The sequence below is a fragment of the Mauremys mutica genome, unplaced genomic scaffold (assembly GCF_020497125.1).
Source record: "Mauremys mutica isolate MM-2020 ecotype Southern unplaced genomic scaffold, ASM2049712v1 000000F_np12_subseq_67271636:67468913_obj, whole genome shotgun sequence".
In the NCBI taxonomy this organism is placed as follows: Eukaryota; Metazoa; Chordata; order Testudines; family Geoemydidae; genus Mauremys; species Mauremys mutica.
In genome coordinates, this window is record NW_025422792.1 from 135,397 (window position 1) to 197,278 (window position 61,882).

Here is a 61,882-nt window from a genome sequence, read left to right on the forward strand (position 1 = left end):
CAAAATGACTTAGAGGGCAAATAAAACATTTACCAAGCAGTCAATAAAATGTAAAGACAATCAGAACCAAGCAATTCCAGAAGTACCTAGCCAGGTCCAGGACAATGATTAGCAAAACTGTACGACTTTCATGTGTGAAAGTCTGAGCAATTTAAAATGACTTTTTTTTTGTTTTGGCTGTTTGGTGTTCTGTAATGTAATTTAAATGAAAATCCAGGATTATAACTGGAACGCAGGGTATTAATTACCAAGTGTTTGTAACTTAACTTTCATATGTTTAGGAAATGCTGAATAGTTAGTGATTTTTTTCTGTATTGTAGTTTAAATAACTTACCAAAACAACTGAAAATGTTGTGATTATACTGTATTATTTTGACAAAATTTTCAGAATTTTTCGGTGCAGAATCCCTCCAGGAGTAGTTTCTGAAGCACTGTAAAGTATCTTTTCTTAAAGGCATAGGCCAGATATTCAGCATAAAATGGCAGATTTACAACAAGTTAGGATCTCACCTATATTACGTGTTAGACCACTTCAAATCAATTTTACCACACAGTTTGGTTTGTTGTTGCTGTCCCTTTGAACCCCATTAAATACTGAAGTTGAAAATTTTAAATTAAACCTAAACTGATTTTAAATGAAATAACCAGAAGCCTTTCTAAACAATTTAAAAAAAAGAAAGACACATTTAGGGTTTTCAAACACGTCCTTTAAAACACTGTCACAATTATTACACTTTGTAGATTAAAATACAAATAACTCCTTTATTGTTTTGGCTTGTTTCACAAATATCTGAGAATGAAGCTTAGTCTGTCCATTGTAATTGTACTGTACTACGGAGCAATCGATTCTGGCCATTCTTAGTTCTTTATCTGTTCATGACTCTTTGAGAAAGTACTGCTTCTGTTTTCCTATTTCAATTTTCTCAATTACTCCTTTTCTCTCCTAAGGAAAATATCTCATCCAGCTCCTTCTGAAAAAACATCTGAAGTAGTGATTGGTGGTAGTACTGAAATTGTTAGCCTCCATTTTTCTGTTATAGCTGGATCTATGGAAGCTATTAGGCTAGTGGCACACTCATATTTTTGGTGGGAAAGTAAGCAAGTTTAGACTGACATTTTCTGGTATAACACATACAGTAGCCAGACTACTGGAATTTTTCATTTTAAATCATAACTGTTTCCAGTCAATTACCATGGAAAGTTTTATGAACAAAAACTATTTGAGGCTGATTTGAGGCTTGCTGTAGGAGGATAATTCTTTGAGAATGTACCATGTTGGTTTTTCTTTAGATTTTCAACATAATCCAAGATTTAGAAAATGGACACTGGGCTGCCTTTTCAAACATTCCATCCCATTCTCTGGAAGAAGTAGACTATACCATTTTCCAAAATTAATCCACTCAAGATGGCCAACAAAGTGAGCGTTTGGCTTAAATTCAAGGTAACTGCAAAAGAAAACAGAACAAAATGCTCAGTAAGTCCAATAGTTGTATTACTGTGGGAAAGGTTTAAACAGTTTGGTCAAAACCTCTCTGATGTCAATGGAAAGTTTGTGTGAGGCTTTAGATCAATATGTATATTTAAGCAGTCACACAGAAAAGATCTGCTTTAAGATTCTATGCACACCTGGGAAGAAAATGCCTCCTTAAAAGCTAACATACAATTTTCAGCTTCAGTAAAAATGATGACAATCAAACTAAGTATATGTTACAATATTACACAAATCATGAATTCTACTTTCCTTCTATGTCTTGAGTGACCCACATTGAGTTGCCTCAATTTGTAACTGATTTGCTCCTAGAGAGACAATTATTGTGAGATAAGTTTAAGTTTTCCACACACATTTTCTGCTTCATTCACTTTTGATGAAAGGCCCAGTGTTAAAATTTTAGGCTAAAAACAAACCACCCCTATTTCAACAATACTTCAGATATGAAACAGATTGTTTTTTTAAATCACTGAAAATGTAAGTAGAACAATGTGTAGTGGTAACTTACGTAACAGCAACAGTATCTCTTACATTTAACAGATATTATACTAATAAACAGAAGCAGAAAAGTACCTCTAATCGCTTGAGAGTTTGATGTCAGGACAAATACTTTTATGAGTTTGAGGCACAAAGGCGTATAGTCGTGTTCCCAAATAACAGCTGGAATCAGTAGAAGTTTTCCATAGCTAGACAACAGCAGGGCTTTCAGAAGAAAGATGAAGTCTGACTTTGTTTTCAGGCTTTCAGGTCTTGCTAGCCAAAGGGCAGTAAAGATGCCAACCAAAAATGCAGTTTGTTCTGGGTAGAAAATGGGACACACCAAATCAAAACCTTTCTTGATTAATCTTAGTGAAATGACAAGTGCCAAATACAACTGAGCTTCTGACTATTTAAAGAAAATTTTATAATCAGTTATGAACAAAAACATCCTCTCATTGCCTCCACACCCACCATATATCTTTATTAACCTAGCCAAGCATGACTCATTCTACCAATAACCCAAATCAGTCCAATCTCCAGCAGAAGGATTCAGTCACTTCTATCTGTATGACTGGACACATCACAGGAAAATGAATGTGCAAACTTTCCTCTATTTCTACTTTTCCTTCCTAAATACAGCCTGTCTTTTCAGCTAGTCTTTACCCTGTTAGCCCATGTCATCATTACATATATTCCCTGAAAGGTTAGCACCAAAGAATCTTTTGGCTCAGGGAAGAACACAAAGGCTCAAAGTGTTACTGAACTACTAGGCCTTCCCTACACTAGTAGCTTTTGGATTAAGTCACCATCAGTGCTGCTCCAGCAATGGTAGCATTGGAGGAACTGCTAGCGAAGACTGAGCTCAGAGGCACTTTTACCACCCTTTAATAAAACCTGCTCAGAGCAACGTTAGATACAGCAATATAAACACCAATCCTCATCTACAGTAGCACTTTTTCTGAGGATGTGCACAGGTGATGAATTACAGTTAGTTTTTGGTAGCATAGCTACACCCCTAGACTGAAGTTATTAAGGATTCTCTCAACTTTGAAGTTTGTGGCTCTATTAGATATGTCTAAATTAGACAGCAGTACCACAAGGATTTAAATATACTTATAAAAATGTAACTTCTTTCCCCCCCCCCCCACTTCTGTTGTTTCAAATGCACTTTTAGAAGTTTGGAAACAACATCTCTTCCCTACCTACCAGGTTTGTCATTGTTCAATCTGGCAAATGTTTTAAAAAAATTATTTGTTTAAGGTTCAGAAGTCAACATGTTTTTTCCTGGTTACTGTTTATTTTCATAAGCATCATCGTCAATATCACCTCAACTCTAGAAATAAGCTTTGCAGTGAATCAATATGTAAGGAATTTATGTTTCCAGTTGCTAATTGCCTCTACAGTAAAAGAATTAAAAAAACATTTGGCCAGTCAGGAGAAGTGGTTTTAGTTTTCTTTTCTTTCTCAATGGCATGTAAAACAAACTAGCTATAGAGAATCCATACAACATTTCCCAAAGTTTCCTAACATTTTTAGAATAGGACAAATGAGAAACTTGAACTACTAAAAGGATGCATTAAACAGGTTATATTTAGAAGCAGTACATTTTGGACGGATCTGGCTTCAACATGTGGAAAGGCAACTGGCATTAAAATGTTATGGTGGGCAACCTAAAAAGACACAAAGCACGTGGCAGAAAATGTTCGTTAACTGATATCTGAATCAATTAAATCTTATATAAAATGCAGCATGCTGCTAATATCCTAGAATAAGGCATAGCTGTCCATTACCCCTTATAAACAACACCATGTAAATGGATGCCTATTCAGACCTAGTATTCTGAAATACTGTCATCGTTTGGCACTTTGATATTTAATGCTGATCACCCCAGACTGCACTGCAATCAGGTGATTGCCATGTACAATGGCATTAAAGGAAGGCAGGAAACAGAAGATGAATAAATGAAGTAATTTATGTTGTGCTATTTTTCCCTGAAGAACCACAGAAATGTTTTCAACTGTCTATATATAAATCAGAGAAATCACTCAGCCACCTCCGGGGTGGAATATGTCATGCATTCTGTACTAGCAAATTCTTCAATGTATTCATCTTTAAGATTTAATATAAAAGATCATTTGATAATTATATGAAATAATCATAGTTCTCACCTAAAGAAGCAATTCCAAACATTCTATAAAAATCCCATTCTTTGGCATATCTGATTAAGTCATCAGGGTCTGTGTTTTGACTTGAATCCTGTAGCTGCAGCCACCTGAGATAAGCTTCACAAAGCAAACAAAATATGCAAAGCTTCCCATGAATCTGATATGAAAGAATGTTGACAGCATCAGTATTAAGTATTTTTAATTCAAGGTAATCTCTTAGCACCTCTAGGCACACAAGTGAGGTAGCTTTATTACTTTTGCTCAGGAATAGAAACAAATGACCTTTGTTCAGTTCTACTACATTAGCACACTTTTTAATAACAATTAGCTGCTTTAACATATTAGCCCAATTGGAGAGTTTGGGCTTGACAAGTCATATGAGCAGCTTGGGGCAGAAGAAAGCATAAAGTTGTGGTATGTGAGTGTGTTTGGATGTGGAGGGGAAGAAAAGGGGCTCAATGCAAGCATAATTCAGTGTCTCAAACAGAGCTTAAAGTATCACCAGAAAAATGTGACTGTAAAAAAAATGGCACAGGGTGTGTGTCCAAAATAAATGTGTATCCATATTTAATGTGCCTGGTTTATAAATAAAGTGATCTTCCATCACTAGCAATAGGAAAACTCAGTCAGGGATGTGACTATCAGCCTAGTTCAGGGATAGTCTATTTTTTGTCAAGTTACAAATTTCTTGGTCAAAGTATAGTCAAGATTCAGACATCCATCCAGCTCCCCTCCCCTAACCCCCCCAGCCCCCCATGCTCCCCAATTGCCTGCCAGCTCCCTGCCCCCAGAGTTAGGTGATCTTATTTCCCTAAACTGAAAACAGGATGCACGGGGCTGGCCTGAGCCACCTGGCATTGCTGCTTACCCCCGCCCCCCCCAAATGTTTCTCCATGCCCCCAGTTGAGCTGAGTAGCAGAAATGGAGTGGGAGGGAGGGAGGGAGAGGAATGGGTATGGGCTGGGATCTGGGCAGCCAAGCAGGGTGTGAATGTGTACTTTTTGAGCCAGGAGGTGAAGCTATTGGACTGTGATCCTACTAGTGGTACGATGCTCCGTTGGGGACTGGGTAACAGAGGGACAAGAAGGAGGCTCTGGGTCACAGGAGGGACCAAGGAGACTCCAGATAGCAGCCTGGGGAGATAGGGGGAGGCCGGGATGTGGCAGAAGTGGGTAACTGGAGGTGGATTGAGGAGGGAAAGAAGCCAGTTGGGGCTGGAAAGTGCTCAAGGGACTGGCACCAAAGGACAGGGGGTGGGGAAGACATGAGGCCAGGGTGGGTGGGCTCCAGCGAGCTCTGAGGGCAGGTGGGTACAAGGCCTGGATGGGTTCTGGGGAGGGGGACCTGAGGCTGGGGGGTGGGCTCCAGAGACTGCTTGGGGGCAGGGAGCAAGAGGATGGCGTGGGGCGGTGGGCACAGTGGTGGGCATTGGGCTCTGGGGACCGTTGGGAACACAAAGCATAGCTCTGCATGGCTCCAGCCCCAGCCCCAGCCCACGTGCAGAGGCGACACGTAGCTGTGGCTAGCGGGGAGGAGGCAGGGGGAACAGATGAAAGGTTCTGGAGGCGGTCACATCATCCCCCCCCCAAAATTCTCAGGGTGCCCAGAAACAAGGAGAGCACCCCCTATGGCTGCAACACAGGGAGGGAGGAAGCAGCAGGGCGGCTGGCTGAGCTCCTCCTCCTCTCCCCTACATTGGGCTGATTTGCCTTTCCTGCTGGAATCCCATGCATTGCCTCTGCTTCCACGTCTCCCTCCTGCCCCCACTCACCTCGGTGGATGATCGGTAAAGCAGGCAGCAGCGCTGGAACTCCAGCAGCAGGAAAGGCAAAGCAGCCCCACCGGGGGCAGGGAGAAGAGCTTAGTTGGACGCCCTGCTACCTCTCCATGCTGCATGGACCCTTTGCTGAGCAGTACCGGAATTTGAGGCCTTGAAAGTCTGTTTCCCATTCAGAGCCGAAATCAGTGAGCTAAGAGTCAGATATTTTCTTAGTGTGGTTAGTTTAATTACAAGATATACGTGAGTCCTGCTTTCTTGGGCAGAGGTATTCACAGACAAATCCCTCTTAGGTCTGGTCTGCACACAAAGCTGTGCCAGCATAACTAAAGGTGTGATAAACTGGTGCAACGTTTGTGTGTATTCTATCAGTTTAAAATTGGTTATATAATTTTACAGGTGCAAGCAAAACTGGTACAAGCCAGGTTTAAGCCATATAAGAGTCCACACAAGAGGTCTATAAAATCATGACTGGTGTAGAAAAAGTAGATAAGGAAGTGTTGTTTACTACTTCTCATAACACAAGAACTAGGGGTCACCAAATGAAATTAATAGGCAGCAGGTTTAAAAACAAATAAAAGGAAGTATTTCTTCATACAACGCACAGTCAACCTGTGGAACTCCATGCCAGAGGATGTTGTGAAGGCCAAGACCATAACAGGATTAAAAAAAGAACGAGATAAATTCATGGAGGATAGGTCCATCAATGGCTATTAGCCAGGATGGGCAGGAATGGTGTCCCTAGCCTCTGTTTGCCAGAAGCTGGGAGTGAGCGCCAGGGGATGGTTCACTTGATGATTACCTGTTTGGTTCATTCCCTCTGGGACACCTGGCACGGGGGGCCACTGTCAGAAGACAGGGTACTGGGCTGAATGGACCTTTGGTCTGACCCAGTAGGGCCATTCTTATGTTAACTAAACCAATTTCAGTTAGATTGGTGCAATTTCTGAATATAGATAAGCCCTTTCAGAAGCCTCAAGTAAGACATCTCTATCCTGTCTCCAGAAGCAGGTATTTTGCCCCCTCAAGTCTTATTGCTTAAACTCTATGCTCCTTTTTACCCTTCAGCTCCTGCACTTTTCACCTGGGAAATCACTAGTCCACAATTGCTCACCAAGATCACATGACCTAGAATGATGACCCTGAGTGACTAACTTCCTTTTGTGCAGCTGCTCTGCAGCACAAAGGGCTTGTCTACATGGTGCGATAATGCACACTAGAAGGGTATGAATTCTAAAGTGCACCAAAGTGTTGTGCATTAACTGGCTTATGTAAACCCTACTGGTGTGCATTAAGAGTTTTAGCAGGAACTTTTTGTGCGCATCAGCAGGGTTTACATTGGCCAGTTAGCGTGCAACACTTTAGTGCACTTTAGAATTCACACCCCTGCTGTATGCATTGTTGCACTGCGTAGACATACACATAGGAACTTCAGAATTTCAACTGCCAGACACAAAAGTGCTTTAACCCACACAATACTCTCAACAGCTCTCTGGGTCCTGTCATTGCATGGCAGCTTTAGCTCATTCTACGGCATTTCACCGTGGGGACTTATGCATCAGCGATTCCTAACATGCAAGCCATCATCATCATCAGCCATAATTTTTGTAACTTGTTTTACTGCAGTAGAGGAAGCCTGTAAAAGAGTAATACTAGTTTTTTCTAGTATAGTAATATGTTAGTATTGTACCTTATATTACTGCTGAATTTAAAGAGCTGCATTTCTAGTGGTGACTGTAATAAGCAATTTGCAGCAGAAGCAGACCTCTTCCAATGGCTCTGCTCAGAAAACAGACTACTGAAATATGGCCCCTTCTTGTTCAACAGCTCTGCTCCTTGTGTGTATTCCAAATCACGTGTGCTCTCTCTTCTGACAAAAATAAGTTTAACTCTTGTAAGCAATATCTTTAATCTGACAGCTGTGTTTGCTAACTCTACCTGGATGGTAGCTCTCCTAGCAGCAGCTATGGAGTTTGGTATTCCACATGCTTTGTTTATAGCATTAGACCCTTAATTTGGGCAGAGAACAAAATAGTAGTTAAAATTTTTAGGACTTGTGGAGGGGCAGGAGAAAGAAAATAAACTCTTAAGGCAGCTATTAAATCTTGTTTTCACTGTGATTCTTATTTACTTGTCATCAGAGTCTCATACATTATGTACAAAGCCAAAGGGAGAAAAAAACCCAACAACTTACATTTATCTGTGTATTGAAAAGAATATGCCTGTAAGCCTGTGTTTTGCATAAGATGGCATTAATCAAGATGATAACAGGATCATACTCAATGTATTTGTCCACAGGTTTCTGGCAGGATTTCTGAAATTAACAAAGTAACAAGAAGTAAGAACAAGCAAACAAGCATGAGTTTATTTTAAAACCTGCTGTTCTTATTTGTTTACAGCAACACTATAGTGACATCAAAGTATTTCTTAAAATTATGTCAGGATTTCTGTGATGAAGCCCCTGTTTGCAATGGATTTTAATTCAGGCAAAAAAGTTAGCTTCATTTTTTTATCCTGGCATTCAAGCTTTCAGTTGGTTTCCCCACCTAAACAAAATAAAAGATATCAGCTATTTTTATATGTTCTAAAATAAAGTTCTGATTTATACATAACAATAAATTACACCTGGGTGTGCTACATGGTATTTTGGGACATCTCAGTCAGACAACGGAGTGCCTTCAAACATCTAAGGAATGCACCAGCATCACTGATTTATATTTTCATTTTAAAAAAAAACAACTAACCTTATATTGCAATAATTTCTGTTACGTAAAGAAAGATTGTCTCTTAGCTTTCTACTCTGAACTATGTTGGGGGAAAAGAACCCTTTTCCTTGCTGTGAAGCCCTTTCACAATACAGTAAAGACTGTGTTATCTGGCCCTGTACCAACCGGAATGCTCTATAAACCAGCATTTCTAATCTTCATAGAAAGCCTGGTTTATAGTCCGGTTGGTGTGGGACCGGTAGGCTCCCTGGAAGCGGCAACATGTCCGTGCTTCTCCTAGGCGGAGGAATGGCCACGAGGGGTTCAGAGTGTGTAGGGGGAGGAGGGATGTGGGGCTGGAGTGCGGGGCATGGGTCTGGGAGGAGTTTGGGTGCGGGGTGTGTGGGTGCAGGGCAGGGAGTTGGGGCATGGGAGGGGGAGGGGGGTGCCAGATCCCAGAGGCGCTCACCTCAGGCGGCTCCCTGCAAGCAGCAACCAGTCCCTGCAGCCCCTAGGCAGAGGCGTGGCAGATAGCTCTGCGCACTGCCTCCGCCCTTACCCCGCGCTGAGCGTTCGCTCCGCAGCTCCCATTGGCCGGGAACCTCCATTTTTAATCCTGTTATTGTTGGAGAGTTTAAGCATCCAAAAACAGTTAATGAAATTTACCAGAAACTTGACCCCATCAGTAGTGAAGCCATCATCAGGTGCATTGAGTCACAAGGCTTTGTGCTAGAGCAGGGGCGGGCAAACTTCTTAGCCTGAGGGCTGCATCGGGTTTTGGAAGCTGTATGGAGGGCTGGTTAGGGAAGGCTGTGCCTCCCCAAACAGGCAGGCGTGGCGTGGCGTGGCCAGGTCCCCACCCCCTATCCCCACCCCCGCTCTCTGTCCCCTGACCACCCCAAGAACTCCCACCCCGACTGCCTCCTGCCTCCCCATCCAACCCGTCCTCTCATTCCTTACTGCCCCCCTGGGACCCCTGCCCCATCCACTCACCCCTTCTCCCTGCCTGCCCTCAGAACCACTGCCCACCCCTCGTTGCCCCATCCAACCCCCCCTCCTTCCTGACTGCCCCCCAGGACCCCTGCACCCATTCAACCCCCCTGTTCCCTGCCCTCTGGCTGCCCCGACCCCTATCCACACCCCACCCTCGACCACCACCCTGAACTCCCCAGCCCTCTATCCAACCCCACCTTCTCCCTGCCCCCTTACCGCACTGGCTGGAGCACCGGTGGCTGGCGGTGCTACAGTCATGCCACCCGGCTGGAGCCAGTCATGCCACCACACAGCACAGAGCACCAGGTCAGGCCACAGCTCTGCCGCTGTGCTGCCCAGCTGCTGAGAGCACTGAGCTGACAGTAAGGTGTGTTGAGGCTGCACGGAAGGGGGACCAGCAGGGGAGGGGCTCGGGGCTAGCCTCCTGGGCCAGGAGCTCAGGGGCCAGGCAGGAGGGTCCCATGGGCCAGATGTGGCCTGTGGGTCAGTTTGCCCATCTCTGTGCTAGAGGTATGGTGCCCCCCCAAGCCAGTATATTTTGGCCAGGTTCTAAGGGAACCACATTTTGGATCAGAGAAGAAAATGTTATATGGGATTATGTAGTAGGACAGAGTTAGAGGTAATGGATTCAAAAATTGACTCAATTAACCAGCAGTTTGATAGGCTTGAAATTAAAGTCAGAGAGATGGAAGAAAGGATACAATTAATTGACGAATGTAATGACCATTTAATAGTGTGTGAAATCTACCATGGAACAGATTACAGCTCTAATTAAAGGCAATATCTCACATCATTTTTTTTTTCTAAAGAAGAATCCTGAAAGAACATTCTGAAAAGGCAGTAATTTACACAGGCTTCAGGCTGGTGTAGCACAAGAAACTTGTAAAGAACCGTTTGGAGTTGTGACAGAAACTCTGGACAGTCAGAAGCAAAATGAACTCACCTTTGAGCACAAGAGAATTGCTTGTAGGTGCTTGATGGAGAGAGATGCAAGGTGCCCCCATGTTCGCATTAAAAGCACAAAACTTTAAAGCATGGATGCATAAGTGGAACTCTAGGAGAGATTTCCCTATTTGGAGCCAACAAAGAAGAAAAGGATGACAGAATCAAAGTAAGGGGACATGCAGAAAGACTACACTGAAGAAGATCAACTAAGCAAATGCCTGTGTCAAGGATACAGGTAGCATGCTGTTAGTCAGGGGTCGGCAACCTTTCAGAAGTGGTGTGCCGAGTCTTCATTTATTCACTCTAATTTAAGGTTTCGTGTGCCAGTAATACATTTTAACATTTTTAGAAGGTCTCTTTCTATAATATATGACTACACTATTGTTGTATGTAAAGTAAATAAGGTTTTTAAAATGTTTAAGAAGCTTCATTTAAAATTATATTAAAATGCAGAGCCCCCTGGACCGGTGGCCAGGACCTGGGCAGTGTGAGTGCCACTGAAAATCAGCTCACATGCCGCCTTTGGCACGCGTGCCATAGGTTGTTTACCCCTGCTGTTAGTGAATGATTTGCATGCAGTTTAGAAATACCAGACCATTCCACTCTACCCAGACTAGGAACAAAGAAATCCCAACAGGGATTCCTGTGAGGAGGCTGCTGTGAACACGCACATATAAATAGCAATTTTGATGACAACTGTGGGTTTTCTACTTTGCAGCATCTGGAAACCATATACACACAAAAGATATGAAACAGCCAATGTAGCATCATGATGAGGAGTTCTAGTCTGTCACCACCAACACATGCTATACATAGAACACAACAGAAAGAGGATTAGTAGGAACAAAAGCTTGTCACATCACAAAACCATGGCTGGGCGTTTTGACAAATTAAATAGTCTGCAATAATTGCTGATGTATGCAAATTGATAATCCTTCCTCAGCCATCTTGCAGAGATAAGATGCATTGAGAAAAAGATAATTATTTATTATTAAATTAGACCATTTAAGTCTTAGATTGTATTGAAGTCAAATCCTCTGCCTTTATCCCGCCAGTGGCCCGATTTTCATGAACTCCCTCAGACTAACAGAAGGGAAACACTTCTACTACCACATAATTCTGCTGAATTATGTATATAAGAACAACACAACATATTTTATTTTCAGTGTTGCTTTTGGACTCCTGGCAGCTTCTTTGCCCCAGCTCCACCACATGAATACTTAGCCCTCATCCCTGCTTTCTCTCTCCTCCTTGCTGCTAACAACAAAAAAAAGGGGGGGGGGCTTTTCAATTAAAATTTAACTGCAGATTGTGTGTTTATTGCTCAATTAATCCAGCTGTTTTATTGTAAAGTGTGAGGGAGAGACTGGTTGAATGACATAAAAGTGCCTTGAATTGCTAATGAGGTGTCACCTAGGATTATGATTTTTACCCCACTGAAGCCCTCCTTTTAAATGCTAGGTGTTTCCCTGCCTTCTCTTTCCTTCCTTCTATCAATGAGATATGTTTACAAAAACTGAAATTTTCTCTCAGTTTTTGGGCATTGTCAAACCTTGATAACTTCCCTTTACTTTCTTTGCAGCGTGTCTCTAGTATGGGAAGCAGGATCACCCATTAACTATGGATACCCAAGATAAAAGAAATCATATATCCTCTATCTTCCCTGGGGCACTGAGGCATGGAGGAGACTTCTACTGAAAAATGGCAATTGATAACCAATATTTAGAATTTGGTGAATTTACGTATGGATGTCCACATGGCCATCTAGTAGATCTCATTAGTGGAGACATGACTTCTTTGTCCTCAGACTGTGCTCTTACAGTATGAACTATGATGCTTGACAGAAGGAAGACTATTTCTTGAATTTACTTTGTGACTAAATGTTATGACAGTTGTGAGGACTACCTATCTGAACAACAATACAATAGTGGGTCTTACCCAAGAAGGTTCCCAACTTCAAAAGCTCATTTGATTAGAGATAATAATTCTTAGAAAGCCTGCTTTAATGAAAGAAAGTATAATGACACCTGCCATAGTCAATTCTTTTAAGGACCAGAATGAAATTCCAAGGTTGTGCTATATAGCCTTTTGGGACTGGAAACAGGGTAGTTGCGCCTTAAGGAAGCATGTCAGGGTTTGATAAAACTTCCTCTTCTTGAACATGCTGATACCTTATAACACAGACACTTGATCTTAAGCTTAGACAGTCTCATACACCCACATTAAACCCTTCCTTGAGGAATTCAAAGCTATGTTGCATTTGCTTAATGCGGTAGTTAAACCATTGACTTTGCTTTGGCCTGTAGAACAAGTTCTATTTGTTGACTACTTTCCAGGGTCTGTAAATGTGATATTTACCTCATCCAAGTATCCATTTTAAACCTATTTGGTGTGGGATGGAGGATAAGTTATGGCAACAGCTGACCTCCTCTGTGAGGTAGACACACTGGCTGGTCCAGCTCTAGGTTAATCAGGCAACAGAGATATAGACTTCTGGCATACACAGAATCACTGCTGCTTTTTCCATGCTATCTTTTGCATGATCCTAGGGATCAGTGAAAAAGGTAGAAAGGCATCTAGCAGAGACCTTGCCCCACACTGCGAGAGACATTTATCACCTTGTATCCTGGGTCCTGACGCACAGAGATGCCACTGGGCACTTGATTGAACTTTTTGCATCACCAATCCATCAAACTGATTTACAATGAATAAGGATGCTTCTGGGTGCAGGTTTCAACTTCGGCCATGTAAGAGATCAGGCCAAATCCAGAGTCTGACCATCTCTAGGAAACACTGAAAAAAATCTTCCTCTTTGAGAAAGTCTTTCCACCATAGGTGAAAGTGATCACAAGCATCCCTTTCTAGTCCAAACTGCTTCCAAACTTTCCACCCAAAAACCTATCCCAAGCAGAATTTTGACCCTGAAGTCCACTAGGGACTTTGCCACTGCTGTTGATTTTATGTGGCAGGTGCTCAGACACTACAGTAATGGGCAGGATCATGAAACCTTAAGATATGCAGAAGATAGGTAAGCCTTGGCATTCACCTCCACTTTGATGGGAAGTGGAGCATAGAGTCAGGAATTTCTGTACTCTGACCAGGACAGAAGTTGTTTTTCTCTCTCAGGTCAGGCTGATCCTGTTCTTCCTAATTTATTGATGTGGTTTTCATAAAACATGTTGAACATCATGACAAGAACAAGACTTATCCTCTGGAAGGAAGATTGCCCTCAATGAGTTACTTGTGTTTCAGCTGGTGGATGCTGTGCCCTTTCTTTCTGGTACCCATTCTCTGGCTTGAATTGAGCCCTCTCCATTATCCCCAGCTAGCATTTGATATATAGATTGCTCTGCAGGGATTGCTAATGGGTGAATATCTTTGAAAAAAATCTTATTTACATTTACTATTTGAGGGAGTAGAGAACAGACAATGGGATCTTGACCTAGGCTAATAGATGTGATAGGGTGAGATGTGGAGTTATTGCATAGGGGTCATGTGAACACTGGTTCTCGAAGCAGGTGTGTGTACAGGGCCTGCATTTCCAATAAGCTTCACTAAGAACTGGAGTTTTAGTTCTGTGACTCCACTCATTTTCCATTATAGCCATTTTCACCTTCTGTTAACAGTCTTCTGAGATAAGACATTGCACCTAATAAGATTCATCCTCAGTTCAGGTCTATGAATGATTTCTGTGGCACCATGTGTCTGTGTTTATCAGGAATCCAAGATAGTCCAAAAACCGTATCCCGATCTGTGTTTGTTTCAGCTTTTTCTCTGTACAGAACCCTGATCAGAATTTTCCAGGAAGAGATAGGAATGAATTTGCTTCTTCCTTAACCAATATTAATACTACCATGATCTTGAAAGAGACCCTGGAACCACTCATCACACAGTAATGATCGGAGTTGAAGAAAAAAATACCATTCATATGCAAAGTGGAGAATTGTCCATCGAATGATAAAATGGGAACGTGAAGATAAATATCTAAAGAAATTCCTTAATGAAGCTTCTTATGGAGCCTTGGGCTATTTATTCCTGATAACCTGAGGCTAGAAATAGTATGAGGAACAGCTCTTGAGGGGATGCAGGTTATATTATTCTGATCTGAAGTTGATGATGTAGGTTTCATTAATGTACTGACATTTTCCTGGGTGTTGGAGCTGCATGGACACGACTAATAGGGCAAAACTGTTCTTGTGATTCTTGCACAGCTCGACAGTGTACCTCCTTCTGAGAATATCTAGTGCCCTCATTTTGAGTCAAGGTATAGGCACTCCTTCCCCCTGGCCCCCAATATGAAAGAAAATCTGGCACTACTTACGGGGTCAAAGCCCAGACAGGGCTGGTTGAGAGTCATGAAGATTGCTCTAAAGCAACTCACCTCACATCAGCACCCTAGACTTGTTCCAGCTACCATTTGCAAAGTGGTATTCTCTCTTGTACTTCAGGGACTGCTTCAACTTGCCACATGACCTGCATTCCATTCTATAGTGTTGGCAGGAGCCAAGATTTTCCAATGACTTTGTACATAGCCTCAACTTTCCACAGAGTTTCTGACCATCTCCCTAAGAGAACAGTGGGAACTGATATGCCTGGGCACTGGACCTCAGTGGTGAAGGCCCCATATATTTGCTTAAAACAGACTAGCGTTTCTCTACCTCTCCCCGCCACTCCCCTCCAGGAGATCACATTGGTCTATTTAACTTTTAGGTTGAAAGGGACTATACTTGCAATATTGACCACCCATATTAGCATTGGTTGTGAAAGCAGGTGGAGGGAGTCAAAAGATATTTCATACTTTAATTTTGTTGTTACTGATCTGTTGCAGACAGTTTTCATACCCAGGGGAGAGAAAAGAAGAGATGTCTGCCTGGACTTGGCTGTCTCTAAAAGACCAGTATAGCAAGGAAACCACTTTTTCAGGTAAAAAATATCTCCCCCACAGAATAAACACTGGATACCTTGACCATCAGGGAAGATAGCCACATTTACCTTTGGTGGTGCCATCAGGTTGAATTTGGATTGATACACACTGAAGAACCTTGTGTCCTTATAAAATGGAGGTCATAAGGACTAGAAAGAAGGAAGCCAAGAAGTCCCTTACAGCCTGTTTGTTCTTTCATGTGTGGGCTGGGGGAGGCGGCAGAGGCAGTACCTTATGGCAACCTGTAGCAGCAGCTGGGAACAATAATCTGGACATTAAGGTGTGGTGAATCCCCAGTGGTAGCCAGTGGCAAAAGCAGGATAGTTAGGGATAAGTGAAGAATATCATATACAACTAAAATCACATGGGGAATTTTAAGCAGACAAACTGTAAATTGGACTTGACACCAGCATTAACACCCTCAACTCTTGCAAAAAGCAACTTTGATTTTTTAATAAACCACAAGTGGCCCAGACTTCTGTTTTGCATCTCAATCTGGAACATGCCTCCCCCCGAATCACAGAACCCCTTAATACCAGTTTGTTAAATACTGAACCAGAGGAAAGTGTGTCACTTACTGGACACCAACAAGGCTCCTGAGTTTTCCCTGGAAGTTACCTCATCCAAATAGTCACCATTACTGATCCACTTCAGTTTATGAGATGTGATAAGTCTGATGTGCTATGGCTTCAGGCGTAAACATTGCACTTGTTTTACTGCATAGTATTTGAAGCGACTTTGATTTCCATGTTTGCAGTGTTGTAGTTGTGCTGGTCCCAAGATATTAGAGAGACAAGGTGGGTGAGGTAATATTTTTTATTGGACCAGCGTCTGTTGGTGGAAGAGACATGCTTTCGAGCTTGGTGTAAGCTCAAAATCTTCTCTTTCACTACAGAAATTGGTCCAAGAAAAGAGATTACCTCACCCACCTTGTTTCCTCTTGATTTCCATTTAACAGATTTCATATTTTTATTAAACCTCATGTTAAAATGTTATATAATACACACGTTAAGAAAAGAGTATCTGTTCATCTGAGTATAGTGCTTAGATTATCCACAAATACAAAAAGTTTGTTTTTAAAGTCATAAGATACATATAGAGCATAATTAGCAACAACCCAAATTTAGGTGAATAAATTTAACAATACAGTTTAGATATTAGCATCCAAGTATTCAGGTATATCACATGAAAAGTTATACAGTTAGTTGTGGAAAGCAAATATAGCAAGGAGTGAGGATTGTCCCTCAGTAATTGAGAATTTAGGGTAGGTTATCCATTTAGATGATACTTTCCTGATAAATTGTATATCAGTTACTTTCCCGACTGCGCTTCTCATCGGCACTCCAGCTTATCCCTCCTGGTATTGCCGATGTCCCTTGACCAGCCTAAGTGGCTCATGGCAGGGGGCTGGAAGGGATATGCCCTGTTCCAGCCCCTTCCCCAAGGCCCTGTCCCTACCTCTTCTCTGGTCCTCTACATAGCTGCATGCACGCTGCCGCTCTTCCTCCTCCCCCTCGCTAGGGCCATCAGCTGATTGGCGCAGGGAAGGAGAGGGGGAGGGGCAGGAAAGCACCACGCTGGGGGAAGAAGCGGGGGAGAGGAAAAAGCTTGGCTGCCGCAGGACCAAGTTTCTGCCTCCTGCCCCCGCAAGGGAGAGCGGTGGGCAGGGGGGCTGAGGGCCGGGACCGCGGCAGCATGCCACTCAAAATCAGCTTGCGTGCCGTGTTTGGCACGTGTACCGTAGGTTGCCGACCCCTGCACTAGCATGATACACCATTGCAAAGATCTTTTATTATGTATCTTATCAATGATTTACATAGTTTGTAGCATAGATCCATTACTAACATACTACGTTACACTAAAACCAAGGGGGGGAGGGGAAGTCAATCGCACATTGCAATGTGCATTTTTAAGACCTGCAGAAATCTCCATTATAATGCCTTGTCTTTAAGATCTACTGGACTGTGCACATTTTCTAATGAGTCTGCAGAGATTTTGAGCATGCTTGCAGCTGTTTGATCATTAATTGATTGTTCTATTGGGAGAAGAAGAGGATGAGAATGTCAACTTTCTCCATCATAATAAATAATTTATCTCTGCCCAGTGTTCAGCCTCTTCTGGGTCAAGGAAGACACTCACTCTCTGTTCTATTTCAACTTATGTTAACCACTACTTTTTAAAAAACAAAAAATAATCTAAGACCTTCACAAACCAGGTGTTTACTGTATATGCTGTTTGCTATTAACATCAGAAATGTTCAAGCATAAAACTGAAGTGACAGAACACTTACAGTTATTGTACATTTTGTCCAAATTCCCTGCTCAACTATTTTGTGTTGTGTGCCCATCATTTGGAGTTTAGTTACAAATTTAGGGCTTGGCAGGTGGCGAGATATTGCATTATTTCTTCTCAAGCTGCTAAGGGCCCAAATATAATGCAAAAATATATGAGGTATATACTGGAGAATAACAATGAAATTCCAAATGATATAAGGGTAATTTTTTTTAGCATAAACATTTTTCTACGAACTGTGCTACAAGCAAATTTTTCTGATTTGCAAGGAATAAACAAGTTCAGGGGTTGTACTGGGAAATAAAATGAACATGAATAGAAACCAACGGGTAATTGAGGCACACCTCCAGGTTCTTCCATTTCAATACCAAAAATCAAAATCAAAGTCTGTCATACAGAATTGTATTTTAGTGTATTTTTCACCCACTACTAGAAATACTCATAAACAAGCCATTGGCAACAAGAACACAGGTAAGTACTACCAAAAATTGAAAGCTATAAATAAGGAAAGGTCTAAAACAATCCTTAAAACAGAAATGATATTTCAACCTTAACTATGAAATCAGTGAGAACATTTGGGAGAGGAAAACAGAAGTAAGCCTTTTAATGCCAATTAAATGCACTGGACAAAGTGAAGTGTTTTGGAGGCAAATTGTCAAGAAAAAAGGTTAAATATCCATAATAATAAAAAAGGAAATGCTCCTCAAATAGGTACTGCTTAGTATGTACAGCCTCTAATGCAGGCATTAAAGACTGGGATATGAAGGAGTAATTATAACAGTTCTCAGATGCACATAAAAGTGACCACCATTCTAACCCTGGTGTTGAGGCAGGCTGCCTCCCAATCTCATTCAAGGCACTACAGAGTAATCTTCAGGTCTGGGTTTTGAAACACATAAAACCCAGAAGTGAGGGATGGGCCCATTTTGCAAAATAGTACTGACTTTAGTAAGAGACTGTGAGGTCTGGTGGCATAAGACTACCCTGAGCTAGGCACAGCAAGCCAGCAATTAGGATACAATCTACTAGAACCTGCTCCTCGAAAATACCTGTTACTCAGGGCTTGGCTACACTTGCAGGTGTGCAGCGCTGGAAGTTACAGCTGTCTTCGTACAGCTGTGTAGGGAAAGCGCTGGAGTGTGGCCACACTGACCGCTACCAGCGCTGCAGTGTGGCCGCATTTGCAGTGGTGTTGGGAGTGGTGCATTATGGGCAGCTATCCCAGCGTTCAAGTGGCTGCAACATGCTTTTCAAAAGAGGGGGGTGGGGTGGAGTGTGACAGGGAGCGTGGGGAAGAGAGAGAGAGAGAGAGAGTGGATTTTTGGAGCCGACACTGTCAGCTCCCTGCCTTGCAAATTCCGACCACTTCCCTGACCCCTCATTCACTCTTAAATGCAAATAGCCTGCAGACCAGATAAGCAGCTGCTCCCACAGACTCCCTTCCTCCCCCCCTCCCCTCCACCATGCTGTTTCTCTCCTCAAGCAAACACTAGGCTGTGGACATTCATCCCCCTGCCTGCCTCATTCACAGCAAACAGTAGCTGTGTTTGTTTATTAGATAAGCAGCTCTGGGAGCCCCGAGTTCACAACAAAACAAAGAGAGGCATCATAACAAAACAAAGAGAGTTCTTTAGTTAAAAGCATTATGGGAAAATTCTGGAGGTCAGTTACAGCGTAGTAAGATTAATCACTGTTTACACTGGCACTCCAGCGCTGCAGTCGTACATGCAGCGCTGTAGCCAGGGAGATACAGCGCTGTATGTGCCTTGCAAGTGTGGACGGTGAGTGAGTTGCAGCGCTGTAAAGCCACCACCAGCGCTGCAACTCTCCAGTGTAGCCAAGCCCTCAGACTGACTGACCACCAAATTGAGGGGAAGAGGAAAGATCCATTCCAAACATACGGCCTGACTAGTGTGGGGGGGGGGAGGGGGGAAGGGGGGGAGGTCTGCAGGAGGATGAGGAAGTAGACAGAAAACAGAACAAAATTTAGACTGAAATTGGGGTGTGTGTGGTGTTCTAGTTAACAAGGGGGGTGTCAGGGCCGATGAGGAGTGAGACCGTGAGGGTGAAGGTGGGCTGTATGGCACCATATTAAAAACTGAAAAAATGTTTCATGACTATTTTATTAGATTTAACTCAGGTTTTTTTAATCATCACACAAATTAAAGTTGGCTACTCAAGCCTTCTATGAAGCACTATATCTACATCCTTCTTGGTTTCTTGTTATAATTTTGCACAACTCTGTTAATGAACTTCTTGAATGCAATGCATTCATCTTTGGTGGCTTCTCATGTGTCCGGTACTTCCATTCCTTCAATTGATATGCTCATTAGTTCATTCACATGATCAGGCAGAAGGCGACTTCTTTCAGAACACAAAATTGTATTCAATGATGAAAAAGAAAGCTCAACTGTAGCTGTTGTGACTGGGAGTAGCAAGAGATGAATTCCTACTTCTTTCATCCCAGGAAACAGCATAAAGATTGGGTCGAGCCACTAGTGATGATAAAAAAATTGAAGTCAAATCTTCATTCATTCGTCGTACGATATTCCACTCTGTGTTCAAATTCTTTATTCTGTCCTGAGCACGTGGCAGCCCCATTCTGGTTGTGCCTCACTCCACTCAACTGTCGATGTTTTATAGGACATGGATCTGTAAAAGCTATGTAAAAGTTGAATAGAATCTAGAAGTCACTGTTGTAGATTTTTAAGAATTAAGTCTGTGTACTTTTTCAGTTGTCTTAAACACTTCTTGACCTCTTCACTTAAGGATTCAATATAAATGCCTTCATTAGTCAACTTCTGGACTGAAGTCTTTGCTTCTTTCAGTACTTTTTCAATGGATAACTCTCTGATTGATACAAATGTAGTTTATGGTCCAATTGACAAGCATTTAACTCTTCTAAGATGTGGGTTGTCACAGATGCAGCTGATGTATCTTCTATAACTTGAACATCTAGAAATGCATCTACTGGCCTATCTCCGACATCAAGATAACGTACACAATGACTTAATACTTGATGCCCATTTGCATCAGTGCATTAATCAGACATATATGCAAAATTTTTTGAATGTGGTGCGAAAGTTCTTCACTTTTTCAACTGTTGAGTCTTTCACTGTTTCACCACATGCTTCTAGCCAGTCAGTTGAGTTTCTTGCAGAAAGATAGTTAGCATTTGCTGGTCTTGTTCGGAACCAGTGTTCAACTTCAGGATGAACAAGTGACAATGCACTTAACATTGGCCTCCAGTTTGTAGCGCGTGGTATATTTTACTTAAATAGAAAGTATGATGTGACAGCCATGTTTGTTTGCATGAACTGTGTTGTGTCTCTAGCATTCTTAACAGCCTCATTAACACTCAGAAGTGTTGTCCTTGGTCAGCAGAGACTCAGAGTTCAGAGGTGTTTTCACATGAGTTCACCTCCCAGGTGGGGGGCAAGAAGGCACCTTGCTCATTTCCCCAGCTGCTCACTGTTCGCTCTGCCCACTGCTGTTTGTTGTGCCACCGTTCACTCCATTGCTCTGTTGTCAATGGCCCTGCGCAGTCACCTTCTGTTGCCACCTGCCACTGTGGCCTCTGGGAGTTGGTCTCTTGAGGTTCCACCAGCTCTCAGTGATTTCAGCTGAGCTCTCAGTGGGGGAACCTCACTGCTAGTGCAGACTGGGCTGTCTCTTCCACAGAAACACTGTCCCACAGTAGGTCTAAGCACTTAGATCTGATTATCAGGGATTTCAGCTATAGTGGTCACTTAACAAAACAAAAGACTATCTATGGCGCCTAATCAGCTCTGTCTTTAAACAGTGGAGAGGGGCAAGTCAAATAGTACTTGTGACTCAAGCAGACCAAGCAAAATACCTGTCCCCACCATCTCTCGATGCCCTCAATCAGCACAGGCTAAGTACAGTTCTACTACCCTTTACTCATACAATAACAACAACAATATTTCATTACCTCCTCTTCCCCCCACCCCCTACATTCAAGTGATTTGTAACCCAACCCCAGCCAAAATCTATCACTTGGGCAACACAGCTCTGTTTGCTGGATACCTAGGTAGATTAGATGTGAATGTAAATACAGTCTGGTCCTGAAGCCTTTCCCCCCAGTTCACTAGCTGTCAGGGAGAGCTCATTTAGACTTTGCTTACAAATCATAATTTGAAATTATTAGGTTGGCCAACATCACCGAAATGCATGCACTGACATTGTCATAAAAAACAACAGCTGTATAAGGAAGCTAGTCTATGTTCATACTTTTCAAATCTATTATACTTTTTCAGATCCATGTATTTTATCATACACTTTATATGCTTTAAAGGGGTATATGAATGTTTCAATTTCAATTCAAATTTCCAAGCAATCACTAAATTGGCAACACTGTATGTAACTAGTTCACAAAACTGGGGGGGGGGGCGGTGTTGGGGAAATTCAGGGGGAGGAGGGAGGGAAATCCCTGGGTGGGTTTGCGGGAATGAGAGATTAAAGAGATGCGGGACAAGAATAAATATATGTATCTCATAGAACTGGAAGGGACCCTGAAAGGTCATTGAGTCCAGCCCCCTGCCTTCACTAGCAGGACCAAGTACTGATTTGGCCCGATCCCTAAGTGGCCCCCCTCAAGGATTGAGCTCACAAGCCTGGGTTTAGCAGGCTAATGCTCAAACCACTGAGCTATTCCTCCCCCCCCATAATAATCACACCGCACAACGTCCTGGAGCAACCTGTAGGATTGAGCCGTTGCGGGGGTGTGGGGGGAGAGGAGGGAACGGGACGGAACCCAGGTTTTTGATTCCCGGTCTCGGGTTAGACATCCGGGGTAATCCCTGCCACAGCGCCGCTCGCACAGGGGCTGCCCCCGGGACGGCGTGGAGGTTGCTCGGGCTGCGGACGCGGCGTAAGTGTGCGTGTTTGCTCGTACAGTGCAGCGAGCAAAGGGGCCGGTGGGACTAAAACACCCGCCCAGGGGAGAGCTCAGGGCGCCTAGCCCCGAACCGGGACCGACAGGGCCTGAGCCCGGGTGACCCCACCCGCTTCACAGACACCCTCACCCCGGAGCCCCCACCCCACTGACCGCCCCCGGCCCGGCCCGGCCCACTCACGCAGATGGCGATGCGCAGCACCCCGCGCTGATAGTCCCTGTACAGCTCAGGAGCTTCCCGGTTGCACTCGACGCACCTGTAGCCGCCGGGCTCCCCCATCCCTGGCGAGCGGCCGTTACCAGGGGAACCCCCCTCCCGGCCGCTTCAAATTGCCTCGCTTCCCGGTTCAGGGCGATGAGGAGAGGAAACGCCGCGCAGTGCATCATGGGAGTTGTAGTTTCCAGACTGTGTTCATGCAAGGGATGCAACGGCCGGAAACTACAAATCCCATAAGGGAGCGAGGCCGCAGCTTCCTCCACCTGTCGCGGGGAGGGGGGGGGGGCGCGGCAGAAAGGAACCACCTTGAACATGCAAGGGGGGAGGCGCACGCATGCGCGCTGAGAAGATGGCATCTGCCACCGGGACCTGCTGCCGCTGTTGCTGGGGCGCCGTTGCGCTGGGGCAGCTCGTGCTGCTGCTGTTGGGGGCGGCCCGGGCGGCGCTGGCCCTGACCGAGCACTACCCGGCCCTGTCGTTGCTCAAGCAGGAGCTGCACCGGCAGCAGCTGCAGGGCCAGGCTGGGGGCTGCCCCCAGGCGCCGGACTGGGGGGAACAATACTCGGCCGAGTGCGGTAAGTCGGGTCGGGCAGCGCCACGTCCTGCCCCGCTGCCTGCTGGGGGAGCCGCCGGGCAAGGGCCCGCGGAGGGGGCGCCCCAGGCTGGCGGCAAGGAGAGGGGCGCATGGGAGGGGTTCCCCTTTGTCCTCTGTGTGGGGGCGGCGTGGCACCGGGCGTGAGTGCGCGTGGGAGGCGCGCGGCGTGGCACCGGGCGTGGCGTGGGGAGGCGCGCGCGGCGGGTCCTGGGGCGTGAGTGCGCGTAGGGTGCGCGCGGCGGGTCCTTCCTGTCCGTGGCTCTGGTGAGGTGGTGGCCGCCGCCAGTCGTTCCTTGCTGCCCTCCGCCGCGGGGTCCTTGCTCCCAGCCCCGGGATGGGTCCCGTAGCTACTTACCCTACGAGCAGTGGGTTTGCCCTGTTTTGCTTGGCCGGCATTGGCCTCTCTGCCATCCCCCTGTCTCCGCGGTGCCATGAGCCTGGCAAGCCTCTGAGGTGAGAGGTGAATGGTCAATGCCTTTGTTAGGTACCTGTCACCTGAAGGCAGTGGGATGATGTGGACTTCTCCCCTCCTTTGACTGTATCTTGGAGAAAGAAGGGGTGTGAGTGATAGAGGCATTTCTAGTGAAATTCACTTCTTTTCTGTGCTTTGTGGGGCCGGGATGACCCTGGAGGTGACTGAAAGTAAAACAGGAAAACAAAGCACAGACTGATCTCTTGTCATAGGGACACTGATCAATTTCAGATAGAAGAGAGAATTTTGGCTCAGATCCTCTCAGCTGCTTTGCATGGGCAAACATTGCAGGGCTTAATTTGGGCACAAGTCCATGAACATGAAGAAATTTGTAGGCTCTGGTCCTTTAATTATAAGAAATGCTGGTGATACAGCCCTGTTTTTTGGATAACTGAGCTTCAGATAATCAGGATTTAAATGTTCAGTGTAACTTATTGTTTCAGCATCTTTTGTATAAACTGTATTCCTAACAAACACTTTAGAGTTATATAGTACATTAAAAATTATCAGTGATGGTACCAAATCATGACTTTGGCTGTTGCAATAAGCTAACATGAAGAAAAAAGTTTTCAGTTTTCAAAAGGCCAACAGAAAGTGTGAGTCCTCTTGACTGATGAGGGTGGTTCTAATCCAAAATGAATGAAAAGAGAGCTGGCAGGTTTGCAAAGTGCAAATACAGAGCCTATGCAAGCCTGAAATGTGTATTTGGTGGTATGGAGATTTGCCAGCTCCTTATTTGTTAGTGTGTTGAATAGGATTCAGTTTAAAAAAACAAAAAAAGTTGTCTTGCTGGTAAAGTTAATGTTTCACTGGTTCTATTTGTTTTGTTTGTTAATAAAGAATCTGCTTAATTTAGACCCTAATCTTGCAAAGGTTTAAGCATTTGCATAATTTTACTCACATGAGAAGCCATCAGTGGGACTAAAGTTCTGCATACGCTTAAGTCTTTGTAGGACATTCAGTATAACATTTGATCATAAGCGTGTATTTATTCATCCTTTGTGACTTAGATATAATGCACATCACTTACAGGCAATACATGTGAACAAAACCAAATGAATATAGAAATATGAAAAAAAGAAAAAACAAAATCCAATGTAATAGAGAAACTGCCAGATTTATTTATGTAGCTTGTGACTTCCCAGTGTTATTTTGCGATGTGTGTACTGGCATATCCTGCTAAGGTTATTTAGAGAAGTTTAAAACAAGTTTAGCAAAGACTTGTGAAAAAATATTGTTGTCTTTATGTATAAATATATATATTTGGATATGGAAATATATTTGGCTCTGCTCTTAAGACTGCTGCCCTTTAAATTGTTCATGTAAAGCATCCACCTTACAGCAAATGCAAATGGTTAGTTCAGGGGTCGGCAGCCTTTCAGAAGTGGTGTGCCGAGTCTTCATTTATTCACTCTCTAATTTATTGTTTCGCGTGCCAATAATACATTTTAACCTTTTTAGAAGGTCTCTTTCTATGTCTATAGTATATAACTAAACTATTGTTGAATGTAATGTAAATAAGGTTTCAAAATGTTTAAGAAGCTTCATTTAAAATTAAATTAAAATGCAGAGCCCCCCAGAGCAGTGGCCAGGACCTGGGCAGTGTGAGTGCCACTGAAAGTCAGCTCGTGTGCCAGAGGTTGCCTACCCCTGGGTTAGTTGTTTGTATTACTGTAGCACCTAGGAGCCTTAGTCAGAGACCACGTCCCCATTTTGCTAGGTGCTGTAAAAACACAATACAAAATTGGTCCACGCTTCAAAGAGTATAAAACACAAAATTCTTAGCACTGTTTGTGTGTTCCATGTAGCCTGCAGGCAAAGCAGATCTGGTACTTTTATATGTTTACAGGTTGCATCCTAATATAACATGGCTTATCCATTCCAGTGACCTGCTGTTTCTTATGTTTATAATTAAATAGGTACTTGTATGACAGGCTGAATTAGGATTCTCCAATGGAGAGATGTTTGGAAGATGAAACTTTCAATGTACTGGTTGGGATACAGCTTGTATGAAAGATGTTATGCAAAATAAAACATGTAAAATGGTAGTTCATGATTAGTTGAACTAATAATATCAAGCAAAGTGTTCTGTGGCACCTTATAGACTAACAAACGTATTGGAGCATGAGCTTTCGTGGGTGAATACACGTACAACGAAGTGGGTATTCACCCACGAAAGCTCATGCTCCAATACGTTTGTTAGTGTATAAGGTAGGTGCCACAGGACTCTTTGCCGCTTTTACAGATCCAGACTAACACAGCTTCCCCTCTGATACTTAAATAATATCAGATACATTAACATTAAGTTGAAAGTTTTTCTTCCTTATGACTGCATTGATCATACAGCGACTCCTTATTGATTTAACTACGAAACAATATCTATTCTAGTTTTAAAACCAGTGTCACACCAATCTATTCTCAGCTGTTTACAAATCTTTCAGTTCTGGTTAAATGAATCAATAATTGGAAAAACTCTCCTTTTGGTTAAGAGGATTTGGTTTTCTCAAAGTTCCTCACTGCTGTCATGCTCTCAGTCAGTTCCTGTCTATATTGTAGATCCAGTATGGCTTATCCTCTGGTTGGATTCTCTACTTTGTGGTTCATAAAATTGTCTTCTGCATAACCTAGGAAACAATTTGATGCAAGTTTGACAGTATTTATTAACCTAAAGATTTATGGGTAGTGAAGTCCCTCCATAAGTAGAGTAATCTTAGAGTTTTGAGAATCTTGTAAATTGGTCCAGGATTTCTTTTTATATGTTCTCTCTATCCTGTGATTTGTAACAGATAGTCCACTCTAATTTTTTCCTTGTATCCTTACGCAAAGAACTTAATCATTAAACACACAGTAGTTGAATTGTAGCTCACTGGCATAGTAAATACTTCTGATGTAATGGCACGGCACTCCACCTTGATTCTTTATGCAGATTAGGTATTTGCAGGAATTACTGGATGAAACTTTATAGCATGATTTAGGCAGAAGGTCACACTAGGTGATCATTGTAGTCCCTTTTGGTGTTAAAATCTGTGAATCTTGGGCTCCTCAAACAATATAATTCCTGTTCTGAGAATCATCCCACCAAGTTTCATTTATGGTTCATTTAGAACCATAACTTCATTTTCTACTTGTAGTGACTAATTTTTAGTTACTGTTCCGACTTGTGTTTTATAAATAGACTGTGTTGCTTTTTGTTCTCTCTCTCTCGCTCGCTCTCTGAATTACCTGATTATACCATTTTTGTTTGGGTTTTATAATCAGGACACACAAGTAAGATGTTTCCTACAATAGTAAAGAGGAGGAGCAACAGCTTAACAAAATTGAAACAAGAAGGCTGTTAGAGTTTTTTGCATTTCCACTGATAAATATTTTTTAAAACATTGCTATTTGCAGTAGATAAGCAAAGGGTTAATTTTGTTTCTTGCACATGTGGTAGAAGTCTTTTGCCTTCTTCAATATTTCAAACTGGTGAAGAGGGTTTTTGTTTCAGTTTCGTGTATCTGTCAGTCCAGGTAACTGTAGTCATTAAACTCTGTAATGCCTCAGATTCTATTTTGCTTTCTACAATTAAGCAATGTATTATTTTTTTTCTTCCCTTCACTCTCCCCCACTTCCCCACCGCATTTACGTACTCTTTCTGGGTGTATCCCATATTTGGATTTTTATTCATGTTAGACTTTCTATAGTGCCTTTCACTGTAATATCGTAACTGTTAATTTTTCATGTGTTTGTGTCCCATCCCTTATTTTTACCATTTTTTCTACTCATCTCCGTAATCTTTCTCATCTATCCCTTTCCAGTCTTTACCCCACTATTTGCTGGCCAGCATACCAGCCACCTTTCCTCCATCTGAAGGCTGGATGTAGACCCATGCAGTGATTCTCCCTAGGACCTGAATGTGCTGGCTCAAGGAGTGGGGGACCAGATAGTCTTAAACTATCACTTTCACACTTCCTCCTCCTTAGGTTCTTCCCCCGCCCCCTTCTCCTGGTTTTCTCCCCATCCACACAAATTTTGGTCAGCTCCATAGGCAGAAATAGTAGTGAAAGTAACTGTATAACAAGGTTCACGTCAGCTACTGCACTTCTTGCCATCTCCCCTGGAACAAACATGATGTATGGAACATATGAACAGTCCTACTCTGTGGGACTGCCCTGTAAAGGAATTTTTAAAAGGTGGGGTTGGCATGAGGAAACATGGCATTTGCATGATCTGGTACATTTATACCCTGCTTAAGTATAACAGTTCAAGTAGACTATCCAGAGATAATTCAAATATTTGTTTTTGCAGATTCACCACTTTTGCACTTCCATGAGTCAGACTGTGAACTAAGAGGATCTTCCTCCTGTGAATCTCTGCTTTCTCTCAATACTGAAAAAATTCTGGTATGCTGTGTACTATTTTATTATGTACAATAAGAATGCTAATTGGTTGTAGATGTGAGAGAAATGGGTTTGTGTATCTATTTACTAGATGTCGGAATTATTAATAATATTAGAAATTATTATTATGGGAGACCATAAGACAGTAATTTGACCAAAAATCCATTTTTTTAAGTCCAAAGGCCAAATGGCATTTTCTAGCATTGCTCTGAACATGCCTAACAGCTTAAAAATAAGCAGTCAGTTCACCCAATACAGTAACAAAGTATTCATAGGCATATGATCAGTATACTTACTAAATAGACTTGACCAAGGGAAAACCATCTCATTGTGGTGTGCTCCAACATGATCAAGTAGGGTCTAACAAAGAAACCTCAGATTCATGATGTAATGAGTCATTCCATATTCTTTATGAAAATATGCTTATATGAATGACATAATTGAGATATACTTTATGCCAGATGGCTCATGTGAGATATCATTAGAAAGGTTATGATTTACTGAATGTGATTATCCAATTTGTATTCCTGTATCATTTCTGTATCTGAAGTTAGGAATATTGATTATGGATCTGTATTCCTACTATGCTACTTTGGGTGATGCCCACTGCTAACACTTCAGATGCAACAATGGAAAAGACAAACAGGGCTGATGACCCATCAGCAAGGACAATGAGCTGTGAAAAGCTTGACATTCCTGTGGACACTCCATACTGCCACTGACTCATGGAGGCTGTGATACTACAGAGTCAGGTGATCTTGTCACCTGATACTAAACATTACCTGGGACGACTTGTAACTTTCCACTGGAAGGGAAGTGGGGGGGTCAAGTTTGGGAAACAAAGGATTCCCACCCTATGTAAATCCCATTTAAGGGTGGGGAGGAAGGCAAACAGGACTCCTCTCCCTGGTCTGTCTGCCCGATGGTTTTAAGGATTGAAGAAATAGTCAAACAGTGAGCAGCAGTCCACCTCTCAAGGCAGTCTCCATACCCTTTGTTGTTATGGCAGGGGGAAGGCGGGGCCCTAACCAGACATCCTACTGCCGAAATCCTCTTTGTGAAACGGGGGCTACTGGTGGCTCTGGACATTCCACAAGTTCATTGGTCACTGGTGTGCGCTCACGTACCAGAACTTTCATCTCATTGACTTCAACGTGCTGACGGTGACGACAATTGTCTTAGCTCGCAGGCTGATCGGTGCCATTGTGAAGGAGCCTTCACAAAGTGGCAAAGTCTCCCTGCCCCGCTCCATTTTCCTTGTGATTACTCGGTTTGTGGTCCTCACTGGGACAGGCTGGAGCCTGTGCAGGTCAATAATTCACCTCTTCAGAACCTACTCGTTCCTCAATCTCTTGTTCCTGTGTTACCCGTTCGGCATGTACATTCCTTTTCTCCAGCTGAACTGTGACTTCCAGAAGACAGCCCTCTTCTCCCAAGTGGCTAACATTGGCCCCCGAGAGACCGGGGAAGTGAACTCCAGGGGTAAAGACTATCTAACAGTTTTAAAGGAGACCTGGAAGCAGCACACCAGGCAAATGTATGGCATGGAGGCCATGCCCACCCATGCGTGCTGCCTCTCTCCAGACCTGATCCGCAACGAGGTGGAGTATTTGAAGAGGGACTTTAACTGGAGGATGAAAGAGGTGCTGGTGAGCTCCATGCTCAGTGCCTATTATGTGGCCTTTGTGCCTGTCTGGTTTGTGAAGAACACTCAGTACTACGACAAACGGTGGTCATGTGAGCTGTTCCTGCTGGTGACCATCAGTACGTCTGTGATTCTGATGCAGCATCTCCTGCCTGCCCGCTACTGCGACCTCCTCCACAAAGCTGCGGCACACCTGGGCTGCTGGCAGAAGGTTGATCCTGCCCTATGCTCCAATGTGCTACAGCATCAGTGGACAGAAGAATGCATGTGGCCACAGTGGGTGCTGGTGAAACACAGCAAGAACGTGTACAAAACCGTGGGCCATTACAATGTGGCTGTGCCATCTGATGTCTCACACTTCCGCTTTCGTTTCTTTTTCAGCAAACCGCTGAGGATCTTGAACATTTTAATTCTGCTGGAAGGAGCTGTCATCTTCTACCAGCTCTACTCACTGATCTCGTCAGAGAAGTGGCACCAGACCATCTCGCTGGCTCTCATCCTCTTCAGCAATTATTATGCCTTCTTCAAGCTGCTGTGTGACTGGCTGGTACTGGGAAAAGCTTACACATACTCTGCCATCAGAGACTCAGAGCAGAAGTTCAATTAAATCGCACTGCTGCTCAGCTTGTATTATGGATAAAACCTTTATTTAAAAAAAAAAAAAAAAAGAAAACGGAAAAAAAGAGACTGCAAAAGGGAAGGCAAGATGGGGAGTCCAGACTGAGACAGGGGTCCAGTCTGAAAAGGAATATAGCTGGAACTATGAACCACAGAAACTTTGCAAACTGCCTGCAACAATATCTAGGTAGAGAAATACTATCTGTAACCAATTTCTTTAGTAAAACTAGCTTAGTTTGCGTGTTTGATTTCATTTACTGAGTAATTTGCTTTGTTCTTGTCCCTGCCTTCAGGTAGGGGATCTTGGGGGACAATTACTGCACTGGTGGGGTGCAAAATAACCTTTATTAAGAAAATGCAAATACAGGGAAAATTCAATAGTGAGGGGTATGGGGTTTGTTAAGGTAGACAATTGGGGAGGGGTTTCTTTTGGTGAACAGTATAGGGGGTTTTAATAGTGGGGTACAATACAGTGGGGTACAATACAGTTGGTAACCAATTAACACTGAAGTATAAATGTAACAGGTAGCTAACAATTTCTATGTAAAGGGTGTGTTACAGCAGCATATAACCAACTAACAGTTATGGGTAAAATATGTTAAATAGCAAACAATTTTAGGTAAAAATATGTCACAGTGGTGTAAATGTACAATGTGAGGTGTATCAGAGAGAAAAAGGGTAACCAATGGGGTTTTATGCTAGAGATTTAAACTTAGCTCAGGTCCATACTCACCGCGCGGGTCGACGCGGTGAGTTCGACTTCTCCGAGTTCGAACTATTGCGTCTAATCAAGACACGATAGTTCGAACTCCCCGCGTGCTCCGGTCGACTCCGGAACTCCACCACCGCGAATGGCGGTGGCGGAGTCGACCTTGGAGCCGCGGAGTTCGACCCCGCCGCGTCTGGACGGGTAAGTAAGTCGAACTAGGATACTTCGAATTCAGCTACGCTATTCGCGTAGCTGAACTTGCGTACCCTAGTTCGACCCCCGCCCTTAGTGTAGACCAGGCCTTAGTGAGACACAGAACAAACAGGCTGTAAGTTTAAGCAGCAGAGAGAGTGTAACAAGGTAGAAAGACACAGAGAAGCTCGGTTGGCAGTGGGAAGACAGACTTAATTACAATTATACAGAACACAGCAAAATCTTATCTATGATCTAACTTAACCAAGACTACACAAATTAGCAAGTAACACAACACAATGCAACAATTCTCTAAGCCTAACTTACAGAGTATAATGCTAAACCTAACTTAACCACAGCTATGCAAAATGAAATTACAATTTGTCTAGACTAAAAGCTAAACCTAACCTAATGGGTGCACCTTATACTAAGGGTAGTTTTAGAGGGCAGAGTGGTATGTGTCCAGGATAGAGCTCAGGGAGTTACAGCTTAGCAGCGGCACAGGCTTATTTTAGCAGCACAGACCACGAAGTTAACTTAGGTCTGTCTGTTGGGGAAACAGAGCCAGCAGCCAGGACAGGGGGGGTTTGCAAGAGGGAATTCTTACCAATCCCCAGGACAGCAGCAAGGCAGAAGCAGGCACAGCAGCAGCATCAGAGGACGCAGAGAGGACTCAATTCGTTCACAATAATCAGGAGATCTCTAGGCAAAATTCGTTGTTCGTGGGAGGGGAGTTTAAAAACGGGGGTACGGTCAAAAACAAATGAGAGCGGGGAGAGGGCCTCCCAAAGACCCCTAGCTGATCAGACCAGGTGGCAAAGCAAGGACCTTCTCCGAGGTCTGATTAGAAAATGTCTGGTTATAAAGGCAAACTTAGGCAGCTTCCCGCCAGTAACTTTGATTGGTTCCCCTTCTTACAGGGGAGGAGAGAAGACTTCAGGTGAGCACAGATGTGTCTGGGCTAGTTCTAAGCCACAGACATGACTCTCATGCTCAGCTATGTGGCCATATAAGGTCTTGCACATCTGGGCAGAGCACCTCTACACCGAGCCCAGGTCTGAACAAAGGAGCCAAAAGCCCCCCTCCTTAGGCAGAGCAATGGCTCCAGTTAGTCTGCACAAGTCATTTCCATGAACAGCAGGGCCAGGCTGTGACTTTTGTTAGCCCAAGGCCCGGGAGGGGCAGACACAGAACAACCAGAAAGGAGAGGGAGAAAAAAAGTGCAGCAGGGGGACAGCTGTAACAGACAGTTCTGTTTCCCCTTTTTACCACTTAAAATCCAGCCGTTTATAGTTAATACAATTTATTTTGTTTATTATTAAACCTAGTTTCTGTAATTTCTAACTTGGGTGGGGTGGGGGAGAAGTGTGCACACTTCTCTCCGCATTGTTGGGGGAAGGAGGGAGACAATTTCATAATATTTCTTTGGGTCTCCACTCCAAGGAAGGTGGACATCTGAGTGCTGGAGCAAGTCCCTTAAGCTGAGTCTTCCCAGAGCTGATCTGCAGCTGGGTGTAGCCCTCCGTGTGTGTGTTCGAGGAGGTTTTTAGAGCCTGGCTCAGCAAGACAGGTTAAAGGGGACCCATGCTGGCAGAACAGGTAGACTCTGTGGTATCTCGGCACATCAGGTGGCTTCCCAAGGGGTCCAACCCGTCACACATAAATTGTCATTGCCAATTATTGACTTCCTCTAAAAAACAATTTGAGACAATTCACCCTTCATTCCAGTCTTAATCCAAATAAGATTTTCCTCCCAAGGCCTTTCCTCTCCTCCTCCTTGCTGACCAACAGTTTTTCTATTGCAGCTGGGTACACATATGCTTTACTTTTAAGAAAAAAGAATGAGGAGTACTTGTGGCATCTTAGAGACTAACAAGAAAGCGTATGCTCAAATAAATTTGTTAGTCTCTGAGGTGCCACAAGTACTCCTTGTTCTTTTTGCGGATACAGACTAACACGGCTGCTACTCCGAAACCTTTACTTTTAAGATAACACTGGTATGTGGAGTGGGAAAGTTTATGTTGGCTCCTTTTAAGACAGATTCCTTTTGTCTTATTTAAAACCATGTGAAGTCACACCTGTTGGTCAGAGGCCTTCTTTTTAGAAACTTTCCTGTATTGTATTAGATATTCTTTGAACCAGACATCCTCCCTACCCCATTCCTTCTGGCCTTATAACTCATTATTTTCAAGGCCTTCCTTCTACTTGCTAGTCAGGACCTGTCTTTATAACACATATATTTTTTTAACCAAATGTAAGCTAATTTTAAAATCTTTAATTTCATATTTATCCTGCACTACAAATTAGTTCAATTTGGCTATGTAGAGGGAATTTGTACAAATTGTTTGTTTCTATGGCCACCTGCTCTTGGATCAATACACTACACGAGAAAAGTGTTCATGAAAGATAGTAGATTGACAACTTTGGATACTTAGGACTTCTACCCATGGAACTAATGCTACCACCAGGCCCGTGCACACTGCTTATTTGCACTCTATTAGTATGTCTCAACTCCTTTCAAGAAATGCTGCCTCTGGAAGTGATAGATTAGTGCACGCTCTTCATAGTGAATCTTCTGCTTCTGAGACTGCCAAAGGTGCCAGGACCTGGTCTGACACCACAAGAGCATTTAATGGTAGGACTCTATCAGTAACTAATGTAAGTTACTACAGAATGACCACTGTGGACTGGCGGTGTAAAAGGAAGAAGTTTTGTATCCCATTACCTGTCTCCTAATCAATTCAGTCACTCTGTATCACATTTTGTTACATTGCAAGTGTCATCATCTACTATCATTACATAGAGAATTCTGAAGGGACAGTTTCAAGATTTAAAAAAAAAATCATAGTGTTTTATAACAATAATGCTGGCTACCCAACTTCTTTTATTAAAGATCAGAGTAGTTTTAGAGGATATATGATCTCAGTGCTGTATAATGGTCACTGATTTTGTGGAATCTCTTATTTCTGTAGTATGTCAGCGAGAGATAGTGTCATGGTGTGTGTGTTCGCAGGGGAAACTGTTTTAAAAAATAATTGGTCATAGCCTTTGTAAGCATACACTCTGAGAAGACTATCCCAGTTGGAAGCAATAACTCTTGGGGTAATTTAAAAACAGAAAAAGCCTAACTCTCCTATGTAGTGCAAATCGGCCATTGCAGTTCTCAGACTTAATTCTTTGTTCTGTCACCACAGCAGTTATTTATTTGGCCAAATCTCCTGATTGACCTGGTAATTACAGGAGTACTTGTGGCACCTTAGAGACTAACAAATTTATTTGAGCATAAGCTTTCGTGGGCTACAGCCCACTTCATCAGATGCATAGAATGGAACATATAAGAAGAGTATATATATACATACAGAGAAGATGCCATACCAGCTCTAAGAGGCTAATTAGTTAAGATGACCTGTTATCAGGTATATACCTTCAAGTCAGCGGCACTGCTATGGGCACCCACATGGCCCCACAATATGCCAACATTTTCATGGCCGACTTAGAACAACTCTTCCTTAGCTCTTGTCCCCTTAACGCCCCTACTCTACTTACACTACATTGATGACATCTTCATCATCTGGACCCATGGAAAAGAAGCCCTTGAGGTATTCCACCATGATTTCAACAATTTCCATCCCACCATCAAACTCAGCCTGGACCAATCCACACAAGCGGTCCACTTCTTGGATACTACTGTGCTCATAAACAATGGTCACATAAACACCACCCTATACCGAAAACCTACTGATCGCTATACTTACCTACATGCCTCCAGCTTCCATCCAGGACACACACTCGATCCACTGTCTACAGCCAAGCTCTAAGATACAACCACATTTGCTCCAGTCCCTCAGACAGAGACAAACACCTACAAGATCTCTATCAAGCATTCTTACAACTACAATACTCACCTGCTGAAGTGAAAAAACAGATTGACAGAGCCAGAAGAGTACCCAGAAGTCACCTACTACAAGACAGGCCCAACAAAGAAAATAACAGGACTCCACTAGCCGTCACCTTCAGCCCCCAACTAAAACCTCTCCAACGCATCATCAAAGATTTACAACCTATCTTGAAAGATGATCCCTCACTCTCACAGATCTTGGGAGACAGACCAGTCCTTGCTTACAGACAGCCCTCTAACCTGAAGCAAATACTCACCAGGAACCACACAACAAAAACACTAACCCAGGAACCTATCCTTGCAACAAAGCCCGATGCCAACTCTGTCCACACATCTATTCAAGTGACACCATCACTGGACCTAATCACATCAACCACGCCATCAGGGGCTCGTTCACCTGCACATCTGCTAATGTGATATATGCCATCATGTGCCAGCAATGCCCCTCTGCCATGTGCATTGACCAGACCAGACAGTCTCTACGCAAAAGAATAAATGGACACAAATCTGACATCAGGAATCATAACACTCAAAAACCAGTAGGAGAACACTTCAACCTCTCTGGCCACTCAGTAACAGACCTGAAGGTAGCAATTTTGCAACAGAAAGACTTCAAAAACAGACTCCAACGCGAAACTGCTGAGCTTGAATTGATTTGCAAATTAGATACCATTAACTCTGGCTTGAATAGAGACTGGGAATGGCTGAGTCATTACACTACTTGAATCTATTTCCTTATGATAACTATCCTTACATCTCTTGTCAGCTGTCTGTAATTGACCATCTTGATTATCACTACAAAAGTTTTTTTCCTGCTGATAACAGGTCATCTTAATTAATTAGCCTCTTAGAGTTGGTATGGCATCTTCTGTGTGTGTGTGTGTGTGTGTGTGTGTGTGTATGTATATATGTGTGTGTGTGTGTGTGTGTGTATGTATTTATTTATATATATATACACACACACACACTCTTCTCATATGTTCCATTATATGCATCTGATGAAGTGGGCTGTAGCCCACGAAAGCTTACGCTCAAATAAATTTGTTAGTCTCTAAGGTGCCACAAGTACTCCTGTTCTTTTTACGGATACAGACTAACACGGCTGCTACTCTGAAACCAGTAATTCCAGGGTGTTCACTCCATACTAATGAAATATACTTACACGTCTATACATTTCCCTGTAGTGCAATACCGTAATCTTTCTGAAATATAGAACAAAAAATATTGAAGAAATCAGTGCTGTTCTAACAGTTTCATCCATCCAGTTCCCTGGAAAATATTGGATAAAGCACCTTATTTTCCCATATCCCAAGCAAATAAAAATAAGCTAATGATGGAGTTTGCCAATAATTTTTGAGATTATTAATATGAGAGACCACCAAGTATTAATTTAACCATACATTCCTTTAAGTCCAAAGGCCAAATGGTATTTTAGCCAATTGCTCTAAACATATCTTGCAGTCTAAAAAATAAGCAATCATTGCACCTAATATTGTAACAAAATATTCATAAGCATGTGACTAGTATATGTACAGACAGGCTAGTCCTAGGGAAAACCAAATTTAAAATAACTCTAATTCTTTAATTTCATACTTACTCTACAGCTAATCTCTCTAATCCTGAACCCTGTTAATTTAAATTGCCCAGGAAAATTAAAGTGGAAACACCATTCTGTTATTACAGCTGGGAATTTTTTTCTGATTTCACTGATACAAACTCTATATCCCAGCTTGTTGGTGTCACCACCAGCTCCTGTGATTTGCCCCTTTATCAAGTCATGCAAGTTCCTTTTGATTGAAATTTATTTTCCACTTGAAATCTTGAGCAGAATGCTAGTTCCAAAAGTATTTAATGTCAGATGTATATCTGGTACCTAGACATATGGTGAAAGGTGCATTAGAAATATGTGCAGTACGGAGGAAGCAGGTCATGATTATTCATATCTTAATTTTAATAACAGATTTTAAAAGATTAATCTACAGCTGTGAACTACAAGATCTTGTATGATGGATTTTCTATGAACAAAACTTTTTAGTTCATTCACTAATACCTTGTAACTGCCATTGACACTCTAGACCTGCAAAGTATTCTTTTGTAAATATACTTTAAACATAGTAGTGAAATCCAAAAATGATTACCAGCAATTTGGTTTTCTAACCGTATCAAGGTGTTTAGTGTAGCTCTAATTTCCTAGTTGAGATAACAATTGAAATATTATTACACTTGATCCTGTTGTTCATTCCAATCTTGTATAACAAAGAAACCATGCCAATCTTATCATAATTGAGGCATCCGATTCCAGAAACTGAAACAATAATACAGCGACTATATGAGAATTATCGCCTTTTCAATAAGAAATGCCAGTCTCAGTGGATAGGGAATTATTGCAATAAAAAAACTGATACTCCTGTCAATAAAACCCCAATTAAATATTGGTCACTATTGATTTGCTTTCCCCTGAAGATTTTTTTTCTTTTACCAAAGGTAATCAGTATATATTGGCATTTGAAGAATGCTAACAGTTTCTGGAAAAGGTTTTTCTTCCAGCCAGTACTATGGCTCTAGCATGTATTGGGCCGTGGCTCTCTTGTGCAGTTTAGGCAATGTTTGTTCTAGGGTGTGGATCATTCCATTAGTAAGGCTAAGATTTAGTCACAGGTATTTTTAGTAAAGGTCATGGACCGGTTACGGGCAGTAAACAAACATTCACAGCCCGTGACCTGTCGATGAGTTTTACTATATAAATACCCCTGACTAAAACTTAGCAGCTCCTGTAGCTCTGGGGGCCCCAGGACACCGCTGCTGTGGGGCCCAAGCCACCCCTGCTCCTAGGCCCTGGTGACCGTTGCTTGGGTGCTCCCCGGGGCCGCACCTGGGACTGCTGCTTGGGTGCTTCCACCGGGCCAGCTGCCCGAGCAGGGACTGGTGCAGCTTGCCCCGAGACTGCTTGCGGGACCGCTACTCAAACCTTCCTCAGGGCCAGCTGCCCAAACAGCGGTTGATGCAGCTGGCCCTGGGACAGCCCCCGGGACTGCTGCTTGGACCCTCCTCAGGGCTGCTCCTGGGACCGCTACTCAGGTGCTCCCTGGGGCCAGCTGTACCGAGCTGCCTGAGCAGTGTTCGGTGTGGCTGGTGGGACCGCTGCTTGAGGGCTCCCAGAACCAGCTGCCCTGGGACCGCCTGAGCAGCACCTGGTGCGGCTGGCCCGAGGGTTGCTCCAGCTGCACCTGGTGCGGCTGGCCCCGGGATCAGCCACACCTGCACGGAGGTTGCGGAAAGTCATGGAATCCGTGACTTCCGTGACCTGCATGACAGAATTGCAGCCTTATCCATTAGTGCCCATTACTCAGATGCACTATGGAGTGAAACTTTTTAATGTAACAATTCTGTGCTTGTCTTGAAGGGGACAAGAACAAGGCTGAAGCCTTTTGCTGGGGAGGAAAAAACAGGAATGAAGTTGAAGACATGGGTGAGAGAGGGACATCTAAAGCAGCAGAAGAAAACTGAAGTGTGAGAGGAATAAGGAAGATCAGACCTGTCTTTCACTTGCTTCTTGACATAACTCACTTTTGGAAAGTCTTTATCAAATGAGCTGTTATATTTAAATTCTTGAGTGCATTCAGTGTATGATTCTTCCCTTAGAATAATTTAGATGAGCAGTAATCTAAATATGAGTAGCATTGACTTCAGTAGCAAAAAATCTTTCACCCAACTTTGGTTAAATTCTTCATCATCTTTTTTTTTTTTTTTTGGTTAGTTGTAAGTTTTAAAATTTATCAATGTAAATGTGGTTACAAATAAGTAAAACATTAATCTTGTGGTAATGCCGAAAGACCCCAGTCAGGATCAGGCCCCGTTGTGCTAGGTGTTGTACAAGCATGCAGGACAAACCAAAAAAGTCAGACTGACTGATCAAGAACTTCAGGATTGTGTTTCCTCTGTACATTGGGATTTGCTTTTGGTACTAAAAATGGTGCCCACGTTTCTTTGATTCTTTTAGAATTAATATGCCTTAAATTTCTCTCAGCCAAAGATTTAGCTGCATTGACTTCAACAAGAAAAATTAGAGACAGTAGTACAAAGTCTTTTGGATTGGTTGTTCAGCTACAGCTACTTCTGGCTACAGTTTTGCTCCTATAGTCCACTTAAATGCCTTCAGTTGTTTTGTGTGGTGTTTGCTGCACTGTATACTTACGTTGTGGCAAAACATAGCAGATTTATCCTTGAAGTTCTGGCAACTAGCATAATGTGAGCATATCTTGATGTTGGCAAGAGTTGGGACTCCTTGGTGTATACAGTTGTGGGCAGAGAGGCGAAGACTTTTATAATAGACATTTAAAGATATCAAGTAGAGAGTTGGTAACTTTGGAGATCCATCTTTTTTGTTTATTTGGTAGCAATTGTATAGTTCTGTTTGTAAATGTAATCTGTTATTACATGACAGTGGACATAATCCATCTCAAAATAAAGGATTCTGATATATCTGCAGCGAGATCATAATCTGGGTCCATGTTGCAACAGTTCAGTCAGCAGTGTTCTGTCATTTACCATTTCTGTTTTCAAGGTGGCCAGATATGACCCGTTGACTAGACATGTGTTGCTCTGAATGGAGTGTGAGGGATATAATATGTACAACTCCTAAATAATGAGGTAGCTGACATATTATCTAATAATTTCTATGATCTACATTTGGGGGAAAAAACATGGGACCAGATCCACAGCTGATGTAAATTGACTTAGCTTATTGACACTCAGTTATGCCAGTTTACTCCGGCAAGGATCAGGTACAAGATCTTTAGATCATTTGGCACCCTTTCTTCTCTACAGCTTTGACAAAAAAGGAACTAAACCACTTAAAAATGTACTTGAGTTAAATTAGTAAAGATTACTAGCTCAAACATCACATACTTCGTTTAAACTTGATCCATAAGAGGTATGTTTGCATCACGGCTTGAGAAAAGCATGTTTATGGCCCTAAACTGCAATGGGAGTTCTAGGCAAGACTCAAGGAATCAGTGGGAGTTCTCTGTATAAATCAAAGGTGTTTATACTTGTTTGGACATCTCCATGTACACTTCATTTTCATATTATCCTGTTCTGCAGATACATTTTCTGAAAAGAGATTTTTTCACGCAAGTCTGCTTTTGTGGTCTCTACTTTCTCTGTAATTCCAGTATATATGTTTTAATTGTAAAGGCATGTAGTAGTGATGAGATTAACAATGCCAGATTTAAAAAAAAAAATCTTAATGAAACTTCTGTCCTTTATTATTGGGTCTGTTTTCTTATGTATTCGTTTTATAGTCCTTCACTCTTTCGTCTCATTGGACAAAGGGTAAAACTTCCCTTCCACTATGTAATACGTTGCTTAGGGACATTTCCATAATTCAAGTTAAAATGGGATGTATACTATAGTAAGGACATTGTTTTATATTTTTTGGTTGTCCTAGGTGTATATACTTTCATCTGGTATGTTAAGTTGGCTGTAGTATCAGAGGATAGCAGTGACATCTGAAAAGCAATTTATCCCCTCACAAAAGGTTAGGAATAAATTTTAGTGCCTTTTTTCAGTTTTGTTATATCATGGATTTTGCTTTAATAGTAGTAGTTACTTTGATGTCAGATGTTCTTTTAAGGATTTAAGCCTTAAATTGTCAATGCCAAATTCTGATTTTGTAGGATTTTTTTTTTTTTGCTACTGTCAGCTAAACATTAAAACCATAATGTTTTACAGAGCCAAGCAAAGTCACTTGCGGAACAAAAACGATTCCCATTTGCCACTGATAATGACAACACAAATGAAGATTTGGGTAAGATAATTATATAAGATTTATGGGGGTGGTTCTAGATGCCACTCAGAGGCACAATGTTTTGATACTGTAAAATTATAGTTGGTAATTGTGATGGATGCTTTAGGATCAGTTTTATCACTCCTTGCACAATAAAATTTCAGCCTTTTGTTTTTAATTATGTGGAAAGAACATCATGTACCTTTTTTCCCCATTGTACTTCTTTCTACTCTGCACAGTGGGACATTTCACCATTCATTTGGTCATGCAAATGTGAAGAAAATATTTTCCCAAACCCTGTTTAACACCATGAACTCTTCCTACTCTCTCTTTCCTGTCATGGGTGATAACTGAAGATTTTTCTGGATGTTTGAGAGAAGCTTTCTCTCAGGTAAACTTGCTGCTCCATGGAGCTTGGAACTGCTGTTTTTCCTACCTTTTCTAAGTCTGATAGGCAGGTGGGAGGTTCTTGTGGATTTCTTTCTCTATGTACCCTCTACTTGTTGGCACCCTCTAGAAGTGCACCTGGTGAACTGCTGTGACATTGCTCTACAGTCTTCTGCTTCTGTGCTGAGAGGCAGATATCTTCTAAACAGGTATCTGAGGGAACCCTGTGCTGCTGAGGTTTTTTTGTTTTTTTTTTAAATTTTTTGCCATTTTCTCTCTCTCGCTTCAGCTTGGTCTTGGTCTGGTAGGGGGAAAGTTTGCGGGAGAATTTTGAGGAAGGTTGGAGACTTCCTTAGTCTAGCAGTAAATCTTCAGCCCCTCCAGTGGTTCAGCATTTGCCACATGGGAGCCCAGGTAGCAATGTCAAAGGAACCCCATTCCCATGTTTGGCTCCATGGCCTGTCATCCTACCTGCCCTACTCCTCCTTCAGGTAGATATTTTTGGGAGTGTCTTCTTAGTAGTTTCCTAGATGTCTGGCATTTTTCTGAGCCTAGGTCCTTCTATTTGTGCTTCTTCTGCTCCAGTAAACCTTAGGGGAAGAAATGTGAATTGTGTTGGGACTCCTTAAAATGTGGGCTGCTCATATCGCCTACAACATTCTAGGCAGTGTCTTTTCATTGTTTTGCTCCTTTCCCAAATCCTTCTCTCTTCCACAAAACTAGTGTATTCAGTTATCAGTCTGCCCTTATGTGACAATAGTTTATTACCTTGGGAATGATTGTAATACCATATGAATGATGGCTAATGAAGTAGATTTAAGAATTTGGCAGAGGAGGAGGACAAATGAAGAAAATGCAAGGAGCCTTTCTAGTTGCCATTGGGTCCCTTTCACTCCTCATACTGCAGCAATACTGTGTGCAGCCTCACCTCCTGACTGATTCTCATGTGGTGTATGCATAGTGAAGATTTTTATATATATACAAAGGCATATCCCTACATAGTATAAACAAACACTTCACTCTGCTCAATGCAGACATGTTAATAGTGGTGCAGGTTGGGCTAGGCCCTCTCCTAAACCAATTCCCAGGACAAAATTAAGAAATGTCTCTCCACAATGACAGCACTGTCCACCTGTATGGGTATTTTTTCTTTCCTTTACATCAGCAATGCCACCTGAATGTGTTTGCTTTGCAAAAGACAGGTTCTTTATGACAGAAAACATCGTGATTGCTGTTAATTAGCACCTTTGTTGGCAATCTCAGCTGAGATGCCAAGGGTTGAATAGGCTGAAGAATGGTTCTCTTGTCCCTAGAAATGATCCCTCCAAGTCAGGGTTGGGAAATATTGGCATGGGAAAATCTGTATTCAATCTCTACCTGTTCTGTGGATAAATGGGTCATTGTTCCCTAGGAATATATATCCAGCACCTTTCACAAACACTAAACTCACTGAAAAATATACTACATATTCTAGGTATTGATGTCATGGTGATAGATGAACATGTTAGAAAAATGAGTTTTGTGATAAATGTAAATAACTTTAACAAAACTATTGCTTTCATCTTGCTTACTAAAGGATTATTTAGAAATTGAGAAGTAGCCTGAATTCCTACTGTCTTTTTCTGACTCCTCCTCTGACAAACTTAGCTGGGCTGTCACCAAAAACAAATATTTTACTGAAAGCCTATGTCTGCCATTCCTCTCCACCAAGTACTGCATCCTAAAATAAACTTAACATGTTGAGTTTCTACTAATAACTCTTCTGATGCTTGAAAAATAAAGCCGTGGTAACTCCTTTTAGCAATACAGCTGTCAAGGTAAACTCATACACACACAAAGTTTCTGATAACTTTAGCTGTCTTAATCTCTGCAATTATAAGATGTTCTGAACAAACAAACAAACTTGTACCTTAGGTTACTACAGCCAAATTCTGCAGTTTGATGGGCACATGCAGTTCCCATTATCTTCAGTAGAAGTTGCATCTGTCTATCCAAGAGCAGGTTTTGGTTCTTAAACTTTATTGAAGAGCTTACTGCCGGACCTGTTTAGAAGACCTACTAAAAGTGTTTTATCATAAATGTAAAATTTTCATCCCTGATTCTTGCAACATAAACATTGCCATAGGTTGAGACTTTTTCTCCAATATAACTATAAAAGGTAAGTTATCTAAACCATTCGAAGAAGTTTTTGCAATCTTCTCCAAGAAACATGACGTACCACTGCCGAGTAAACAAGTGGGGAAAAAAAACCAGTAGCCTCTCATGTGAAGTATTTTTTTAGTTAGTATTTGCAGTTGAAATACTGTGGACTACTCTTTATACCAGACCCTAAGCTGTGGAGGGCAGGTATTGCTCTTCAAAAAGAAAAATAACATTGTCCACATGCCCCAACATTATACAAGTGCAGAAGACAGGATTAGGAAAAGCCACAACAAAAGCCCTCTACTTTCTAACCTATCATCATCAGTGTCTCCCAGCGTGAACCTATCTTGTGTATCGTCTAGACTCCAAGCTCCATAGGACAGGGTCTGCCTTTGTGTCTTATTCTGCACTGACCACATCAACACTTAATAATAAGCAAAAATTCAACTAATCCATGTGCAATAATGTCTACCATCTGAGGATTTCAAACTGTTCTTTGATCACTAATAAATTTAGCCTCACAATATCTTTTTATGATATGGAGAAAATTTTACACATAAGGAAACTGAAATAGGAAGTCTAGGTGCCTGATTTTCAGATGTTCTGAGCACCCACGTCTACATTTGTGGAGCTGCAGGCACTCAGAACCTTTCAAAAAATAATCCCTAAATGACTTCCCTATTATACATAATAAACCTGTGTCAGAGGCAGAATAGAACCCAGGTCTATTGACTCCCTATACTGTGCTTTAACCATCCTGTTTATATTACTCACTCGCTGGAAAGTTAAGGTTTCAAAGTCAAGCACTCTAATTCTGTCATTTCTTAACTTTAAGATTATATCAGTCCTAGTCTCTTGGCTCCTTGTCCCAGACTCTTTCCCTAACCCAGGGGTAATCAATTATTTTTTGTCAAGGTCCAGACTCCAGAGAAAATAATACAAAAATAATAACGATAATAATAAGTTTAAAAAAAAATTCAGTCTATTCAAAAGCATCTGTCGGTCCTGATTTGGCCCCCATTCTGCCTATTGTGTACCCTTACCCTAACCAGTCCCAGTTCTCCTTCTGCACCCCAGTTCATTGTCCGCTCATCTCCCATTCCCCTGATGCTGGTTCCTAGTCCCAGTCTTTGTCCAGCCAGTCCCAGTCTCTTCTGGCTCCTCATCTGATCTGTATTCCCCCCTCCCTGTTTCCCTTACCAGCTCCCATCCTCCTTGTCCAGTCAGTACCAGCCTCCCCTCCGTCTTACACTCCAGCTATCCTTGCTCAGCCAGTCCTAGTTTCTCTTCTCTGCCCCCAACCTAGGGTTGCCAACCCTCCCAGATTGGCCAGGAGTCTACCAGAATCTGCATCGATCTCCCCGTGGCTATTGAAAGCAATCCGGGAGATTTTAATAGGCTGGTAAAAGTCCAGTGGCAACGCAGCAGGGCTAAGGCAGGCTCCCTATATGCCCTGGCTCCGTGCAGCTCCTGGAAGCAACTGGCATGTCCCTCTGGCTCCTAGGCTACTAGCCCTGCCTATAACCATGATAGCATCTAGTGGCTATATTTGGGATTGGGATCCCCTTGTGCTAAGTGATTTACAGTAAGATACTTAGTTTACATTTTGTTAAATGTGACCAAATTTTAGAATATTGGAAAAACTGACACGCTATCTGTGTTTTTATTTTAATGTTTGTAATCTTGCTTTGCCAGCAATTGCCTACGTTTTGATTGGCAGCGGCCTATATGATGAAGCAATAAGACATTTTTCAACAATGCTGCAGGTAACTGTTCTCTTGTTCTAGTTTTGTAATTTCAAACTTAAAGATGATGAACCTTGAAATCAATCACTGAGGAAATTGGTTTGTATAAAATACAGATTGTTATAAAATTCGATCTTAGAACCATTATAGCATTTGAGGCTGACAAAGCAGATAAAATACATAACTCTTAATAAATCCCAGGACTTAAATTGGAGAGATTCTGCTATCAGATGTGAAAATGAATACAATGGATAAATGGGGTTTTAAAAAAATCTCATTACCCCAGTCTCCTAATAAACTAGTACACCTCTACCCCGATATAACAAGACCCGATATAGGGCAGATGGTAAAGCTCTGACACGCTGCTCTGAGCAGCATATTAAGGGTGCCGGGCCAGGCCAGGGCAGAGGGTCTCGGGGGGTGGTCAAGGGCTTCCCCCCCAGGATCTGGGGCGCAGGAGCTGTGAGAAGGCACTTTTGGGGGCCCCGCAGTCCCAGAGTGGCCCAGGGGATTTGTGGGGGGCCAGGAGCAGCCCGCTCTGCTTCCCCGGCCCCAGCTATCACTCGGGATGGGTGATGGGAGGCTTGGGGGAAGGGATTCCCCCCCGCCCCCCACTCACCAGCAGCGGCGGAAGTGAAGCGGCTTGGCCCCAGCCTGCTCCACTCCGCCAGCTCCCAGCCTCAGTGCTCCGCTTCCCGCCGCAGGTGAGTATGGGGGACGTCCTTTCCCTAACCTCACTGGTGGCGTGAAGCGGAGCGATGTGGCCCCAGCCCGCTCCACTCTGCCACCTCCCAGCCACGTTGCTCCACTTCCCGTGGGGCAGGTGAGTGCGGAGGGTGTCCTTTCCCTAACCTCCCCACACTCAACGGCGGCGGGAAGCAGAACAGCCCAACCCCAGCCAGCTCCACTCCATCAGCTCCCAGCCGCGTCGCTCCGCTTCCCGCCGGGCAAGTGAGTGCAGGACCTTTCCCCAGCCACTCCCCAGCGACAAAGCTGGGGACGGGCCAAGGAGAGCGGAGCGGGCGCTCGTCGGTCTGCTTCCTGCCGCAGGTGAGTGGGGGGGGAGGGGAGCATTCTTTCCCCAACCTCCCCGCACTCACTGGCAGTGGGAAACGGAGCACCGTGGCTGGGAGGTGGCAGAGTGGAGCGGGCTGGGGCCACGCTGCTCCGCTTCCCACCACTGCCAGTGAGAGCAGTCAGGGGACAGAGGTGTTGGGTGGGGTCCTGGGGGTGATTAGGGATGGGGGTCTCTGGAGGGGCGGTCAGGGAACAAGGAATGGGGAGGCCAAAGCAAGTTTGATATAACGCGGTCTCACCTATAACGTGGTGAGTTTGTTTTTTTTGTCTCCCGAGGACCGCGTTATATCGGGATAGAGGTGTGAAATGTAAGCCGACTTACTTTTTAGAAGGAATAGCTACAAAAGAACAAAAAACATACTTTATTTTGCACAGTTCAGTTTCCTAAAAGTTCACTTGAATAGGACTTTTTAGTATATTAGATTGAGATCTTTTTTTTTTTACTACATTCTTGGTTACAATTATCATATTGCCAGTAACTTACTAGCAGAATAACCTCATATGTGGCACTGGCATTATGGGAGCTCCATGTTATAAACCAGACTCCATCCCAGGTTAATACTGGGTTCTCAGTTAAGAACTTGGCTGCTGTAATATTTAAGCAAAATGTTATTTATTCTCTAGTATAAATTATTTTTCTGATTTGGATGGAGTAGAATCCATATTATTTTATCATTCAGATTGTTTAATGGCAGGCTGACAATTTTTTTAAAAGGGTACCATAGTTTAGTCACACTTGATTTATAAATATGTATCCTTATGGACAAGATGGTCTAATTGACTGAAGCATAGGCCTGCTTTTTGAGCCAGTACAGATATAAAATACATCAGGGGTAGGCTATAAAATGGCATTAAAAAGTTCTGTGTTGTAATGTAATAGCATCCTGCTATGTTTTTTAACTCTTTCTAGTGGCATATGTGTTTGTGTGTACAGTGAGGGTATGTTTGCACTACAGCTGCTACAGTGACACAGCTGTGGCACTGCAGCTATGCCTCTGTAGTATAGACAGTTTCCACATCAACAGCAGGGTTTTCATCCATGTAGGTAATGCACCTCTCTGAGAGATGGTGGCTGAAGTCCTTTTGTCGACTGGGAGTTAGGTTGACCTAGCTGTGGTGCTCAGCGTGCAAAATTTTTCACACCCCTGAGTGATGTAGCTAGATCAACCTAAGTTTTAGGTGTAGACCAGGCCACCTTGGGGGTGGGGGCAGCTCCCACCCAAGGCTGTAGCAGGACCTCGCTGGCTCCATTCCTGGAGGAACCCATGGCATGGATCAGCCCAGGGCTCCTTGCCTCCCTCCCCCTCCCCCTGCCCAGAGCCTCTTGCTCCTGCAGGCTCTAGAACAGAGGTTCTCAAACTGGGGGTCGGGACGCCTCAGGGAGTCATGAGGTTATTACGTGGGGGGGGGGGGGGTGTTTGTGAGCTGTCAGCCTCCATCCCAAACCCCGCTTTGCCTCCAGCATTTATAATGGTGTTAAATATATAAAAAAGTGTTTTTAATTTTATATGGGGGGTCACACTCAGGGGCTTGCTATATGAAAGGTGTCACCAGTACAAAAGTTTGAGAATCACTGCTCTAGAAGATCTAAAATATAGAAGGCTGCAGCTGGCTAGTTATCCAGGGCAGCAGCAGGGAGAGCATGCAGGTAGTCCCCAGTAATCAGGGAGAGGAGGGGAAGAGCACCAGGGTGGGACTGTGCTTCTTCCCCACCCCTGCAACCACTGGGGACTCTGTGTATGCTCTCCTCCCTGTTGCCCTGCCTTGGCCTTGGCCCTTGGCTGGCCACAGCGCCGTACGTCCTATAGTGTGAGAATCTGAAATAGAAAAAATGAGCACAAAAGTTACCTATGTGTTGATTTGCTGATGACTGCCCATGCCACATTTTAATATCAGGTATTTTTGCTATAGCTTTAATTTAAAAAAACTGTGTGGTTAGGATTATTTTTACCATGGGAAAAGAGGTTTCGCCTCACTAACTCGACTCAGATTTGGTGAAGACATTTTACTCATTTTCCAAGTAATTCCTCTGTAGGAGAGATGAAACATGGACATTTTCAGCTCATAAATTGCAAGTTATGAGCTTGTGGTGATGATGGGTTATAATAATCTCTTTTTTTTTTGTGTTTTTTACCTGGAGACCATGACTAAGGCCTGCCAATATTAAACACTGAGCATTAAGTAAAAGTAGGCAGCTGAAGAAAGACACCTTCGATTCACTTACTCTAATTTTTTTTAGATTGTTTTACTTGTGTTTTGCTCTGAATAGGAAGATCCAGAGCTGGTTAGTGCTATTTATGGACGAGGGATAGCATATGGGAAAAAAGGACTACATGTGAGTATTTAATAATTTAAATGATTGTCAGAAGTACTTGCCTATAAACTGTAAGATTACAGGAGCTACATCAACTAGAATTTATTAAACATATATACAGTCCCAAAGGCTTTCAGTATGTATTGTCATGCTATTAATGTTTTCTCTGAAACATCCTCTTCCTCTTATCTGAAGATGCTATATGACGAGGGATCATACTTGTCAGGCATCAAAATCTTGTTGTGTGTGTGCATAACCTCATGGAGATCCCTGAAGACTGATAAGTAGTAGAGGGGGACCAGCTATTTTGTTTAGCAAACGTACAGTGAGATGCTCTTAATGGCATTACTGTTTGAGCTGTTTCAAGCAGCTTCTATTTTGTATTCTTTGAATTGTCTTATTTATATTCTGTAGTGTCTGTTGCTCCCCTTCCTCCTGGGGGGTCATCCCTAAATACATACCCCATTCTTGGGTTCAAGTCCTCAGTGGTACTAACATGAATAATTTTATTTATTTATTTATTTATTTTTGTTAAATAATAAGTATCTGAACTATACAGAGCCTTTCTTGTTTAACACAAGAGCACCTAATTGGACCATTTTCAAAGCAGTTTGTAATATAAAGATCACTAGGTAAAGACCAACACAATGATCCAGAGTTTGAAGAGTTGGCTATTAATGATTAAAAAAATTAGTAAGGAAAAATGGATTTAAAAAAATAGCCCTTTGTTTTATGTAGTGTAATTAACGTATCCAGATCCTGTCAGGAAGCTGAAATTGGCTTTTAGAATTCTGACATCCTCCAGTCCAGATTAATTGGATGACTCAGTGGAAAATCCCATTGTGCAGAACCACTGTGTGCTAGAGAATGTTGACAGGTACTCACTTTCTGTGATCTTCACATTCATTTCTGTATCAGCAAAGAGTTCTCTGGTTTTGGCAGCTGATTTAAAAAAAGGTCCACTCCACGAATGATGGCTTCTGTGAGAAATATTTTGAAGTTTTTTTTTCCTGACTTGATTCTAAAGATGGGCAAAAGGTTCAGGCAAAAGCTCCAGATCACTCAAAATTCCTTCCCTTCCCCAAAAACTCAAACAAATGAACCAACCAACAAAACCAAAACAAAATGTTTATCTCAAGTAGAGTTTCTCTAGCCCAAAACAACAGAAGAGCCAAAGAAGGTATAAAGTCTAATATGGACTTTGCCAATCTATTTTATGGGTAAGTTACTCCTGTACTAGGATAATGGTTTTGCAGTACTGCCATGCTTTAGATAGGTAGGGGAAGTACTGGGAATGCCACCATATTTTCTAACCCAGATCATCAAAAGGTCTAGATGACACTGGTTTAAAGCACTAGTGGTTCCGCACAGTTCCCATCATTCTTGCAGGTGAATCAGTAGTGATAATGGTGGTAAACTTTAGGGAAAAGTTTAGTATAGACAAGGCCTAAGGAAATATTTTCTCCAGAGACTTGTGGGATAAAACAAGGAGGCAATATGAACCAGATGATATAATATTATCTGTGTAGACTCTGCAGCTAGTTTTGTCATGGTTCAGCTAGGTTATTGGAGATAAAGGTGTCTTTCAGTTAACTTGATTTTTGAAAGTCCTTAATTATGAAACACAGCATTGGCCTTTCTGGCTGATGCAGCTAATGAATTGCTAATTTGTTCTTCTGGAAAAAGCTTTCCTCCATTCTTGGGAAGTAGTGTCAGGAGGAGCTTGTGATATCACAGAAGGGAAGGAACTCCAGTCACATTTATCTGGCTGTAGCTGTTTCTGCTAGGACTGCTTTACTCGGCAAGAAAATAAAAAAGTAGTGTACACTGAATCAGACAAAACTGTTTTATGGTACACGTTGTAGAGCCTCATATTTTTTGGTTTCAAGGGAGTGTGACAATGGCTTTATATTAGCTGACAAAATGCACTTCGTAGTACCACAATTCTTCGTGAAGAGATTTTAAGCACTAAAACATAATGCTTATTGTATAAAGAATATTTGCAGTGCAGCCCCAGTAAGTGAAGATGAAACACTGAGGGGTCTGTTTGCAAAATATTGCAGATGATGCCTATGGATAAAAGGAGTCCCTTTTAGTTATTAAGTTTTAGTATACAAACAGCTTGTTCAGTTAATGCTTTATATTGCAAGTATCTTATCCCTATTAGAAATGACATTGAAGTACTTTGATGACTGGAGGTTACTGTTTATTGATTGTCTTTTGACCTTTGTCCTTAAAAATTATTAGTGTAACTCTAAGATCACTTACTATAATAATAAAGCATGAACTGGCTGCTTATACAGTTTAATTTCTCTTTTTAAGGACATAAACAATGCTGAGCTTGCCCTGTATGAGCTGAGCAGAGTAATTAGTCTGGAACCAGATCGCCCTGAAGTATTTGAACAGCGAGCAGAGGTGAGAGTTTTCTTTCTCAGACTTTTCAATTGCAACTCTTTCAAATATTTAAACATATTTCTTCTGGCGTCATTCACCCTTTTAATGGTTTAAAACTTTTGCTTTCTCCACTAGAGATATCTCCCTGTTTAAATGCTTTTAAAGTATATATATTTGCTACAAGAAAAGTACATATTTAATGGTATTTGTGAAAACTTGTATAGAATGTGTAGTGACTAAAGCCAAATAGATTGGCAGGTAATTGACATAAACAAGTGTTTAGCTTTGTATATATTGAATAACGCATAATCATACTTTTCTTTGTAACCTGTTGTAATGAATCAAATAGTACATAAAAACCCTGTTCAGTTATGGTTATTGTACTACAAAAAATTCCTAAGTTCAATCATATTGCATTATGGCTGCCAGTTAAAACATCCAGCATTCAAAGTGTGTGTTAATTTAGCGCTTTTGCGTTCAGAAACATAAACGAGATTAATCAATAATTCTGTAACTTTTAACTAAAGATAATGTTCAGTGTGGTCAGTTACAAAAATGTGCACAATTTCTGCAGCCCAGCATCTCCCACAGTTCTCAATGTCTGACAGAGAGGATCCTTTTGGCCTTCATCCTCTCAGATGTACCAGAGAAGGCAGAGCAGATTCTTCAAAGGAGAGCTGTGGAACTGGGCTTTGGGGGAAAGCCCAAATGGAACACCACCCTTTCCAAAGCCTCTTTATGACAAAGACCACATAGACCTCTGCCCAGAGCTGAAGCTAGAGGGCAGGCAGAATTTCCTGTTTCCTGGAGGAGTGGGTTGCATTGACTACAGACAGGTGGGTAAGGGGTAGGGTAACCAGACAGCAAATGTAAAAAATCGGGACGGGAGTGGGGTTTAATAGGAGCCTATATAAGAAAAAGACCCAAAAATCAGGACTGTCCTTATAAAATCGGGACATCTGGTCACCCTAGTAAGGGGATAGTGAGCCAGGGCTCCCCCCATCCATATTCATCCATTTCCCCCATCTCTCACAACCCTATAAAGTGCAATCTGATCCAGAATGAGATGTCTTGTCTTTTAAATATGGGAGCAATTGAAAGTATTCCCTCAGAAGCACATGGTGGGAATCTGAGCCATTCCTGTCCTTAAAAGGTTCAACAAGTGGATGAAGAAAACAAAGTTTCGGATGGAGACCCTGGCATCCCTGTCTTGGGGAATCTTCTGGCTTCTGTGTACCTGGCAGATACATGCTTCCATATTTCTATCAGATTGTGGAACTGCAGATTTCTAAGTTTTGCTTATGGCAGGAAGCATTATCAATACTGGATGTTCCCATTTGGCCTGTCCTCAGCCCCCAGAGTCTTTGCAAAGAAGTTGGTGGCAATCAGCCAGACTCCCGTCTCAGGTTATCCACTGGTATCCCTTCCTGGAATCCTGGATGACATCTTGATCAGAGCTCCATCTCCTTCATTAACACACACAGCCATGGCCTTGACACTTAATCTGCAGGTACACTTCTTTGTTACCAATGTCAAGAAAAGCCTCTTGACTCCATGCACCAAAAATACCTTACTTAGGAATGGACATAGATACCTTGATAGCAAGGATCTGCCCATCCCTAGAAAGATTCCAGAAGATTCAGGACCTTCTTCCATTATTCTGGAGCCACAAGTGAGTGTTTAGAAGTTGGTTTGTAGCACAGTGTCTATGGTCTGGTAGAGAACCCACAGGTAGGCAGATTTCTTAGAGCAATCTGATTAGCTAAATCAGTGGTCAGGCTGCTTTTTCCAAGAACCTGTTGCTTGTGCTGAAAGCCCTGACAAGTCATCTCTTCGAACCACTAACACCAGCATCAGCATTCTGTTTGTCTATCATTACGTGCTTTCTGATAGCCATCATGGCTGCCACATGAGTGTCGGAGCTGGTGGCCTTATCTATGCAGTAACCTTACTGCTTGTTCCACGAGGACATGGTGGTGCTCAGAACTCTGGAATCGTTTATTCCACGCTTCCCAAGAGGAGGTTCTTCCTTCGTTCTATCTGAGGTCACAACATCCTGCAGAGAAGAGATGGTGCACCTTTGATGTCAGAAGAGCCTGAAAATCTACTTCAAACATATAGAATCCTTGAGAAGGTTGGGTGCCCTATTCATGTCTTTCCACCCAAAATGCAAAGGACCCAGAGCTTCCAAGCCTCCATTGCTAGATGGATTAGTCTGTGCATTATGGAGGCATACAAGTCATCAGAGTGTCCAATCCTGAAAGGGTTCAGGGCACGCTCCCAGCGATCCTTGGCTAACTCATAGGCAGAAATAGCAAATGGCACACAAGCAATTGGCAAGGCAGCCACCTGGTCAACAGCTGCTACTTTTATCAAGCACTATAAGGTGGCCTTCCTGTCATCTGCAGAAGCTTCCTTTGGCAGGAAGGTGATGGAGACAATAGCCCAGATATAAATCTTTTAAATGGGGAGGGATACCTTTCTCCCCCCCCCCCTTCTTTCTGACCTTTTCTACAACCCTCCCTACATCTATTCACCTCTTGCTACTTCCCAGACATCCAGATTTGTGGAAAACGCTGGACTGTAGAACCTAAAATTTCTTACCGATAGTTTCCTTTCTGCTGGTAGATGCTCCCACAATTTTACCCACCCCAAATGTTTTTTTATAAGTCAGATACTGGCATGGGATTTTTACCATGTGAACATTTTATTGTTCACTGTACATAGTTGGTCTAAAGCAACAAAGAGTCATGTGGCACTTTATAGACTCTCAGATGTATTGGAACATAAGCTTTCGTGGGTGAATACCCACTTCGTCGGATGCATGCTATGCATAGTTGGTTTAGTTACCTCTGGAGTGTTTGTTACTAATATTGTTTATAGAAGTTTTTATGGCTTTGGAATAACTCATCTGATGGTAAGTGGGATCAAAGGGGGAATGGCCTATAGCTCTGAGACTTTGATTTGCATTGGTGAGCTGCAGAAAGAAGGGGAGCTGCTCAGACATCCAAATTTGTGGGAGACACTGCTAGCAGAAAGGAAATGATGAGTAAGAAACTGTTTTTTGCATTCTAAATATGAAGAAAATAAACATCTGTCAAAGCACAACATAATTGTGTATACAATTTTTTCTAATAAAAAGTTCTGATTCACAGTTTTCATGCTATTTTAGGTATGGTGGTTTTGCAATATTCTCTTAATTTGTATCTAAGGGTTTATATACCAGAGTTGGTCAAAAACATTTCAATGGAACAGTTTTCTGTTGGAAAATACTATTTCGTTTGAAATAAAGCTGATTGTGTCAACTTCAGCTATTTTGACAGAAGTTTCAAAATGAATTAAAATTAGAATAGACTATTTCAACTCATTTTGTTCTGTAGTATATTGTATTGACATTATCAAAATTCAAGCATATTTCCAAATATTTTGTTCTGTGAGATATTTTGAGATTTTGACTTTGTCCTGAATCAGGAGAAAAACAAATGTCAGAATTGTCAGTGGGATGAAAATTCTGTTTTCTGACCAGCTTTAATAAATACACGAAGTAAAATATGTATATACTTGAGAACAAGATTAATTGTACAGGCATGAAAGTAAAACATATTGCAAGATAAAACTGTTCTAAGATTGCTCAGCATACTCATAATCTTTCTAGGTTAATTGCTTACTTTGGATTTATAGATATTGTCTCCCCTGGGCCGAATTAGTGAGGCACTGGCTGATCTCACCAAAGCTATTCAGCTGCAGCCATCAGCACGACTTTACAGGCACAGAGGTACTCTTTACTTCATATCTGAGGTTAGTTTTTTGCCATTAGATGCTACTTTGATGAAAGAATAAGGATTTCTCCCCTCCCCATTGAAAACTAATCTTCAAATAGTTATGATTGACCAGCAGTTTACCTGCCTTTTTAGAGAATTGTGATCAGAGGAGGTCTTAAAGTATTTTTGTTTTCATGAATTACTTAGTGGAGAGGAAATATGTTGTATAAAAATTAATGCAAACAATCTATAATCTCATAACTATTTTTGTGCCTTCTGGGGTCAGTGGGGGTGCATAGAGAAACTTGCTTTGATAGCGAAGATCATAATTGCCCATGGGGATTATTGTTGGATACTCATTTTAAAAAAAGGAAAAATATACAGAACTACAGGGGTGTGTGTGGTGTGAGAGAACCCCAGACCAGCAATATAAAACAATCTATTATCCTCGCAAAATGCTGAAATCCTATCTTCTTGCTATGAAAATAATTATTACAGTAAAAGCTGTTTTATCCAGCACTTCACCAACCAGAAAACTCTATTTCTATTTCTGATCTTCATTTAAATTCCGGTTTATAGTACGGTTGGTGCGAGGCCGGCAGGGGATTGGGGCACAGGAGGGAGTGTGGAGCGCAGGCTCTGGGAGGGAATTTAGGTGCGGGGCTGGGGGCGTGGGCTCTGGGAGGGAGTATGGGTTTGGGAGGGTGCAGGGGTTTGGGATGTGAGGTGCCAGATCTGCGGGGCACTCATCTTAGGCAGCTCCCCACAAGCGGCGACCTGTCCCTCCTAGGCGGAGGCGCGACAGGCAGCTTTGTGCGCTGCCTCTGCCTTCAAGTGCTGCCCCTGCAGCTCCCATTGGCCGTGGTTCTCAGCCAATGGGAGCTGTGGAGCTAGCGCTCGGGGCGGGATGGGAGCAGCACGCAGAGCTGCCTGCTGCGCCTCCAACTAGGAGCAGCTGGGACAAGTTGCCGTTTGCAGAGAGCCACCCAAGGTGAGTGCCGACCCGGCACCCCGCACCTCCTCCCGCGCCCCAACCCTCTGGCCTGAGCCCCCTCCCACACCCAACTCCCTCCCTCTTAATCAGTATTTTTTTTTTTTTACTTACCCTCTTTCCCCCAACATGCCAGATAAAACAGCTTTTACTGTATTATTATTTTGGCATTTTTAAGGACACGGCTTCGGGTTAGTTTAGATATTGTTGCCTCAAAAATGGTATGCACATTGAATAGCTGATATCCCAAGGGAATGATGTAAAATCAATTTATTCAGTTGACTTAACTCAGCCTATTTTCAACCCATTTCTCCATTCACTTCATCCCATTTTTTTTTTCTTGCAACAGTTGCTGTGAGAGGAAAGATGGAAATAAATTGTGCTATACATTCCTTTTAGTTGGCCATTCTGACTGACATTTGGCTATCTCTGCTGCTTTAAATGGTGCTGGAGCTGAATGCTTTCTATTTTCCTTCTTAAGGATATTTGCTTTCTTTGTTCCTTCTAAGAAGAGGCATTTTATCTTAGCACTATTGAGATTGAGTCAGCATATTAGTATAAACTTAGAACTCGAAATCACTCCGTTGGAGCAAAGTACATACATGTAACCATAAGAGGGTTTGTTTGTATTCCTCTTGATCAGCTAGATCTAGCAATTTCTGTCATCTGAAAGCTATTTTTGTCCAACAGGACTATGCAACAGCTCATGAAGACTTTCAGCGCTCCTTGGAACTGAACAAAAACCAGCCTATAGCTATGCTATACAAAGGCTTAACCTTTTTCCATAGAGGACTTCTGAAGGTAAATTTGTTTTTAAATATCCACTTACAGAACACATGCCTTTAATATTAAGTTATTTCTATAAAATATTCTAGCTGTTGTAGATATTCTGTAGGTGTCCTTGTTTTTTCTCGTGACTGAGATAAATCATTATACCAAACCTTTTTAGGCTCTGTTAAATCCAGTGGTGGTACTTGGTTCACTGAAAATAGATCTGATGTATCATGTAGATATGTGCCGTTGTAAAATAATCAGATATTCTCACTGGAATGCATGTGACTGATGGAATATATGATGTCAAATAGGGGACAGATTTTCAAAAGTGCTTGACACCCAGGGGCTGACACTGAAAAATATGTCCAGTTAAGTCCAAAATTTCTTTCTGTCAAATGAAAAAGAATGCCTAGGAATATTGACAAGGAAGGGGACTGGAGAGGAAAACACTGGTAGCTTCCTTACCGTTATGAATTAGGAGAGGGTAAGGGGAGTCCCTCCAGGCAGCCAATGGGGATCTTCACATATGCATTTAATTGCATGCCAAACCTGAAACTCTCATGCATACATTATGGAAGGGAAAAGCCATGTGCCTCCAAAGACTCGAAACAGAAGGCAAATAACTCCCCTTCACACAAAATGGATTTTCTAAAAATCACATGATTTTTGGACGTCTGACTCTGATTTTTGAATGTTTGAGGTTGGCAAATACTGGATCTGTTCCTAACTTACTGGAGTGCGGGGAGCTGCTGGTGCTTTTTTCTCAGGGTTCCTCCCTCCCAACCCATCTCCCAGCTGCTGCTTGTTTTCCCTATACTTTTCCCGTTCCTGAACTTTCAATCAAAAATCAGGAAATTGTCAGCCTGTCTTTTTTGTAAATCTTATCTGAAAGTAGCACAGTGGCCCTTGGTAGTGAACTAGATCCCCAGTGTAGTGCTGACTTGAGAGAAATGTGCAACTTACTGAATCACGCCACCACTTCCTGCGGCACCTGGGTTATCATTGGTGCACTTCTGTCCAAATTGTGATCTAAACCCACCCTGATTTAATTTGAGACTTGATGAGATTAGATCCTGGATGTGGATGTTTGATTGTAATTAGTGCAGTAACTGAATTCTTAACACACTCAAACTAGAACTGAAATACTGTAATTTGCCAGTTCTGTCATTTACCTGTTCTCTAAATCAACACATATATTCATTTGTTTAAATCCCATCCTTGCCTTCAAGGCTTAGTGGGCCTTAAGTTCTTCGACTGACTGAAGTCCTACCTGTGCTGTTTGTCATTTAGTAAAGCATTAAACTAAGAAGTATCAAGAGAATTAATATGAGTCCTAGTTAATGAGCTATGAGTCTGAGGTTTAGGTTAATAAAGTCTGGACCATATAAAGTAATTTGAACTCCAATTGACATGGCTCTGCCAGTAAAAATCCTACTGTAGATGCAGTTATACCAGCAAAAAATTATTTTGCCAATGTAACTTATTCCATTTGGGCAATTAGTTTAAACTATACCAGCAGAAAAACTCTTTTGCCAATATAAGCTGCATGTCCATGAAGGCAATATACTGGTATATCTATCCTGGCAGACCACTTTAAGTATAGACAAGAAATTAATTCCCTCTGTAGGCTTTGAGCACGAATCTGCAGCCACTTGAACGTAGTGCAGAATACATCAGAACAATAAGAGGGCCAGGGCTGTGAAGAGAGTCAGTGTGTAAAAGTTAAAAGGGGTGTTGTGAGTGAGGCGGGGGTCTAGAGGAGATAGAAAGGTTGGCATGTGTAGTTTGAAGGCCATTGGACTGAATCGTCAGTAGAAGGAGAGTTTCTGTCCCTCACTGGCAATGTGGTATTGTGTGGAGAGGTCGTGCGTTACTCAATAGTTTGAATTGTAGCATAAAAAGGGATTCTAAAGCATTTGTAAATTAGTGTATGTGATTTTATTAGCACAGAGAGTGTGGCAATTTCACTGTAATATTGTTACTTGTACAATTTTGGGTATTTTGTAATCCTGTATAATGCCTTTCGGTCAAAGGCACCTGTCCACAGGTCTTTCTTAACAGCACAGAAGCATCCTTAGCGTAATTACTGAAATTACTTTAAATTTAAAATTATTTGAAATTTAACTTTAGACAAGGATAACGAGTTAATAAACCATGCTAATCATGATGCCGGATACTTGGATGTTTTATGTAGGGAAGCTATTGAATCATTCAAAGAAGCCCTGAAGGCGCAGAAAGCTGATTTCGCTATAGATGCATATAAGAGTCTGGGACAAGGCCTAATAGGTAAGGCACATTACAGGCGAAATAGCTTTGATAATAACCTAATGGCTTAAAGCCGTCTCTACCACAATGGACTGGTTTCAACACTACATATTCAATAAAAAAGATAACAACAATAGGTCTTTAATGCATCAGATTTGTTTGATCTCTATATATTTGATGCTGTTATTGTTAGTATATCGATAGCATGGACTTTAAGGGTTGAGCTCAGTATAAGAATAAAACAAAGGCAAAAGAGGTTTTTAGTATATAATCCAAAGTAAACAGGTCTCTGAAGGTATAGTTTACACTGTGCAAGATCAGAGGTGTGATTGCAGCCTGGGTAGGCATAGTCTCCCTGCTAGCTTTTAATCTAGCTAGTGCACCGCTAAAAATAGCAGTGAAGATGTGGTGTTGAGGGGCCCAGCATGATGCTGGCGGCAAATGCAAGCATGTACCCAGAGCGATGCTTGTACAAGTCCATGGCCACCACGTCTTCATTGCGAATTTAGACTTACTAGCTATATTTAAAGGTAGCGTAACACGAGTATACTCTATGTATATCTACGCAAGCTGCAATCACACTTCCAATTGCCATGTAAACATACCCCTTGTTAGCCCTCATGGTTACACTGATTTTTATTTTGGCTATTCTTTATCTGACTGTCAGTACCATAGTATGAACACATGATCCCCAAGTTTTATATTGTATCGAAGTGGGGTAAACATTATGAACCCCAGCTTGAATATTTATATTCTCATAATGAGAACTTGCAAGATGGTTCTTGAAATCATAATTATTTAGAACAGCAACGAGGTGAGGTTTGCCATGTTTAAGTTTTGACTTAATTTAAATAGTTGCCATGGACTGATGTGTGATAAAATGCTTGTTATATAAATTCAAGATCGGTAAACACATGGTCTCTGCCCCTTATGTGTTTGCAGAACTAATACACTGGTACAAACAATATCTGGGAAGTAATTATTTTTAAAAACCAACCTGTTGTTTTTTGCTCTAAGAAGTAGTCAGGCAAAAAAAATTCTTTTTAGAAAACCTTAATGTATTTGTAAATTGCACTCTTATTCAGGAGTTAGGTTACAGTGGGCGTCCATTAGCTTTAGTTTTTGTGCTTTTAATAGATTGACTAATTTGAAATGATGAGGAAGGAGAACTTGGATGACTTATGTATTATTAGAGTCGTTTGAATATTATAGGTGTCTTTAAAAAGGTGATCTACAGATAGGATCTAACTGAATAGAGAAAGCAGTTGTGTTGGGATAGTAGAATAGATATATTAAAAAAAAATTAATAATATAAAAAACCAGCCTTCCTCGATCCAGACCTACGAGGATGAGTCTGTATAGCTGATTGGTATTCCCAACATCATCCCCCACAGCGCCCTCCTGTACTCCACAAGGATTTTTATTCGCATATTTTGGACTATTAAGTTTGGAAAAACACCTACTTTATGTGATTGTGTAGAGGGCTTCTGCACAATATAAATTGTTGCCTGTCAAATTCTTAATTTAGTGTGGCCCCCTTGCAATATACATTATAATATAGTGCTTTGAATTATAGATGACATACAACACTACGTATTCTTTGTCCCTACTGGACTCCCTGCCTCCTTTTTGTTGGCCACCAGGATGGACTGTGCACCTAGTCACCAGAGCTTTTAGCCTTATCATATCACTATGTTACTTTGCCCAAGTCTTATTTAAATCCACTGCATCTAGCGAGCCTTGACACTGAGTATGCAATTATTACAATGTCCACATGGGTTTTCCTTGTGATGGCCACTCATCACTGTAGTAAGTGATGTTTCAACAGGACATGTGAAATTCGATTGATCTTCACAACATCCCTTTGAGGGAAGGAAGTGGGGATTTTTTATTCTTTTCCTATAGGCATGGAGAATGGAAGTGCAGACAATTGTCAAAATGTCTCCTAATCAGGTATTGGGGTGCCCAGTTTTTTTTTTTTAAGGATCCTAAGGGCCTGATTTTTTCAGAGAATTTAGTATTTGTGCCAACAGGGCCCAAAGGTTCAAAAATCAATGAGTCAAATCCCCCAAAATACATGAGATTATTTTACGGAAGGTTATGTAGTGATTTTGTGATCTGTTGTGTTTTTACCACTCTGTACGGTCTCTGCCCAATGTCTGTGGGTGGTGAGTGAGCAACGTGTAGCATATACATGGGGCCAGCACTCCCTGAGTTTGAGATTATAGGAGATTTTTGCCCGACCCGGGGCGAACGGTCAGGAGCTTGTATTGTGTCCCTGATGGTACAAGGAGGAGCTTCCCAGCGATCTCTCGGTCAATAGCCCATAAATTCTAATTAATGTTGTCCCTGATTACCGCGCAGTCAGACCAACTCGCTCCCCCCCCCAAGACGCCGCAGCAATTCGATTAATACAACCTCTTGCATTCCGTTTGCTGTCCTTCTCCCATCAAACGCCACAACTACTGCTGGCCTTGCATGTTCATGGGATTCTTCTCGAGCCAGTAGTGTGGGAGGCTCTATGTCCAGGGGGCTGGTCTTTCCCTTACCTTCCCAGGGCCTTGTGTTGCAGGGATAGAGAGGGGGATAGGTGGAGGAGGAGGCAGAGGGAAGAGAGGATTCCAACTTTCACAAGCAGGGCCGGAGGATAGCAGAAGCATCCATGCAAAGACTGCTGGTGGTGCTAGTTGTGTAGGAGAATGCCCACGCTGTGGAGAATAGGTGTCGACTTCTAGCTTTATCTCCCTCTGTCCTTCTCTCTGCTCATATGAGTGGAGCAGAGAGGGATCTGCCTGCTCCTATAACTGTTTCCCAGGAGATGAGGTAGCTAGTAA

General features: G+C 42.4%; 3 protein-coding genes across 3 annotated transcripts; 2 read left to right on the forward strand and 1 right to left on the reverse strand.

The window, feature by feature from the left end:
* Nucleotides 1-356: 356 nt before the first annotated feature.
* LOC123356887 (protein ARV1-like) lies at nucleotides 357-23,055 on the reverse strand. The gene is made up of 5 exons (XM_045000140.1): nucleotides 22,867-23,055; nucleotides 8,106-8,225; nucleotides 4,138-4,291; nucleotides 2,063-2,287; nucleotides 357-1,445 (listed from the first exon to the last, which is right to left on the reverse strand). The coding sequence occupies exons 1-5, from the start codon at nucleotides 22,963-22,965 to the stop codon at nucleotides 1,339-1,341; spliced, it is 705 nt and encodes a 234-aa protein (XP_044856075.1). The 5' UTR covers nucleotides 22,966-23,055; the 3' UTR covers nucleotides 357-1,338.
* A 181-nt stretch (nucleotides 23,056-23,236) lies between these two features.
* LOC123356892 (tetratricopeptide repeat protein 13-like) lies at nucleotides 23,237-59,069 on the forward strand (the record flags this gene model as incomplete). Its single annotated transcript, XM_045000147.1, has 9 exons — nucleotides 23,237-23,477; nucleotides 28,257-28,351; nucleotides 41,144-41,219; nucleotides 45,423-45,493; nucleotides 48,819-48,884; nucleotides 51,186-51,278; nucleotides 54,939-55,055; nucleotides 56,700-56,810; nucleotides 58,979-59,069. Coding segments are annotated over exons 1-9 (961 nt in total), but the record flags the coding sequence as incomplete, so codon positions are not given.
* Nucleotides 28,440-30,811, forward strand: LOC123356888 (transmembrane protein 39B-like). The gene is made up of 2 exons (XM_045000141.1): nucleotides 28,440-28,493; nucleotides 29,446-30,811. Exons 1-2 carry the CDS (start codon nucleotides 28,440-28,442, stop codon nucleotides 30,598-30,600), a joined length of 1,209 nt encoding a protein of 402 aa, XP_044856076.1. The 3' UTR covers nucleotides 30,601-30,811.
* Nucleotides 59,070-61,882: the final 2,813 nt, after the last annotated feature.

Coding starts and splice junctions, on each gene's coding strand:
- LOC123356887 (XM_045000140.1), bottom strand. CDS start 22,965: ATGGGGGAGCCCGGCGGCTACAGGTGCGTCGAGTGCAACCGGGAAGCT. Junction 8,226..22,866: donor TGCTGCGCATCGCCATCTGC/GTGAGTGGGCCG, acceptor TGTTAATTTCAG/AAATCCTGCCAGAAACCTGT. Junction 2,288..4,137: donor GTTTGGAATTGCTTCTTTAG/GTGAGAACTATG, acceptor TTTTCTACCCAG/AACAAACTGCATTTTTGGTT.
- LOC123356888 (XM_045000141.1), top strand. CDS start 28,440: ATGTCGGAATTATTAATAATATTAGAAATTATTATTATGGGAGACCAT. Junction 28,494..29,445: donor TTATGGGAGACCATAAGACA/GTAATTTGACCA, acceptor ACATTCCACAAG/TTCATTGGTCACTGGTGTGC.